Source organism: Lactuca saligna, chromosome 3 (genome assembly GCF_052625555.1).
Source record: "Lactuca saligna cultivar CGN05327 chromosome 3, ASM5262555v1, whole genome shotgun sequence".
Classification (NCBI taxonomy): domain Eukaryota; kingdom Viridiplantae; phylum Streptophyta; class Magnoliopsida; order Asterales; family Asteraceae; genus Lactuca; species Lactuca saligna.
This window is the reverse complement of record NC_136419.1, coordinates 6,213,877-6,285,965: the sequence shown is the minus strand read 5'-3', so window position 1 is coordinate 6,285,965 and position 72,089 is coordinate 6,213,877. Positions and strand designations below refer to the sequence as shown.

At 32.0% G+C, this 72,089-nt stretch overlaps 5 protein-coding genes across 9 annotated transcripts; 4 read left to right on the top strand and 1 right to left on the bottom strand.

The window, feature by feature from the left end:
• Window positions 1-439: 439 nt before the first annotated feature.
• Window positions 440-2,133, top strand: LOC145034323 (short-chain dehydrogenase/reductase 1-like). Its single transcript, XM_078982713.1, has 4 exons — window positions 440-566; window positions 667-907; window positions 1,205-1,462; window positions 1,549-2,133. Exons 1-4 carry the CDS (start codon window positions 553-555, stop codon window positions 1,927-1,929), a joined length of 894 nt encoding a protein of 297 aa, XP_078838839.1. The 5' UTR covers window positions 440-552; the 3' UTR covers window positions 1,930-2,133.
• A 5,911-nt stretch (window positions 2,134-8,044) lies between these two features.
• On the top strand, window positions 8,045-9,728 carry LOC145034321 (short-chain dehydrogenase/reductase 1-like). Its single transcript, XM_078982711.1, has 5 exons — window positions 8,045-8,159; window positions 8,246-8,486; window positions 8,668-8,739; window positions 8,828-9,010; window positions 9,115-9,728. The coding sequence occupies exons 1-5, from the start codon at window positions 8,146-8,148 to the stop codon at window positions 9,493-9,495; spliced, it is 891 nt and encodes a 296-aa protein (XP_078838837.1). The 5' UTR covers window positions 8,045-8,145; the 3' UTR covers window positions 9,496-9,728.
• Window positions 9,729-17,414: 7,686 nt separating this feature from the next.
• LOC145035157 (uncharacterized) lies at window positions 17,415-18,446 on the bottom strand. The gene has a single exon (XM_078983750.1). The coding sequence runs from the start codon at window positions 18,444-18,446 to the stop codon at window positions 17,415-17,417; it is 1,032 nt and encodes a 343-aa protein (XP_078839876.1).
• An 8,000-nt stretch (window positions 18,447-26,446) lies between these two features.
• On the top strand, window positions 26,447-29,119 carry LOC145034319 (short-chain dehydrogenase/reductase 1-like). Its single transcript, XM_078982710.1, has 5 exons — window positions 26,447-26,890; window positions 27,002-27,245; window positions 27,323-27,397; window positions 27,506-27,694; window positions 28,594-29,119. The coding sequence occupies exons 1-5, from the start codon at window positions 26,868-26,870 to the stop codon at window positions 28,969-28,971; spliced, it is 909 nt and encodes a 302-aa protein (XP_078838836.1). The 5' UTR covers window positions 26,447-26,867; the 3' UTR covers window positions 28,972-29,119.
• A 13,014-nt stretch (window positions 29,120-42,133) lies between these two features.
• LOC145034318 (transcription factor MYB3R-5-like) lies at window positions 42,134-45,382 on the top strand. Of its 5 annotated transcripts, none has more exons than XR_013678019.1 (10): window positions 42,134-42,463; window positions 42,850-43,010; window positions 43,090-43,141; window positions 43,295-43,352; window positions 43,435-43,529; window positions 43,602-43,705; window positions 43,814-43,942; window positions 44,024-44,835; window positions 44,945-45,025; window positions 45,124-45,382. XR_013678019.1 is itself a non-coding variant. In XM_078982708.1 (9 exons), the coding sequence occupies exons 2-8, from the start codon at window positions 42,886-42,888 to the stop codon at window positions 44,820-44,822; spliced, it is 1,362 nt and encodes a 453-aa protein (XP_078838834.1). In that variant the 5' UTR covers window positions 42,134-42,245; window positions 42,850-42,885; the 3' UTR covers window positions 44,823-44,835; window positions 44,945-45,382. The 5 variants fall into 5 exon arrangements, 3 of the variants coding, with proteins under 3 accessions (XP_078838834.1, XP_078838835.1, XP_078838833.1); XR_013678018.1 differs by having other exon boundaries at window positions 45,117-45,382; XM_078982708.1 differs by having other exon boundaries at window positions 42,134-42,245; window positions 44,945-45,382.
• Window positions 45,383-72,089: the final 26,707 nt, after the last annotated feature.

Sequence of the window (72,089 nt, the reverse complement as noted above, 5' to 3'; positions counted from 1 at the left end):
TATATATAAGAAAACAAAAAAATATATATAAACATTAAAACCAAGCATATATCTGTTTAAGAAAAAAAAGTTTTGAATTTTCTTAACGAAAAATAAAAAAATAATAAAAAAACGAAAAAAACCAAAGTAAATGAAAAAGAAAAAGAAAACTCATTGAAATGAAGGTCCATAGATGTTCGTTGCATATGATTATTTCATCGAGTTCGTATTATATTTTATGCACGTACGGTTTGCATTTCGACCAAGTAAATGAGTTTGACGTTTATGTCATTGACAAAATGATTGGTGGAGAGAGAGAGAGAGAGAGAGAGAGAGAGAGAGAGAGAGAGAGAGAGAGAGAGAGAGAGAGAGAGAGAGAGAGAGAGAGAGAGAGAGAGACTTGGCTCTTTAATATATGCTTGTAGAATGAAAGATTTTTTTGAAAACATTGGTATGTCTATGTATTTGTAAATTTCAAGGACTAATTTGTAGTTAATTGAAATTTACTCATAGTCGTAAATAACCTCCCAAATAAACATTCAACAGTTTAACCTGAAGATTGAATTTAAGAAAATGGCGTCAAAAAGGTATGTATATTTCTCTAAGTACGACCCTAAGAAACTTCAAATCTGGTCATTTTGCTTTTAAATTTCTTTAATCTCTTAATGATCGTCGAACTATTTTTAGGATTGCTGTTGTTACCGGTGGAAACAAAGGCATTGGTTTAGAAATATGCCGGCAATTGGCTAACGAAGTTGTGGTGGTGTTGACTGCAAGAGACGAGAAGAGGGGCGTTGACGCCGTTGCAAAATTGCACTCCTCCGGTTTACCGGACGTCGTCTTTCATCAGCTCGATGTCACAGATCCGGCCAGTATTGCTTCCTTGGCTAATTTCATTGATGCTCGGTTTGGAAAACTCGATATATTGGTAACGATTGTGAAGCCCCGTTGTTTGTTCTCTGATTAGTTCCAGATCGTAGATTCTAAATTACCCTTTTTGTGGTTTCATACAACAACTTATGCTGCAGAATTACCCCTTAATTTTATGAATATATCTACAAATTTGCTGGTTTGGTTCTCACTTTCAATATCTCTCTTGATCGTAGACAGGTTTATAGTTACCCCTTAATTTAAGGGATCGATCTATAAATTTCCAGTAATAGTCTCATTATTCAATCAAATCCCGCGTAAATTTTGTTTTACAACTTGTAGATTACTGGAACAGGTGAACAATGCTGGAGTCTCTGGTACAATCTTTGACGAGGAGTCCATTTGGAGTTTAAACCTTTCAAAGAAGGAGGTAATTGATGAAAATACTAATCAGTCCAAGAAATTTGCAACACAAACATTTGAAGGAGCCCAAAAGTGCTTGGAAACCAATTACTATGGAGCTAAACATGTCATACAAGCCTTGCTACCACTTCTTCTTAAATCTACATCTCCGAAAATAGTCAACGTCTCATCCAAATTGGGGCAACTACAAGTAAGCTAATTTTTCCTCATCGGTAATTTCTACATGGGCTACTGGTGAATTTGACGTTTACACTTTTATGGTTATGTTTCTTACAGAACGTTCATGGCGAAAGTGCAAGGAAGATTTTGAGTGATCTTGATGGACTGAGGGAGGAGATGGTGGATGAGGTTGTGAGTGAGTATTTAAAGGATGCAAAAGATGATGAATTGCTGGAAAAAAAAGGGTGGTCAAGTAATGTTTCTGGGTATATCGTGTCAAAAGCGGCTCTGAATGCGTACACGAGGATCTTGGCGAAGGAATTTCCATCGATTTCTGCAAATGCGGTAAGCCCTGGTTTTGTTTCGACGGACATGAGCTGTTTTAAAGGAACTTCCACTGTTGAAGAAGGAGCTACAGGGCCTGTCAGACTGGCTTTGATCTCCGATGCCGGTCCAACCGGTCAATATTTTTGGACGACGGAAAAATCAACGTTTTAGTTTAAAAAAATATACTAAATTACATAACTGGTCCTGTCGTTTACAAGTAAATGCAGGTTCAGTCGAACTTTTATTTTTGTTACAAATCAGTCCTTAGGCATGGGATTTATTGTGGTTTTGATCCTGATACGTTAAATGATGTGATGAAATTTCCATTATTATCATTGATCGATATTATATATATATATATATATGTTGAAGATTTTTGCTTATGTCCACGTCGACAAGCTTCTTCCCTCCCCCAATAAGAAGGCTATGGCGACCAGTTTGAACTTATACGGTGGTAAGTTTCCTTGACGTCATTTACCGATAAGCTTGGTGGCCGCCTGCTTCACCCCCACCGTCATCCTGACCTCACGCGGCAAGAGACTTCAATGTCGGTTTTGCTTGTAGCCTTGCCATCTCTTGCTTCTAGCCTTGCCGGTTGTTATGATTGGCGGCTGAGTCACCTTCTTCGGCATCTCTTTCTCACGTTATTCTCTGTATTCTACAGTGACTGAAATTTAAAGCTTTCATATAATTGATCCTCTATTGTCTTTTCCTTTTTCTCATTTTCAAATAATTGATTCTCTCTTCTCTTCGTATTTTTCTCTCTCTAGAATCTCTGTATAAGCATTGATTTAAAGCATCGCCACATAACCTGACCGAAATTGGTTTTTCAAGATGGGAAATTTGTCCCCTTGGGCAGTTGACGTAGCCGGTGGACATCCATGTTTCACCCACTTTTTGTCCAGTTAATAGGTTCTACTTTTTGTTGTTGTTGATTTGTAGCAAAAACAATCATTTAAAATTAAGACCAATCAATATAATACACCGCTATTACAGGTTGTTTTGTTCTAGGTTACATTGGGTTTTAAATTTAGGGTCCGAGCTTTATTCCATCATCGACTTGTTCTTCTTATCTTCCCTTTTTGCTCCAATGTAGCGCTAACATGAATACGGTGTCTAAAATAGCTTCTATGGATGAACAATTTGTAGACAAATTAATCATATGTTATAAATTGAAGGTGTCGTTCACCCTCATCATTTTCTCCTGGTCATTGATGGTTGAGAAGAAGAAGAAGAAGAAGAAGAAGCCTCATGTCAGATTCATTGATTCAGGTTCTCCCCTTCTCCTGTACATCCCCAAATTTCTTTTTCTACCAAAACAATTAAGTTTTACTTTTGAAAACTAAAAACGGATATTTGAAATTCATTGATGCGATTTATTATTTTGACTAGCCTAATGATGTCGGAATGTCATTGCAACAGGTTATCAGAGTGATTCCTGTTTTTCATGCTAATGCTGGCTCTCAAGGTAATTCATATGTTGAAAATACATCCAACATCACTAACTATTCATCATCATCCCCAAGTGCTTACTTCCTTTTTTTATTGTTGACGACGCTTTCTGTCAGTGAAATTTCTGTTTTTTATTTTTTTATTTTTTTTTTGTGTGTGTAGTCTTTTATGTGATTTTGGTTTCTTGTGACCACAGGTGAGAGCAGCTTGATAAATTATGGGATTTTTTTCATAGATTTTTAAGGTTTGGTTATTGTATTTTACAGGTATACACAATTTTGTATTCAAGCTTCTTTTAATTTTTAGTTTTTTATTTGTTTTTATTTTTTATGGTGTTGGATTTTCATTGCACACCAGATGTTTGATCATTTGCTTCACTGAGTTTCGGAATATTTGATTATCGGAGCAAGGTTTCCGTCTTCATGTGTGTGCCTTGCTCGTAAAGATGGTATGACTTGTCAATACGTTCGCTTACTTTTTAACTAAAAATGTTCCATTGAGATCAACACATTAGGGTGAAAGGGGGTATTGGAGATACAGTTGAACAACATAGAGAAAAACAAAACTAAAATATATGTAATGAAGGACTTTAGTTAATGGTTTGTTGAAAATTTTACCAAGTTAGCTAGGAATCCATCATAACCACCTTATGTAAGTGTTACAAAAGTAGATTTTGTTGCATTCAGGAGAATGATGAAAAGTTTATCTAATATGATTATGAGTTATGTGTTAAAACCTTCACTATCTGTGTTAAATGTATTTTATAACATGAACTTGTTGAGATGAAGAGTGTTTTCTCTATGGACAGAAACGAAAATAAGTGAAAAAGGTATCCACAGTTGTAAATACCTTTATTAGAACTGACCCTATTTGAGGTCTGAATATTTACAGGGTTACAAGGAGGCTCAACAACTTTCAGATAATAATTCAATGTTCTATAAAAACCATGAATCTTTGAGACAACTCATGTATGTATGTATGGAGAGGCGCTATACATATCCCTGCAACTTTCATAGAAGCCAACCCTATAATTTGCTAATTATAACATGAATGTAACAATTAAAAAGGTAAATTACAACTATATTATTTGTTGCTTATTTGAATGTTAATCTGCAATCAATCTAGGTAAAGGGCTTAAATACTAGATTCATTTATTCCTGTTATGAGCTTTTCTTTTTTAAATATTTTTAGTCTGATGCTCACTGTTACTTCATCTCTTCTATCTACAATGTATGATACGGGTTATGATAAGTAGCAGTATATTATTTATGGTTTTCATTTTCATGGCTGTTGACTGTTGGCGATGTTTATTTTGGTTTAAAAATTGTATTTTATGGATTTTTTTTTGTAGAGTGATTTGGATATTCACTTGGATTGAGATTAACCATGTCACAAATGGATTCAATGCTAAGGTTGACTTGCCTGGTCACTCTTATGTCACTTTGTTATTTTCTACCTTTCTTGTTTTCTAATTGATTAAACATGTAATATTGTAGTCTATATGAATTTATATTAGGCTAATCATTGAAATCAAGAAGATACTCTCTCATTTATTTTATTTTCTTGTGTCTTTATTGCAAAGCATCTTTATGGAACGGTTTGATTATATCCAAAGGGAGCCATCTTTTGCATATGATTTTCATTCACCAAACAGCAGATATAGCTTGCATGATATGTTTATTATAGCACAATACTTTCATTTCTTTGACCAGTATTGCAATTACCATTCTTTTTAATGGGGATAACACTGACTATTGATCTCATTTACCTACATTTTTCTTTTATCAAACAGAGGCTTGTCAAACGTTTGTATAAAGAAAACTTTGTTGCATAAATTGGAAAATGTTGAAATGTTTTTTTGCGTTGATGTAAATTTAACCCTCTTAAGTAATAACAAAGCTTTAAGATTAGAGCTTAATAGTTATCCGCTTTTCTTAAAAGCTTGTAACTTTGATGTTCAATAGTTATTCCTTTTTCTTAAAGCTTGCAACTTTTATGACCAATAGAAAATATTTTACATAAACTGATTGTACAACATACCCTTTGGTGATAGAACAAAGGAATCTTGTGAACCAAAAACAATTGACGTCGATAATTACTATGACCATTTTAAGTTGATAGCATTTATTCATTATAGTCTTTTTAAGTTTTTGGACTACGCTTAATTTTTGCCAATTTCATTAACTATTTTTAATCTTTTTTGCAGGAGTCATGTATCTGACCACATGGTTGCTTCTAGAAGGCAAAAGAAACTTTGCTTCATATAAAAAACATGATCATGTTCCGTTGTATAAAAATGAGTCTTTCTTGCTATTTATGACACTATTTGTGACACATGAGACATTTTTCTTAGATTTCTAAATCTCTTTAGCAATGATCCCAACAAATTCTTGACAATATTTACCACACATTAAATTTGGGATTTCTTATAGCCTTTCACATTAGATTTATCATTTAAAATCTATGTAAAACTAGCTTACCGATGAGTTCTTTAGGGCCGTGATTATCACGGCCCGTATAAGTTTCCTAGTCTATATATATATATATATATATATATATATATATATATATATATATATATATATATTATATATATATACACACACACACGGGAAAGAAGCAGCTGACTTTCTGATTTTGGCAGATTTACCCCCTGAATTTGGTATGTTGATCAAGTTCTACTCCAAACCTAACATACTTTACATAACTGAATTTTCGAAAACTGCACACCCCCCCCCCCCCCCCCCCCCAAACTTATATAACCAATTTATTGAAAATAAAATGATTTATTTAATTATAACATTATTATTATTATTATTATTATTATTATTAAACATAAAAAAAATATAAATTAGGAATCGGAAAAATGGTTATTAGAATTCTCCTTCCCCACCCCCCACTTATCTGGATTTCGTCCCCAAAATTCAATCTTTGATGATCTTATTAGCTCTATGACTCATAGCCATATAAACTCCATGTCCAACAACATAACCCAACTTCTAGCAAAACTTCCAAAATCGAGAGTTCATCTATCTAAAGTCATCGAAACTACCCACTAAAATTAAGGCCATCTCCAATGGATTAAACCCATGGAGAGTTGTATGAAATATCAAGTAGGAAAGAGAATGTGTACATTCATTTAAATTCTTAAAAAAATCATAAATTTCCATTACAAATCCATTGAACCATTGCATCCCCATTCAACTCCACACTCTCTTTCCTCTTTATTATATTCATATTTATTCCATTAAACTCTCATCCAACTCCCATTGTGGATGGCCTAAGGATCACAATTTTAATATACATATTCCCTAATCCCTTCCACTAGGAACACTGCCATTCACGAAGAAATGAATATCTGAAACATACAACCCTGATTACATAACTAGTCTCTTATATAGAAAATCATGCCCAAAAATCCTTAAATACATACTTGTTTTCTTGACAAGCCATCATTAACTCACTGCTCCCAAAAGCGTAATAAGGGTCAATCCAAGAATCCCGCGTAGCATCTAAACTCCCATGTCAACTCAGGTGTACATCCACCTGACAAATCATTCAATACATTTACAACGAACTTTGTAATCTGAAGTTTCGTAACCAATACCCAGCACTGATAACCACACTTCTAATAAACAACCCACAAGCAAATAGGGTTCTGCAAATGCAAACATTCAGCAACCGGCTTCCGATCCACACCTAAGACTTCCAACAAAACAAAATTTTACCATCCACGTGATCTAAATCAATTGGCATTAAGCCTCCCGACTCTCTAAAATGTCCTAACAGCCAACTGCTTTAATAAGACTAATGATTTGAGACCTAAGAATCTCAATCAAATAACTACCAGGTCCCACCCACATGAGCCATATAATCACTAGCTCATTATTAGCGGTGTATATATTTTTGGTTTTGGTATATGTTTTTTAGAAGAACGAGGGAAAAAGGGTTAGTCGATGGTGTTTCTGAGATAAAAAAGGTAGTCGCCTGGTGGTAGTGATGGTCCAACAATGGTGATGAGGGTTTAGAAGGGAGTAAGTTAGGATAAGGTGTGTGGGGTGAGATTTTTTATTGTATTTTGTATATTGTAGAATTGTAAGAAAAATAAAATAAATCAGAAAGAATAAAAAGTGCAGAATAGTTTCATGTCTCACAAAAGGATGAAACGTGCAAATTAACACTAACGATGGGATGACATGTGCAAGTTTTAAACAAATGGGAGACAATCTGACTTAATTTTTGAAAATAGGGATAGAACATGCTTTTTGGCACCTACATGATGGGCGATTCGTATAATTTACCCTAAAATTTTATAAAAGAAATTAATAAGGGCATATAATAGTATTTTTAGTTCAAACAGGGACAAAACACGCAACAAAAACGTAATTGGGAGACCTTCCGAGTTAAAAAACAATTAGGGACCAAAAACACAAATTACCCCTGAACCACATAGACCATTCATGTAACTTACTCTAAAAACTAGATAAAGTTACATAGGTTGAAAAGGTTCAGGAAACCAAGTTTCGATCTCTGTTTTCTTGTGCTTTAATTTTGGGTTTCGATTTCGATTAAAAGAAGATATTGGTTTCGATTTTAATTTAGAAGAAGATTTGAGTTTCAGTTTTGATTTAGAACGGGGTTTGGATTTTGATTTAGAAAGAAGATATGTGTTTCGATTTCGAATTAGAAGAAGATCCGGGTTGTTGTCTAAATGACATTTGGTTGGGTTGTTGTCTAAATGACATTCGTTGAGTGATTCTTATAATACCCTTGAAATGACCTTCAAATGCCAGCCTAAAAGACTTGAAGGTCCACGTCCATATATTGCAAAGTTGAAGGACAAAAAGTATAAATTTAACGAAGCTTACTCATTCCTTTTACTATCCTCAAACAATATTCGACTGGAAAAAAAAAAAAAAGGTTGAGTTGAAGAAAATGGCGTCAAAAAGGTATTCATACTTCAAATCTCTGAAACGTCAGATCTGAAATTTTTGATTTTAAATGTCCTTAATCTTTCTGTTCTTCAACGGCTTAGGATTGCTGTTATTACCGGTGGAAACAAAGGCGTTGGCTTAGAAATATGCAGACAAATGGCTAATGAAGTTGTGGTGGTGTTAACTGCAAGAGACGAGCAGAGGGGCGTCGACGCCGTCGCCAAATTGCACTCCTCCGGTTTACAGGATGTCGTTTTTCATCAGCTCGATGTAACAGATCCATCCAGTATTGCTTCGTTAGCGAATTTCATTGATGCTCGGTTCGGAAAACTCGATATATTGGTAACGGTTTATTCTTCTGGATTGTAGATTCTAACTTTTACGTTTTGGTGGTTTCCATTTCCATACAACTTTTGCCGCAGAATTAGCCCTTAATTTGAAGCATACAGCAACAATTTTTTAGTATTAGTCAATTAAATCCAGCATAAAAGTATGTTTTATAACTTGAAGATTAATGGAACAGGTGAACAATGCTGGAATCTCTAGCACTATCGTCGACGAGGAGTCCTTTTGGAGTATAGACCTTCCAAGTGAGGTAAGCTTTGAAGTATATGAAATCCCCCCCAAAAAACATGTAAATGAAAGTTTTACTATGAAATGATACTTCCTTCAATGCCATATAGGTGCTTGTTGGAAAGACTAAGCAGTCGAAGAAAGCTGTAACACAAACATTTGAAGGAGCTCAAAAGTGCTTGGAAACCAATTACTATGGAGCTAAACATGTCACACAAGCCTTGCTACCACTTCTTCTTAAATCTACATCTCCAAAAATAGTCAACGTCTCATCCAAATTGGGGCAACTACAAGTAATAAAGCTAACTTCCTCCTTAATTCTCCTTATTTTCCTTAATTTGACAGTTTATAAATTAAACTTCTATAATTATAGTTGTGCTTCTTAAATTTGTAACAGAACGTACAAGACGAAAATGCAAGGAAGATTCTGAGTGATGTGGATGGATTGACGGAGGAGGTGGTGGATGAAGTTGTGAGTGAGTATTTGAAGGATGTTCAAGATGAGGAATCGATGGTGAAGAAAGGATGGTCAAGTAATGTTTCTGGGTATATCGTGTCAAAAGCGGCTCTGAATGCGTACACGAGGATCTTGGCGAAGGAATTTCCATCGATTTCTGCAAATGCGGTGAGTCCTGGTTTTGTTGCGACGGACATGACTTATTTTAAGGGAACTTCCACCGTCGAAGAAGGTGCTAGAGGACCGGTGAGGCTAGCTTTGATATCCGATGCCGGTCCAACCGGTCAATTTTTTTGGACGACAGAAAAGTCAACATTTTGATACAAAAAGAATCATTGAATTTTCGGGAAGAGAAGTCTGACTTGGATCCGTGTTGGTTTAATAACTTGATATATTATTAAAATAAAACTGAGGAAATAAAATAATAAGTTGATTGTATTTTATTTTATTACCGTGGGAAGTGGTACTCTAGATGGTAACACGAAACAACCGCACTGTAATAATTTGTACTATGTTATCATAATAATAAAGCATAAAGGGTTTTGAGGGTAAAAGACTTGGCACTTCCACGTTGACACTTAACTGGAGTATAACGCTGTATTCTCTACTTCCTTTATTATAAAATAATAAAAAATAAAAAAAAACGATCTACACAATTGTCATAGATTTTTTAGTTTATTATTTAGGTCATTATTATCATATCATTATTATCATTAGCATATCATTATTATTTTGACTAATTTTTTATCATTACTTACAACTTTATTATATAATAATTACATTTTATTAGTAACTTTTTTAATATTAATAACATTAAATTTATTTTTTATTAAATAAAAAAAACAAAAATAATATTGTTTTTATAATATATAAAGAAATATTATAGAAAAATAAAATTCCAAATAAATCCATTAAAAAATAGTTGTGATTTTTATTTTTACTATTTTTTTTATTTAATAATTATATTTTGATTATGAATTATTTAATTATATTTATTTTTTGCTATTTAAATATTTTATTTTAAATTTATTTTTTAAAAAATAAGTTAAAAAGAACAAATATAGAAAATTATTATATTTTACAAACTAATATATACGTCATTAAATCATTAAATACATCATATAGTAAATTATGATGTGCGTCGCAGTGTATTTCTTTTTATTTATAGAAAAATATTCAAAAAATTTATCGATTTATTTTTTGATTTTGTAATTTATATATAATTAAAAACCAACTAAAATTTAATTAAAAATAAAAATATTAAAAAATTGATTAAATATTTCGTCGACGAGAATACCAAAATAGGAGACATTGGGAACATCAAATAATTATACATATAAAAATTAAATCTCATAAATTTTGCGCTGTGGTTGCTTTGCCAGACCACCGAAACCACCAAGCCATCGTCAACGAACTACCGACTCGTCGGACCACCAGGCGTTATGACGACACCGCCATCAAACCATAATTGATGATTAAACAAATTTATATGTTATTTTTCAGAATGTTCCAACATAAAAAGACCAAAAAAATTAAAACAAAATTTACTCTTCTTGAAATAATATCATTATTTTACCCAATGATATCATGTTTTACGAAATGTAATACATTTTGTAATATTTCGTCAGATGTGAGTTTTATTAAGATTTTATTTATTATATTTAACATTTTTTAATAATAAGTGTAATCTAAACAATATGTAAGTCGTGACTGCCTTATTGCGAAATTTATAATATTTAGCTTTTAATATGTTAAATATAACATACCATATTAGTCTACATATATATTTTTTCTGATTATTCTTAATTTTAAACCTAAATTTATTAAAAATGAAGATGAGAATGTACAACTTAACCTCAAGTTAAAAATTGCATTTTGATTGTGCTCCTAAAAATGAAAAATATAGAAAAGATAAAAAGATATTGTTAACGAAAAAAATACTTTAAAATAATTTTTAATTATTATTAAAGAAGAATCTCCCCCAATGGGCGACCGATTTTATCTTTATTTACTCCAACCTTTTCTTTTCTTTTCATTTTATTTCCTTTAAAAAAAAAAACAAACAAACAAACTTAACGGTTTTTTGAAACTTTAAATTCGATTATAGGGAAAATTGGTAAATAAAAAGAAGTCATAGGTCAACAGAGTATTAGAGTGGTGTGTAGTAGAGATAAGATAGGATGGTGTGGAAAAAAATTAGAGTGGTGTGTAGTAGGGATAAGATAGGATGGTGTGTAAAAAAATGGAACAGAAAGAACAAATTTATATAGCTATATATATTTGTGATATATTTGGGTGTAAATTTTATATTAGTTCTGTATGTGTGTATGGTCCATTTTGTCTTAGCTCCTTAACTATGTGTGTAATACTATATATTTGGTGGAACAATACGTTTAATGTTATGGGAAAGTACTCATTGTAACATAATTGTTTAATTGCTATGTATGCTAAAAGATGATATAGAAAAAGCGAGGTCGAATTATTAAGGATATATGTCACCTATTAATTTTTTTTATGTAAAAGATATGATTTTGACATTTATGAATAAACAATTAATAAGTAAAAAACAAAGGGAGAGAGGATTTTATTATTTAAAAGACTAGAATCAATAATAAGTCACATTCTTTGTTTTTTATTATTGGGTCTATTTTTAAATAAATATTGTTTAAAAAAATCATTATGTGCCACTAATTTTAACTTATAAAATCATCGTACATTTCACAAATCAAATAAATTAGGAAAATTGAGTAATCTAATCACATTTTAGTTTATTTAAAAAAAAAATAACCTAACTTTTTTTAAAAATAATCATTCTCTTCGTATCAACCATTCTGGACCAGACCAAACGTATCAAACCCACTACGGTTGCACAATATTATATATATTGGGTACACTTGCAAATTTCCGTAATAAACATTCACAAAACTGAAATTCCGAACATAATTTTTTAAGCCTATCTACCATTTATACAACAAACCATATGAGTTATACTAAGTCTGATAATTCTCAACACGACCCGCAATACGACCCATGACACGACACAAAATAAATGAGTTTCGGTTGAGTTTTACAACTCGTCAGCCCGTTTATTAAACATGTCATATATGGGTTTCTCAAAAAACATACGGGCTAACCCGCCAACACGTTTAGAATTTTAATAAAAAAAATTATATATTTTTTTAAATGTATTAAGTATTATACACTATATATTTTATACTTTATATTAGGATTGGATACCTAATATCATTGACCATTTGAGATATGGGTAACCATCTGCTGATTTGCATTGCAACGTGTTTGGTGTTGGCCTTAAATAATCTAAATATTCCACAAAAACGGCGACATGAAAGATTGAATCACTATCGAACGATGTTGGCGCATGCGATTGAATTTATCTATGTTTTTATTAATGTTTTAGTACAATTTTAATTTGGATGTTTAAGACTTAAGTTTCTAAAATTCGGATATGTTTTCATCAAGAATTTATTGATGTTTAATTATCAATTTTATTTATGGAATCTAACTCACGAACATACGAACCCAAATCTGACCCACGAACCCAGCAACCTGTGAACCCGTATAAATAATGGGTTGACGGGTCATATATGAGTTTATGTTCCGAACCCGCCAACCCGTGACCTGTATGATTAAATGATTTGTGTTTGTGTTGGTACATTTTGTAGATCACGTTCAGAATACGAATAACAAGTTCGGGATGCCTGTTTTTTGTATTTTTGTTACTTTTAGACGTATAAGAACCATAGATCTTAAAATGTGTTTATCACCATTTTTTTAGAGAGGAAATAAGTGTACATTAGCCATTACAAGTGATTCTGAAATGGTAGTATTAGTCCAAAATACGAAAATCAATTCCACAACGATGGTCCATAATGACTCCAAATAAGAATTCAGTATGTGTTTATTTTCATTTCTAATATTGTTAAATTAATTTGATATTTATTTGCGTTAAACCAATACCCCATATTAGTCCGAAGATCAATTTGTGTGAACGTTGTTTAAAAAATGGGTTTACGCACAAAGAAATTATATTTCATTTAAAGAAGCTTTCAAAATTACGTCTGATAAAGATAAAACCAAATTAAAAAAATGTAATAAATATTTTATTTTATGTAATATATTAAAATGATGTTGGAATTTATTTTTTTGCAAATAAAAAAACAAGATGTTGAACTAATATATATATGTTATAAATTTGATGTAATTAAAACAAGATTAGTAAAACTAAACTAAGAACCTTTAAGAAAGAAGAAAGAAGAAAGGAAGGAGAGAATTTGATAACTTATATAAAGTATTCAAATTGGTGTATCTTTTACATATGTGATAGTGCTATTTATACTAGTTAATCACTAGACATAATTAATGAGTTCTTACACATATTTGACATATTTATCCTAAGAGTTGAAAATAACTCTTACACATTTGACATTAGGAAATGTTGTCATTCAATTATTTACAACACTCCCCCTTGGATGACATCATTTCAAATTAGAGTTCAACCTTGAAGTACTGCCTCATTAAAAACCTTGCTAAAGAAAACCCAGTGGGAAAAAACTTTAGCGAAGGGAAAAAGAGTGCAGTGTATAGTTTACTCCCCCTTATTTAGACATCTGTCACATTATATTCTATGCACATGTCGCATTCCGATGCCATGGACATGTTTCCTGAATATTGCAGTAGGAAGTGCCTTCGTAAAAAGGTCTGCTGCATTGTTACTGGATTGAACATATTTGATTTCAACTTGATGGTTCTTTATAAGCTCTTGAGTGTACTCAAAAAACTTTGGAGGTATATGTTTTGTCCTGTCACTCTTGATATATCCTTCTTTCATTTGAGCGACACATGCTGAGTTATCTTCATATATTAAAGTTGGACATATATCCTTTTCAAGTCCACATGAAGTTAAAACTAGTTGTATCATTGATCTTAACCATGTACATTCTCTACTAGCTTCATTTAGTGCAATTACTTCAGCATGATTTGAGGATGTGGCAACAAGTGTTTGCTTTTGAGAACGCCAGGAAATTGCAGTACCTCCATTCATGAATACGTATCCAGTTTGAGATCTAGCTTTATGAGGATCGGACAAATAACCTGCATCTGCATAACCAATCAAACCTTGTTTTGAATCGTTAGGGTAAAATAACCCTAAATCACTAGTTCCTCGAAGGTATCGAAAAATATGTTTGATTCCATTCCAATGTCTTTTTGTTGGGGCTGAACTAAATCTTGCTAGCAAGTTTACTGCAAAAGAAATGCCAGGTCTAGTACAATTGGTAAGATACATAAGAGCTCCAATTGCATTTAGATATAGCACTTCTGAACCAAGGACTTCTTCATTTTCTTCGCATGGACGAAATGGATCCTTGTCAATATTTAATGATCTAACAACCATTGGAGTGCTTAAAGGATTTGCATTGTCCATATTGAAACGTTTCAAGACTCTTTCTGTGTAATTTGATTGATGCACAAGTATTCCGTTAGGCATATGTTCAATCTGTAAACCAAGACAATATTTGGTTTTTCCAAGATCTTTCATTTCAAATTCTTTCTTTAAAAGTTCAATCACTTCAAGGATTTCTTTATTCGTTCCAATGATGTTCAGATCATCAACATAGACTGCTATGATCACATATCCAGATGTTGTTTTCTTAATAAATACACATGGACAAATAGTGTTATTTTTATAACCTTTACTTGTCAAATAATCTCTTAAACGATTGTACCACATGCGCCCAGATTGCTTTAAACCATACAAAGATCTTTGTAATTTTATAGAATACATTTCTTTGGGTTTTGTACTTAACGCTTCAGGCATTTTAAATCCTTCAGGGATTTTCATATAGATATCACTATCAAGTGATCCATACAGGTAAGCTGTAACAACATCCATAAGACGCATCTCTAAATTTTTAGATACTGCCAAGCTGATTAAATATCGGAAAGTGGTTGCATCCATTACTGGTGAATAAGTTTCTTCATAATCAATTTCAGGTCTTTGAGAGAAACCTTGAGCAACAAGCCTGGCCTTGTATCTTACAATTTCGTCTTTCTCATTTCTTTTTCGTACGAAGATCCATCTATATCCTAATGGTTTCACAACTTCAGGTGTGAGGATAATGTTCCCAAAAACCTTTCTCTTGTTAAGAGAATTTAATTCAACTTGCATAGCTTCCTTCCATTTAGCCCAATCATTTATTCTTTGACATTCACTGACAGATTGTGGTTCAGGATCATCATTCATAATATCACATGCAGCTAAATAAGAAAATATTGCATTTATACTGTCAGTTTCATTTTGGTCACATATTCTATTTGGCTGACCATAATTTTGTGCATCATCCTCTTTTCCTGGGGGAATTTGAATAATTCGTGTTTCTCCAAGAACACTTTCCTCATGATCTAGTGCATTTTCTGCTCCTCTTCTTTTTCGTGGGTTCTTATCCTTAGAACCAAATGGCCTTCCACGCTTCAGGCGTGTTTTAGACTCTTGAGTGACTTTATCATCAGATTGTCCATGTGGAATGTCAATTCGAGCTGGAACATTGACAGCGGGTATATAGGATTTAGTCACCCTTTTTGTGTCAGTAAATGCATCAGGTAATTGATTTGCCATTTCTTGGAAATGCATTATCTTTTGAACTTCTATATCACATTGCCTTGTGCGAGGGTCAAGATATGATAAAGAAGGCTCATGCCATGACACATCCTTTTCCATGATCTTCTTTTCTCCACCTAATGATGGGAAATTTGCCTCATCAAATTGACAATCTGCTAGGCGTGCTGTGAAAACATCACCTGTTAATGGTTCAAGATATCTTATAATAGAGACTGACTCATAACCAACATATATTCCCAACCTTCTTTGAGGACCCATTTTTGTTCGTTGAGGTGGTGCAATAGGGACATATACTGCACACCCAAAAATTCTCAAATGGGATATATTTGGTTCTTGACCGAAATCAAGTTGTAGTGGAGAATATACATGGTATGAACTTGGTCTTATGCGTATCAATGATCCAGCATGTAAGATTGCATGGCCCCAAACAGACACAGGAAGTTTGGTTCTCATTATCAATGGTCTAGCTATTAGCTGGAGACGTTTAATCAGTGATTCAGCTAAACCATTTTGTGTGTGTACATGAGCAACTGGATGCTCAACAATAATTCCAACAGACATACAATAGTCATTCAATGCTTGTGAAGTAAATTCACCAGCATTATCCAGTCTCACTCTTTTGATAGTATAATCAGGGAAATGTGCCCTTAATTTAATAATTTGGGCAAGAAGCTTTGCAAATGCCATATTACGAGTTGATAATAGGCAAACATGAGACCATTTACTGGATGCATCTATTAAGACCATAAAGTATCTAAATGGTCCAGATGGAGGGTGAATCGGTCCACATATATCACCTTGAATTCTTTCTAGAAATCTAGGTGACTCCCTTTCAACTTTCATTGGAGAGTGTTTTATAATTAACTTTCCAAGGGAACAAGATATACATGGTTTTATGCTATTGGACTGAGGGAACTTTTGGTCCTTCAATGGATGCCCATGTGTATTCTCAATTATCCTTCGCATCATTGTTAATCCTGGGTGGCCCAACCTGTCGTGCCATAAACTAAATGTCCCAAGATCACAATGTTTTCCTTCGATTACCATATTTGATTCAATCATATGTATATATGTAGACCGGAATCAAGTGTTGGTAGTTTTTCAAGCACATGACTTTTGTCTATAATATACATATATTTCTTATTTTCAATGGTCACAGTCTTTGTGTCATATCCTTTGAAATATATGTCATTGAAACTTAATAAGTTTCTATTAGACTTTGGAGAAAATAAGGCATTTTCTATACAAAAGTTTGTACCATTTGGTAAAATAAAATGGGCTTTCCCGGTTCCCTCTATCAAGTCTGCAGGACCTGATATTGTATGTATAATTGTTTTTGTTGGTACTAATTTTGAAAAATATTTCTTTGATTTCAGAATAGTATGTGTACTACCACTATCTGCTATACAAAGATCTCCAATCTTTTCTTGGTGTTGTGCTCCAGTTGGACTCATATTAAACTTCACATATGAAAGGAATAATAAGTAAATAAACATAATCATAATTATTATTAAAAGAAAGTTCATTTATTGAAGGAAAGGCATTACATGCAAAATAAACGAAGGAAAAACAGTTTTACTAGCACAATAATAGATTTTTTTTTTTAGTTAATGTCTTCCATGTCATTGCAGAAATCGGCAACATTTAGCGGAGTGAATTCAACATTATCAATGAGGTTTGCTTCTTTTCCTTTTCCTTTAATGGACTCTTGATAAAGTTGACAAAGATGTGCAGGTGTGCGATAGGTCCTTGACCAATGGCCTGTGCTACCACATCTATAACATGAACCATCAGATTTTTGTGATGTCCCAGTGTCATGCCTTGCCACTTTGGCCTTATCTTGTGTGTGGACATTGTTTCTTTGTGAATGTTGGTAATTATTCCTTTTCTGGCCACGACCACGACTATTACCTTGTCCACGACCAGAATTATGGTTCTGATTATGGCTTTGGTTTCGATTAAAGTAGCCACGACCTCGTCCTCGACCACGCCCTCGTCCACGTGTATTGTTTCGATGACTATCAATATTTGTAGCATTTGCTTCAGGAAGTGCTATTGATCCTGTTGGACGAGATTCATGGTTTTTCATCAAAAGTTCATTGTTTTGCTCTGCAACGAGCAGACATGCATTCAGTTCATAATATCTTGTGAACTTTTGCATCCGATATTGTTGCATCGAGGTAATGTTTGTTGCATGAAATGTGGAGTAAGTTTTCTCCAACATATCTTCATCAGTAACTTCTTGTCCACAATATTTGAGTTGTGAACATATTCTGAACAAAGCTGAGTTGTATTCATTTACTTTCTTGAAGTCTTGAAACCTTAGTGTTCTCCATTCATCTCTAGCATTTGGAAGTATAACTTCCTTTTGATGATCAAATCTTTCTTTCAAAAGATTCCAGAGAATACTTGGATCAGTAACATCAAGATATTCAAATCTTAACATTTCATCAATATGCTTACGAAGAAAAACTTGTGCTTTTGCTTTGTCTTGTACCAAGCAATTATTAAATTCATTTATAGCATTTGAGATTCCCATGGACTCAAGATGCATTTTTACATCTATCATCCATGGCACATAGTTTTTCCCGCTAACTTCAAGTGCTGCAAACTCGAGCTTTGCAATGTTGGACATAATGTAACTATAAATTTTAAACAAAATAAAAATTAAAATCCATTTATTTCAATAAATATTACACAAAAAAGAAGCGGTAAAGCTAACATTGCATACAAGCCTAAAAGTAGATGAAATTCCATATTATCTTCGATGTTAAAGATTGGGATAAAAAGTAATATGACTATTATAGTCATGATTATCACAAACGGGTGAATCATCATGAAGCTTGATTTCTTGAAATTGATTTGTTTGATAGAAGAAAGAAATATTTATTGTGGGTAAAATAAGCAGGGTAAATATGTTTATTTATAGTAAAAAAAATATAGCCGTTGTTTTTACTGTTTATAACCGTTGCATATATATATATATATATATATATATATATATATATATATATATATATATATATATATATATATATATATATATATATATCCGTTTTGTATATTTATAAATCATTTAATAAGATTTATAACTAATACATAACTTTGCTTTGTATAATTTTACTAATTAGATGCATTAATAAATATTAGTAAATCTTAAAATAAAATTATGAAGAGTAAAAAATAAACATTGACATGTATAAATAAATATAATTTAAATGTTAGTATGCATAAAGAAAAGTCAGTTGCATAATATAAATGTTAGTATGCATAATTAAAAGTTAGTTGCATAATGTAAATGTTAGTATGCATAAATAAAAGTTAGTTGCATAATGTAAATGTTAGTATGCATAAAAAAAATTAGAATACATAAAGAAATGTTAGTATAAGAAATAAAAATCGTTAGTAGTCCATAATGTATAAGTTTTATTAATTCATTAGTATTATTATTATTTTAATATGATGAGGGTTTTTATAATTAATAATGTTTTTACTAAGTAATACATACCTTGATTAAGATAGATGTGATTTCCACTTCTAAATAACCTTTGTTTGAGCTTTCGTGCTGATAACGTGTTATAAATTTGATGTAATTAAAACAAGATTAGTAAAACTAAACTAAGAACCTTTAAGAAAGAAGAAAGAAGAAAGGAAGGAGAGAATTTGATAACTTATATAAAGTATTCAAATTGGTGTATCTTTTACATATGTGATAGTGCTATTTATACTAGTTAATCACTAGACATAATTAATGAGTTCTTACACATATTTGACATATTTATCCTAAGAGTTGAAAATAACTCTTACACATTTGACATTAGGAAATGTTGTCATTCAATTATTTACAACAATATATATATATATATATATATATATATATATATATATATATATATATATATATATATATATATATATATATAACAACCAATAAATCATTAAGGGCTCAAAAATGTGTTTGAACCTTAAAATGAAAGTAAATAGAACTCTAAAAGATAAGATCCGGGAAAGTTTAGACAAATGTTTTATTTTAGACTACTTGTGAATTTATAATTTTTGTTATGGATACGATTCTGCAAGTTGGTTTTAGTTTTGGAACATTCATTCTAACCCGATAGTTTTGGGCCGAGAGTATTCCATCCCGATGATGATTGGATTTGTAGTATGTTAGCATTCCAACCTGATAGTTGTGGGCCTGGGGTATTCCATCTCGATGGATGATTGGACCCATAGTATGATGTTTGACATTATATGTGTATTGTTGTGTGTATGGGTATTTTGGGGGTAACTCACTAAGCTTTCGAGCTTACAGTTTCAGTTTATTGTTTTAGGTTCAGCAGATGGCCGCAAGAAGGCGAATGCGTGACCGTACACTTCCTCGATTGATGATTATGATTTATGGGAACTCTGATGTTTAAACTATTTTGAAAACAAATTGTAATGACTGAATGGTTTTAAATGATTTAAAAAGTTTTAAATTTGCTCGAATTTTATGGATGTTATTATGGTTGTCATCTATACTCTGCTAGATGACGAGGCATCGCTTGGGTCATCGCTTTTCACTATCTTTTATCACTCATATATCATCACCCATCATTCATCTCATCTTTCATCGCTCATCATTCATCTCATCTTTAATCTACCCATCTTTTACTCATCATAATTATAGGTATAAAATACATATATAGTTTAAAACATGTATATTTTTATTCATCCAACATACATATCCGGAACACAAATAATATGCACATATAGCACGTAATTTATATTAAATATTTCATATTTATGTGTGTAAGATGAAAGTAACTATACGATCACTTGTTAAAGTGATAATTCCAAACTCGAACAATGCTTCGCTTCTTAACAATATAATTTCCTTCGATGAAATCTAGTATTATTACCACTAGATTTTAGTATAATATTTACTGTGACTAGTTATTAGTCTTAGCATTATTATTATTATATAAACATTTAAACAATATTTTTCAACCATTATGTACAAACATGGGTCAGACATAAAACATCGGAGGGCATGACCATTTTGGCATATAGCACATCTGAAATCCAACAACCCTATGCGGTTCTTTAAACCAGATTCTCCGTACCGCGAGTAGTTAAAAATATATTATAACGACACTTATATAAGTCATAATAATAGCAAAAATATTTATTATAAGTTCATAATAACAATACTAATTTTAAATATAAGCTATATTTAAAATATGATAAACATAACTTACTTACAAGACGGATTTAGCTAGGAGTCGGGCTCTGTATGGGCAAAACATCGTCGCTGAATCTTTCTAAGACAGATTCTTACAGTGCTTCAACGCTCACCTTACTATACTAAAACTACAGAAAGAGAAGTCGAATCACGAGGGACCGAAATGTTCGGGGGATAAGAAGAGAAAGACTTTTGAATCAAGAGAATGATGCATGAGATATGAGAGCCTAAAAACTCTTATTTATAGTAATTGAATTTTCAAAAATCACCATCTATATTTACTTAAATGACTAAACACCCTTTTATAATCTTTACTATATTATTAAACATATTGCCCATTTCTTGAAAATTAAGAGGTATACCTCTTATAACACCATGTACAATTCTATTAAGCTTACAATGTAAGCGTATACACATGCGTATCATCGTAACTTACGGTCTTATCTTGTCCTTTGTTAGATGTTGGAAAACCCTAATATCTTCCCCCAACCGTCATTTCTCCCAGATCTCTCCCGTCTTCTTCCTTACTCTCTTCAATAGCCTCGGTTACCACCAACCTCCTAACACTGCCATTACCTTCACTGGCATCTACCACTCGCTTCTACCTTATGTCGAGATGAGAAACCCTAACTCTATCTCGTTGCCACCATCAACGCCACCATCGCACATCGGAAACTCTAACCCCAAATTGGCTCAATCTTCATGGTACGTATCCCCCTCCATTCAAAATACTTGTAAGTATTTTTAGAATTTCCTATTTCTCAGTTCGTGAGATCTCTTTTTCTCCCACTCTCTATATCTCTTTCTCCCATGATTCCTCTCTTTTTCTTACTCAGAGAATTGCCAGGTATACATTTTTCTTACTTTGACAAGAAGCCTATTAATAACCCTAAACGGCGCAATAACATTTGTTTGTTCCATAAATTTCTTGGATTCGACAGCAAGTTCTACATGTTGGTGAATCTTCATCTTCCTGATTTTTAATTCCTTTCTATCTAACCTTTCTTTTTGAATTTCTTGGATGATTTTCCTTTGTTTCCAAAATCAAAAGAGGTTGACATCTACGCGTTTTTCTCTTTAACGAAATTAGGATTTGTTCTCTCTGCCGCTTTTCATTTATCTGTTTTTTTGCATATTTGGCTAGGAGGGCTTTTTTAAGTGGTTGGAATAGTGAAATTTCATTACTATAATTGGTGATCCCCCAAAAGTAGATTGGTATATTGAAATGTCGACAAGTACCTAATGGTGCTTTCTTACCCCTGATGACGTTATTCATACTTGGGTTGTGATAAGTTTGGAGTTCTGTAATTCAATGTTTATGGACAACCTTTTTACTGTTTTCACAAATGTTTAATAATTCCATTTCATGGAGTAACCTTATGATGTTCTTGATGGATAGGTTGTATTTTTAAGAATCTCGATTCTTCTGCATTAACGTGATATAATATAGTGATTTTTTTCTTCTATTCAATAATTAAAATTTTCTAGGTTGTATTTTTTAGTAACTACCGACCTTAATCTTTTCATTTTCTTTGTTTTTGCAGTCAAAGATGCATGCGAAATTGGTCAATCTGTTCATTGCTAACATTTATTTTGCATTCTATCTTGCTTTTAAACTTTTCATTGACTTAGTTGTATTGGTTTTTGTGTTTTTCAATCATGTATAGATGAATTTTTAGTTTTTGTTGAAGTTGTTACAAGAGCAGGGTTGTGGCCGGATAAAAGTATAAAGATTGGTTTAAAGGTGTTGAATAATCATCTAATGTGAGGGACATTATTATTTTAAACGCATATTAAAAACGATGTTTTTGTCCTCCAAATAGGTGCTACTTACTGATCTGGAATATGGTTTTGGAGAACCACATGCAAGCATTTTATCACAAAGAGAAGACAAAGGTATGCAATCATTTCTTTGTGTAATTGACCACGATCTTCTAATATATCTGTTGTTATATTGCCATGGTTCACAAGTATTTTCCAGACAAGTAATTCTCCATTTTATAAAATGGCTACATGTCTAGAAATTTACTCTCAAATGAATAAGTAGTACACAATAATCTTTTGGTGATTGATATGTGCCTACTTCAGCCTCAAAATGTTGTGGTGGTGTGTTCGTTTGGTGTTTTTTTTTTCCATATTTGTATCTCTTGTACAATTAATGTCAATGTATGATCTTTTGTTTGTTTTCCTTTTTGACAGTGCTAGAAGAAATAAAAGAATACGTAGGGGGCATTATTTTTCTGAAACTCAGGTTAAATTTTTTGAAGTTTCTATGAGCAAAAGAAGGGCACCGCACCATGCCGTATTTTCTTTGCTGAAGTGTAAAAGACGGGTTTGTAACTACCTAAAAGTTAAATCTTGTGGCTGTAATTTTGTTTGCTTTCGGAGTTACAAAAATAAAAATAAAAAAATAATGTCATGTATGAAATCTATATATAGATTTAGATTACAAATACTTTATAACCCCACTTTGGGACTCCATAAATCCTTTTTAAATGCTCATTGTGGGGGAATTTTCTCTGGAAATCGTATCAGGGGCTGAGTTTGCCCGCTTTGCAGAGCTCAAACCTGGGGTGCGTATTTAAAAGTATGCGTTTAGCTGTTTCAAAAAAAAAATTAATTTATTAATTTATAAGATCTATTCTAAGATATTGACGGATTAATATAACTTTTTTCGTTTGCATGATTTGTAATATATTTAACTCATGAGTTTCCTTTTTAATAGTTTTTCTATGGGGAGATTTAATTTTAATTTTAGATATATTTATTGATTTTTTATTAATATAACAATATTTTTTTATCAAAAAATGTTGTGAACCTTTGATTAGCATTGATGCATATATAAAAGTTATACAATCTGAAAGGCAAAATATATATATATATATAAATAGATTTGTCAACAAACTATGTTTTTTGTAAATATGATAATTATACAAAAATAATTTATTCGACTCCAACTAAAAGGAAACAAAGCGTTGAGAAAAATATTAATCTTGTATGCAATGACGAAAGTTGAACAATATGAGTGAACTAGATTAGCTCAAATACCACATTAAACCAAAAAATGTGATTTCAAACCTAAAAAGCTAACGAAAAAAGATTGATAGAACTGAGCTTCAAGGAAACCCGATCGAAAAATAAGACAAGTCAGAATCGCTTTTTTCGTATGACCGATTTTATGTAGCATTATCTAGAAAGATATTATGTGCCAATGCATATGAGTGAACTCTCACGAACATTTAAATATCAGCGAAGTCTATACATAAAATGTGATGTATAAAGAAGTGTTGCACGATTAATAATACACAATCAATCACGTGTTCATATATACATTTGTAAAGAATCACAATTTTTTATTTTTAATTCTTATTGATTTCATTTATACTAGCACGACTATTATTCATACTTGTTTATATGTAATAAAATATTTGCGTAAAAGAATTAATCGGCTGTAGAAATTAATTTGAGTAAAAACTATTTGCACCCGTCGCTTGGCGCGGGTAAACGGCTAGTACTATTTAAATTAGATTTACTTATATTTGTACTAAACTAATGTTGAAAGTACTCAACACTAGGCTTATAACGACTGCATCGTCGATACATTTCTCTCTCTCTCTCTCTCTCTCTCTTTCTCTCTCTCTCTCTCTCTATATATATATATATATATATATATATATATATATATATATATATATATATATATATATATATATATATATATATATATGATTTACACTTTATTTTAATACATAAATGTGCTATTATAAAATATAAATCATTCATACGAACTCCATTTTTTTACGTTCTTTATATCCATGCGTAGTTATCGACGAGATTTACAACTTTTGTTTAGACTCTGCCGGCTAATATTGAATTTATATTTTTTTCTAAATTTTTATAATATTAAATGATTTTGCTAAAATCATAATCTCTCGTACGGACTTCATTTTTGGCTCTTTTTCTCAAAAAAAATATTTTAAGGAATACTAAGATTTTCTTTTTGATCGCATTAGCTAAAAATCAATCATTTTCTTCGTAGTTTTTTACTTCATGCATTCGTTGTGCACGACTAAATTTTATATCTTTTAAAAATCATATATCTAATTCATACGGAGTTGGATCTCTATGAAATTTATATTTTCAGGATCGGGGAGACGTGTACTTTCTATATATATATATATATATATATATATATATATATATATATATATATATATATATATATATATATATATATATGTTATTGCACACTTATTTTTACGATTTACAGACGATTCGGCTGATTTTTCCTCTTTATATTATAATAATCATGAAGTACATAATATTCACATAATTCTTATTTATTACGTGATATATGTTACAATTGTTGACCATAACTATTACTTTGGTTAAGATTATTTATTTTATATAATAAAAAAATCATTTTTAATGTTTATTATTGACTAGCCAGAATCCGTAGGTGTTACAACAATGGACATGGTGATTTAAGTGTCTAAAAGATATATTTGATAATGAAAGGTGTTACACAAAAAGTATAAGCTAGATAACGACAAATAAATAGTTCACACTAACACTCTCAATGCTACAACACTCAAGCACACTCTAACAGTGGAATGTAACCCACTATTTATTGAGGTGCTAACAAGTCTCTCTCTCTCTCTCTCTCTCATGTCACATAAGGCTCGAATCCCACGTGTGCAAGTGAGTCTTCTCAAATCAAGCCTTCGCTAGTCATCTAATAGAGAACTTTGTACCCAATATCCTAGTTACGAGTGTCATTCAACCACTTTTCAAGCTTTAGCTCGTTTTGCACTGAGAGTGAATCTTTCAAATTAAGCTGAAAGAAGACCAAGACGATCTTTTTGAGCAACATAGCCCATCTTTTGAAAAAAATTCCATAAAATTGTTCTACTGCAACCATCCGGGAAATTTGCAACATAAAAGTTGGTTGCTATTCCGTTCATATCCTTTTTGTTGCCTCTACCGAAAGTCTTCCATAGTGTTTTCTTCTTTCTATAATAGTCTATCCCCGATCATTTGTGAGTCTAACGACTCTTCGGTTCCTCTCTCTTTATCTTTTTTTTTTTTTTTTTTTACTTTTGACGGACATTCCTCAACTTTTAAGTAAAAATAAGAATCAATAATATTATTTAGATTTTTAAGTTTAAAAGTGAAAAATCATATAACATAATAAATAAATAAAAATAGAAATAAAATATAAATTTGATTTTTTTTTTTTTCAAAACGGTAAATCTAACTTAATTCTAAAGTAAGTATACAGAATCCCTACTTCAAATAGGAAGGGCACACGGAATGCAGTCAGAAATAAATACATTTTAATCAAGTCAAAAATGTGACTACTCACCTTTGGGTAGAAATAAATACAAGAGGTGACGTTCAGAAATTCTCTTTGCCTTCCGTTTGTGGTGCCCAACCGCACACCCACATGTTTGCACAAATTTGGGTAGTTTCACCGTGCATGTGGATTGTGGTCAGAGAACTACGTGTCTACACTCTACACTGTATTATTCAATCGAGAAAGAAAAAAAGAAAAAAAAGAACTGGGGTTGATAACTTGATCAGTTGATTCTATATATTTAAAAGATCTCTCATCTTCTTCCTCAGATAATTTTTTCCTTCTCCGATCAAATATCCGGTGAACCAGTCTCGTGGATAAAACTTTTTTCATATGTTCATCGTCATATTTCTTGGTATACATCCGATACAAAAACAAGTGTGGATTTGAATTCAAAATTTTAATTCGAGTCATACCAGATAAACTTCAATCCCTTGAGTAAACTTAATTAGTCGAGTATTTGCAGATCAAAATCCATGGAGAAAATCAATTCAAAAAGGTATAAATATCGATCATATACTCATCGAAATACTTCTTAATTGTTTACTACTTGTATTTAATATAAATGGAACTTTGATATTTGTTTGTTTGTTATTTGCTATGATTTCAGAGTTGCAGTTGTCACCGGAGGAAACAAAGGTATTGGACTTGAGATTTGCCGTCAATTGGCCTCAAACGGCGTTACCGTCGTAGTAACTGCTAGAAACGAGAATCGAGGTATTAAAGCTATCGAAAATCTCAAAGTTTCTGGCCTTAACGATGTCGTTTTTCATCAACTTGACGTGAAAGATCCGATGAGTGTTGGTCGGTTGGCCAAATTCGTCGAATCTCAATTCAAAAAGCTCGATATCTTGGTGAGAGAAAACAAACGTTTTCTTCTGTCATTTATATCATATCAAATTAGATTAAAATTTCAGTTGTGTTAATTTAGGTCAACAATGCAGCTGAAAGTGGAATAATCGTGAAGTATGACGAATTTAGGGTCTTCAAAGATGGAGCAGGATATGTAAGTCATATTGATCGATCATTTATACAAGTTATATTGTATTGTATTGTGTTGATTTTACTACAAATATTAAAACTGGCGTGTATTTGATTTGTATGTTTTGATTAGGAACAAGTGGTTGACGAAAACGCACATCTTTTAACTGGGATTTTGGAACAACCTTCCGATTTGGGAGAAGATTGTATCAAAACAAATTACTATGGAACTAAAGGAGTAACCGAAGCGTTTCTTCCGCTTCTTCATCTCTCTGATTCACCAAGAATAGTCAACGTTTCTTCTAATTATGGAGAACTACATGTAAGCAATTCACAACCAATAATACTAAGAATGAAAAGTCTAATTATGGAAAACTACATGTAAATCACAACCAATAATAGTAAGAACGAAAATTTGCACTCTTAGATAAAGTTTCCAAATATTGAGATCTGCTACATGTAAGCAATTCACAACCACTATTAAAAATTCATTTGTAATAGTATATTTCTAATTTCTTCACACCCTTGTTTTTATATTAAAATTTCATCTTGTACCCTTCTTTTGTTTGTTTCCTAGAAATACATAATAAAACCCGAATATTAGTTTTAATTATTTCTATCATTAAAAACTATTAATTGAAATCTTTATAACGAAGACCAATATTAAATATGTTTTTTTTGTTTAAATTAAAACAATTTATTTTTAATTTTATTTAAATGAGACTGATGTTTTTATATTTTTGGTTTTATTAGAATATTTTGTTTTATTTTATGATATTATATAGAATATATATTAGATTAATAAATAAAACAGTAAAATCTATTTATAATTATTTCAAAAGCTCATGGATAGTGAAAATATATTTATAAGAAGTAAATGTTTATATGTTCGTCAGCTCGTGATATATGACATAACAAATTTCGATGTTGTAGTAATATGATTATGGACCACTAAAAAGAGGTCCATTTTTTAAGATGCTCTAACTGACTAAATTTTTCAAAAGTATATGATTTTATAATAAATAAAAAATAAAAATATAATGTTATAAATTAGATAGGTTATTATTAATTTTGTTTTGAATTGAACTATAATATCGTACTAGAATGAAATGAATCGAAGAAGGTATAATACACAACTTAATGGAAGTATGTATCATTACTTTCGTATTTAGCTTTAAAATAAATTTAACATGATACGTCTTATTTTTCTTTACTTTTTAGTGGATCCACAATGAGAAGGTGAGAGCAGAGTTTCAAGATATTGAAAATCTTACTGAAGATAGAATTGATGAGATCATCGAATGGTTTTTGAGGGACTTGAAAGACAATAAGTTATCGGAAAACGGTTGGCCTTTAACGGTTGCCGCTTATAAAGTTTCAAAAGCTGCGATTAATGGTTACACAAGGCTTTTAGCAAGAAAGTTTGGTAATATTCTTATGAATTGTGTTCATCCAGGTTATGTGATTACTGATATCACATCTCATACGGGGCACTTGACCCCAGAAGAAGGTGCTAGAGCTCCGGTCATGGTTGCTTTGTTGCCGGATGATGGTCCTTCTGGAGTCTATTTCAATCAAATGAATATATCCTCATTTTGATAATATGAAATGTTTCTAAGAAGTTGATGAAATTTGGTGTTTTCTATTAATAAATCTAGAAATAATATGAATGATTGGGTTTTAAATGTTGCAATCTATAACTGTATTAAACTATAATGTTGGGTATAATAAGTATTTGTGTTTGGTATATTTTAATTTAATTTAATTTTACAAAACTATTTTGTCGGTAATTAATTTGGGTTTTTGGTATGCTTTTAGTTTATTTATATTTTAAAAAATAAAGTTCAATATACTTTTTCAATTAGGCCATGAAGTTCATAATTTTCTTGCAAATTTAACCAAGTGATTTGTTTCAAGTATTTTATATTTTTAACTTGTTTACTAGACAAAAAGTTAACGTGGCTTCTATATTTGATCCTGATTGGCAAACATTTGATTTGAGTTAAATTGAACTCTTATGTAGGTCTTTACCCATTTTACCTAATTTTTTTTTAATTTTCTTCTTTCAGAACATCATGATTTTTTACAATGCCTTCTCAATGTCGTCATGAGGTTCGTCATTCAAGAGTGGTGTAACTAACACGATGAAGGTTGTCCATAATAAAATCTCTCCTAGAGGAAACCATCATTCGAGAGTGGTGTAACTAACACGATGAAGGTTGTCCATAATAAAATCTCTCCTAGAGGAAACCATCATTGTTTTGTTTACACCACTCTCGAATCATGGGATGATAAACCACTGGATCGATCTTGAGAAGGCATTGCACACAATCGTGTTGCTTTGAAAGAAGATTTTTTTTTTTAAGGAAAGTGAGTATATTTTTATGTAACAATTTAATTTAACTAAAATGTTTATCAACTATGATTATATTTGGAAGGTATATCTGCTTTTTTCCTGATCAGCAACTAAGAAATCTGAAACATTTGAAACAAACCGGTCGCTTGGTTAAATTTGCAACAAAATTATAAACTTAATAACTTTATTATGAAAAAAATACAATATCAAAATCAAAATTTTATGTAAAATTAATGTTTTTATGTAATTTTCTCATATAACAATAAAAACTAATAACAAAATAAAACCATAAAATAAAAATTATCAAACCCTAAATTGAATTTTGAATATGTTTTATAAACGATATATTTTTTTAAACTATGAATATAATATTTTGATTTTTGAATATGTTTTATAAAAGATACATTTTTTTTAAATATCTACAATTTAGAATAGAGAAAAATTGAATTTGTCAATGTATAATTTTATTTTTTGATTAAATTTTATATATTTGACTGTAAAAATGAAAATGTATGTGTTCATAAGTATTACTAGAGAAAGATGTGAAATAATTGTGTTCTATTAAATGACTTTTGGCAAAAACATTTATTGAATTATGATTTTTTAAAACGTGTTTATAAAAAAAATCAATAAGTCAACAAGTTAAAAATTATTGGTTAACTTTTATATGTAAAATAACATAAAAATGATTTATTTATGTATGATTTTCCAAAAAACCATGTTTTTTTAACTTATTGAAACCTTCATTTTTCACCCTCACCAAAAAGTCATTCCAAAATAAATTTTCAACAAGCCAAATATCTTTTTAACTGATTTTCTTTTTGAAAAAGTCAATATGTTAATTAGTCAATTTAAGAAGTAATCCCAAACACTCATAATATTTGTTAAATAATATTTGTTAAAGACTTTGCATCTTAAATTAGAGGTTGCACGTATTAATACGGACATTGTTGATTTTTACTAAATTGGTAATGCTAATTTTTAACTACTAACTTATCGTTTAAAAAAAAAAGTAACCGACTTAATCAATACTTTTTGTAATTAACTTTTATTTATATATTTTATAATAAAAAATAATGACATTTGCTTTAGACTAGATGGTATGGGAATTGCTCGTGCTCGTTATACGGACGTGGCACGCCTTAATGACGTCTTGATAGGGGGAACACCCCCCCCCCCATTCGTTTTTGCTCGTTGAGGGTGGAATTCGTTGGTGTCACGACCGGGTGAAACACATAGATTTCAAACGTTTCTTTGGCAAAGGTTCGTTTATAAAATAAAAAAAATAAAAAAATAACTATTAAAAACAAATCATTTACCCTATAAAAACCTACCATTTTATAAATTTTTTCAAACAATTATCTTCAAAAATATATATATGGACCCTTTCGACTCATCCGATGATTCAGATATCATTACTTCAAAAGAATATTTTGTTTGAATAGAAATGTGTTCATATGGATCGTCAACGCCTTGGAAAGCCGTTATCGATTCTTTACTATACGTTTATACAAAATAAATAAAACTCTAGTACATGTTTCTTTAATTGTACAACATATGCAATATATTTTTAAAATGTAGTTAATTTATGTTTAGGTATGAATTTTTTTCAGTTGAGATATGATGTTAGAGGTAGACGAGGGTTTACAACGTTGTAGAAATGTGTTGCGGCCATTCTTTTAATGGCTATGGGGGAGTCACTCTACACCATGAACGACTATATGAGAATGTCTGAAAGAACCGCAAGAGAGAGTTTGGATACATTGTCAAGGGTTGTTGTTGAAACATTTGGAGACGTGTATTTGCGGAAACCTTTGTTGCATGATTTGCAAGAATTGTATGCGGCGCGTGAAGAACGCAATGGGTTTCCAGGAATGATCGGAAGCATTGATTGCACACACTGGAAATGGATAACTTGTCTGGTAGCTAGGAAAGGGCAATACAAAAGTGGTCATCACGGATCACCTTCGTTGGTTTTAGAGGCTGTTGCTTCTCAAGATTTATGGATTTGACATGCATTTTTTTGGGGTTGCGGGTTCCAACAACGACGTCAACATTCTTGATCATTCATTAATATTCGACGATCTTTTGAATGGAAAGGCCCCGGATGCTCTTTTCACGGTGAATGGAAACGAATAAAAACATGGGTATTACCTTACAAATGGAATATATCCTTGGTATTACACATTCGTGAAGGCATTCCGCCACTCGGTTGAAGAACAAGACAATTTTTTTAAGAAAAGACAAGAAGGAGCACTTAAGGATGTGGATCGTGCTTTTGGAGTGCTGAAGGCGCAGTGACATATAGTTGAACATGTAGCACGACCATTGCATTTAAAAACTCTACGATATATCATGTATGCATGTATCATAATGCATAACATGGTAATAGAAGATAAAGGGCGAAATATTGCACACTATATCCCAACGGAGCCAGGATACGCTCAGTTTCAACCAGGAACATCAAAGTATTTGCATCGAGTTGTTGACATTCAGGACACACATAAACACGGACAACTTCGAGGGGACTTGACGGATTATATCTTCTATGGTAACAATAAAAATAACGAATAGAGTTTAGTTTTAAAAAAAATATTTTTGTAACGAATAGCGTTGTATTTTTTTTTTTTTAATTTGAATGTTATGTGTAATTTAATTTCTATGTTAATTTTAATCTTTAAAATTTTTTTTTATTATATGTTATTTATCATTTTTAAAAATTATGTTTTATTTATTATGTTATATTTAAAAAATATTTGTCTAAATTAAAAAAAAAAATCGAAAAAAAATAAAATAAATTATAAAGTGGATAAAAAGTTGGTGTTCTAACAAGATGCAATATGGTGACCATTTTCCCACTTGGTATTATAACACCATTGGTGATGTGTAATGTAAGGTGACACCAAAATGATGTTACATCTAGTTACTCACACCTAATACTCTTAGATTGTCACAATTTAATTAAAAATATAATTTTTCATTATATTAAAATCAAAGATCACATTTTTTTTATTTTGTCTTAATTTTATTTTTATTTCAGTTTTTTAGTATTTTACTACCATTTATTACTTTAATATTTTATTTATTATTTATTTTTTAATTATTTATGACAAAGTAACATTTAACATATTTTCAATGCGATTGACGTATCCATTATTTTTTTGTTTCCAAAAATTTTATATGGAATTTTATCTATGAAATTAGAGACTCTCTACATTTTATATTATACTTGCATTTCTTTTTTATATACAATGTTATAACTCGTAGGAATCACGGTTACAAAATTAATTAATCTTTTATAGAAAAACTAATAATTGATAATTAGTTAGTTATGTAAAATTATAATCATAGATTCAAATGAATATATATATATATATATATATATATATATATATATATATATATATATATATATATATATATATAATTTATTTTGAAAATAAATGTGCAAGAATTTTTTGTATGTAATTGAGTATATCTACAAAAAAAAAATGTAATCCAAGATTTTAATATTTATAAATTTAGTGGCTATATATGTAATTAGTGGTTATATATGTAAAACTAATATATATATATATATATATATATATATATATATATATATATATATATATAGTTAGTTAGTTAGCTAGTTAGTTAATTAGTTAGTTATGTAAAATTATAATCATTGGTTCAAATATATATATATATATATATATATATATATATATATATATATATATATATATATATAATTTAGTTTGAAAATAAATGTGCAAGAATTTTTTGTATGTAATTGGGTGTATCTAAAAAAAAAAAAAATGTAATCCAAGATTTTAATATCTATAAATTTAGTGGCTATATATATGTAATTAGTGGTTATATATGTAAATTAGATAATGAGTATAATGAAATTTGGCAAAATATTAATTAAGAGAAACAAAAGATTGACAAGTGACATATTATTAATTAGTAGGTCTAAATCGGTGACACATGACAGAAAAACTATTATTTTATTAGAACGAGGTTAATTCCTGCGCATTTCGCAGAAACACATATATAGTTGAAATTTTTACAAATATATGTTTTTCTTAAATATACAAATAACATTATTATTAAATTTGATATAATAATTCGTATATGAAGTAGATATAATATATTGATTAGTTTGAATTATATGATAATATATATATCTATTAAAACTGGACGATCTCAATCGTTTGAATGACCTCTATCCGCATGTTACTCATGAATAGAAATAAAAATAATATATGATTTAATGTTATTTATAATTGTTGTTATTATTATTTATTTGTTTTCTTAAAATTTATCAGCTTAACGTTATAATTTCTATCATTATAATTGTTTAAAACATCAAACATTGTTTCTTTTGTTTTTAAAAGTAAAAATATAATCATTTATATAATGTTATTTTTAACTATTATTATTATAAGCTATTTATTTGAAATTTTTAATGATTATAAAAATATATTTAGGAAATATTTTAGTAAAATCGAGATTAAAATTTAGTTTTTGTATTTAGCACTACAATTTATCACTTTAACTATTCACAAAATATTCTTTAGGTTTTTTTAAATGGAACAAAATTTAATATTTAAGTTGAACATGTAATATTATATTTAAAGTAACAATCTAATTATTTTATCCAAACTGTTCTAAAGTTTTAGTTTTAAACTGATAATTGTTCGCATACAACAACATATTAAATTTATTAAATTAAGTATAATATGTTAACACTTAAAGATATAACTTTATAAGTAGAAGTAAAGATATTATTTTAATATTAAAATTTAGTTTTTGTATGATTACACTTTAGGTTTTTTATTTATTTAACTTTATTAACCAACTTATAATCATTAATAGAAAGATACTACAGTTTACCACCTTTAACTATTTACAAAATATTATTTGGGTTGTTTAAGTTGAACTAAAATTTATATTTAAGGTGACCCTATAATATTATATCTAAATTAACAATTTAAATATTTTATCCAAATTATACAAAAATTGTAGAGTTAAAATGATAATAGTTTACATACAACAACATTTTAAAACTAATACATTAAGAATAATATGTTTAAAGTTAAAAACATAACTTTATAAGTAAAAGTAAATATATTATTTTAATATTGAAATTTAGTTTATATATGATTACAGTTTAGGTTAGATATTTATTTAACATTATTAACCAACTTATAATCATTATTAAAGAGAAATTAAAAAGTCATGGGGGTTTTAAATGAATGTGGTGAATGAAAAAATATTTTTTTTTATTAGTATAACTAGTTGAATCGTTGCGCGTTGCACGTGAATATAACTATTTAATTAAAATTATAACATTTAACTAATTGTGATTTAATATTTATATATGAAAAACCAATGTCAGTAGCAACACAAACTCTATAGTTAACGTATTTGTTTTATTAATTGTAATAAATTTATATCAATATTTATTTCCACTATTAATTCATAACTTTATAGATCGTTTTATGTTATGTAAATACAAACATATATTGATTTCTATATATAAAAAATACAAAGTAGTATGAAAAAAATAAATACTACAACTTTTGATAATTTAGAGAACGTTTTAAATTGTTATAGTTATATATAAAACGTATGTCAATTTGTATATAAAAAATAACAAATAGTATGGAAAAACTATAAGTTTTAATAAAATAAAAACACTACAACATCTACTATAACATTTATATCAAACAAAACTTATTAAACGCTTATAAATCATTCAAAATGAATATTTAGAAATCAACATACATTTCATTTATATAAACAATGTTATAAAGAATCCGTGTTGAAATAACCATTGATGTAAAAAAAAACTTTTTTTTTTTAATTCTTTCATTATGAATCACAGATTTTTTCAAACATATGATTTTTTAATCAAAACTTACTTATATACTACTAACATAACCACAATGTATATAATAAATAAGTGTAAAATAAAAATACATTGTACATTAATAACCATAAGTTTAAAAAAGTTTTTATTTAGTAGAGAATATAAAAGCATGGATAATTAAATTTAAAATCATAATTACATTTAAATTAAAAAAACTACTGACTTGTTATGAGAGTTTTAAACTTTTGATTTGTTGCCCAGTAATATAATATAAATATTAATAATTATATATTAGAAAAACAATATTATAAGTATTTATCATTAAAATAATATTTTTTATACTAAGGTGTAATTAATATTATAATAATTTTAAATATGATAAAAAAGATATAAAAAGTTGTGCTTGAATCAAATTTAATTAAGTTTTTTATTTAAAAATATTTTAAACTATATGTATTTTTAACTAATTTATAAATAATTTATTTGAATACTTTGTATTTCCCATATTATTATTATTGTTGTTGTTGTTATTGTTATTATTATTTCAAATAACAATAATTTTTTAGTATAATATAATCTATTTTATAGTTTTATGTTATTTTAAAAAAATTATTACTTTTTTCTTGATTAAAAACTACTTATTTGAAAAAAAAAAATCATTATTATATTTACAAAAACTATCATACTTTTGTATTGTACTTTCATTTTTGTCCTTAAAGCTATGAAATATCGGAAGAGAATGAACAATCCAAATAAAATGGTTATTTGAATTTGAAAACTATTATAATCGTTATGTACTATGAGCAATATTTAAAAAAAAATATGTTAAAAGTGGGTTAGGTGAGTAGAAGTGTTATACTTGAGGTATATTTTTATCACTTATATTTTCTTATGAAAATATATTAACATTTTATTTATTTTACTTTTCCTTTACGATAAAGAAAGAATATGAAAAAAAGAAATTGACAAATGTAATAAGATAATAAATTATTTTTATTACTATAAAAAATATTTAAAATGGATACATCCATATAAGTTTTGGTAAAACATAAACAATCATTTTTATAATACACATAATCATTGGTTTTCAACAATAAAGTCATATGATATTATAAATCATTTGTTATAATTTGTCATTATCACATATAATTTGGAAGAATAATTATAAACTCCTTTCATCAAAATCAATTATAAAAAACTACATCGATGTTATTTGCAACAAAATAAGCGATAGAAACTAACATTATATATAACTTATAATAGCATAAATGAAACATCCAAAAATACAGTCCAAAAATTTCGTTTTAAAATCATTAATAAAACCATAAATCATCCGTAGTCATAAAGAAAATCAAGTATCATGTATCTTAAAGCATCGTGATAAGTACTGTATCAAAATCATATGAGAAAAATATCAGATTCTCAACATCCCAGGCTGGAACTGTGGTGTGTGCCATGCGATCACCCCGAACCCTTCCCCTTACTACCGGAAGTACGTGAAACCAAGAGTTGGAACCTTGTCATCATCCTTCCGCATGTTTATAGAACAAGCGATAAGGCGATGAATCAATCGGTGGATGGGTGAGTGAATACTTCCTTCTTGAGCAGAATATGGAATGTACACCAAGTTAGTAAAAGTGGTTCACCAAGTAGAAGCAACTACACCCTCGGGCAAATCTTTATGGCAATGCGCCATAAAAGTACTAAATTCTTCAGTCATGACCATAAAATAGTTATAGATGTCCATCATCCATCTTAATTCGACAATGCTGCACTGTCGAACTTCCCCACCAAGGCAAAAAGTGAGGGCATTGGGGTTGTAAATATCATCACCCCTCATATACAACAGTGGAGAAAAATTCCCAGCAAAGCTCTTGATAAACCAGCTCTTGGATTCGGAAGAGTCGGTTCCACCCAACGCATGTAATTGAAAGTCCATTTCGTCGAAAAGTCTTAATCACATATAGGGCCAATTCCTCTTCTAACCCCGCTTGTCCCATCCAACTCTAATCAATCACACGTAAATCTCCTTTCGCATCAAAGTTTCTAACTTCTTCTTAGCTCGGACCAATGATGATTTGGAAGTTATTTGTGGAAATTTTAACCATGGGATGTTTCCATGGCTGCTCCCCGGCAACGGCGCCAAAAACTTGATGTGTGTAAAATGCACTAGTTTTAGTCCTACTTTTAAAATATAATTTGGACACACAAAAGACATTGTACCTGTCAATTGGTGGTATAGTTAAGCAAGCACGGTATCGAACACAAGAAACGGAAATTAAGCTAATTACTAGAATTATCTAAAACAAGTAATAAAAGGGAAATATTTCTTTAGTTTTGCAAGTATAGAAACTCAAACTAAACAACTAACAGCTAAAGCAAATAAACAATCAATTAAATTCAATAATGGATAAGACTTCTATTTAGGTTCGATTCATTTACTCTTATGGTTGATTTCATGGCAAGTGCAATGGATTAATTTGTCATTGGCTACCGATTAATGTGATTAGGTTCACGTTCGCTATTACTAATCCTTAGGAAACAAATCAATTCAAGCAGTGATCAAGTGATTAAACTAATAAATTTCCTGGTTTATTTATTCGGGTTAAATAAGACTTGTAGTTAGCTAATCAAACTACTAATTTACTTATCTTCATGTTGATGGTTTGTCACACAAGCTCACACATTAACTTACCTATTTTCTAGCTAACCATAGTTTCACATTCACTATTCTTAGGCACATAACAATGTTTTCACATAAATCATATAAGATAAGAAATTAAGAGATGTTCATGTAGCTTAATATACTTGTTAATTAACATAAACTAGTTGTTGTTAACACATAAGGTTCTTTAACAAGCTTAACAAAATAAAACTCACCAAATTCAATTAATCAAACCATAAAATCAAACAATAGTCATAAATTCATCTACCCTAAACAGAAGATACGAGTTTTAGTTCATGATTACAACAGAAAGTAGCTCAAAAACGAAATCTAATGGTTCACACATAGTTCAAACAAAAGATTAAGTAAAGAGTAAACTTAAGTTGGCTTTGATCTTCTCAAAATTGAAAGCTAGGGTTGTTCCACGAGTTACAGAGCTCCAGCTGCACCTTTAGTCGCAAACCAATCCCCAAGGGTTCCAGAGAAGGGCTTGATTTCGGGCAATTGACTTCTATTTATAGATTTTTGAAAACAGAGTCTACTCGCCGAGTCCAGTAACCGACTCGCCGAGTCCCTCATTCAAAATCCGTATACGGCAAGGACTTATATTGCTTCGCGAATGTTCATGTCTACTCGTCGAGTAGGCACCCAACTCACCGAGTAGATATGGTTTTTGACTCTTTTAACTTCTTTCTTCAACTCCCGAGCTTCTGATTGCATTTCCTACTTCCTTTTGCTTCTGAGCACATCTTTTAGGCTAAAAATATAATTTAAACATAATTAAGTACCTTTTGTCCATAAATTGTAATAAGTTTGCCAAAAAAGTATTAAAATTCTATACCAAATATATAGCTAAATATGTCCATATCAAAAACCCTAAAGATTAGGGTTTCATCCATCCTGTCCTACTTGTCGAGTCAAGTCTGCGACTCGTCGAGTAGCTCACTAAACCCCCCACGTACAAACTGCCTTCTACTCGACGAGTCAGGGATACCAACTCGTCAAGTCCTTCTTTAAAAAAAAATAGATAAATACTTAATTAAACGCGTACCAAGAAACCGAACGTTACAATTCTCCCCCACTTGTCTTGGACTTCGTCTTCGAAGTTTGTTGTATCTAAAAACAACTCTGGGTAGTGCTCCCTCATATCCTCCTCGGGCTCTTAAGTCCACTCCAAGCTCTTGCGGTGTTGCCACTGCACCTTCACTAGCTCAACCCTCTTGTTCCTCAGCTCCTTCATCTTGTGATCCAGAATCGTCACCGGTTTCTCAATGTAATTCAAGCTGTAATCAACTTGAATACCTTCTAAGGGTACCACTGATGAATCATCCACCAAGCACTTCCGTAACTGGGAAACATGGAATGTGTTGTGGATCTGGCTTAGCTCTACTGGAAGATCTAACCGATAAGCAACTTGACCAATCCGAGCTAAAACCCTAAACAAACCAATGAACCTGGGGCCCATCTTGCCCTGCTTTTGAAACCTGATAACACCCTTCCAGGGTGAAACTTTTAGGAGGACCATGTCGCCCACTTGAAACTCTAAATCTGAATGCGGCTTGTCGGTGTAAATCTTCTGCCGACTCTGAGCAGTCTGGAGCTTGCCCCGAACCTTTTGGATCCGCTCCGTGGTCTTGAGTACTACCTTCGTACTCCCCATGACCCTCTGACCAACCTCACCCCAACAGATTGGGGTCCTAAATTTCTTCCCGTAGAGCATCTCGAAGGGAGGTCGGTCTATACTGGCATGGTAACTGTTGTTATATGAAAATTCCGCTAACGGAAGATACGTATCCTAACTATTACTGAAATCCAAAACGCATGCTCGAAGCATGTACTCGAAGGTCTGAATCGTCCTCTCGGAGTGTCCGTCCGTCTGATGGTGGAAATCGGTGCTGAAGTGGAGACGAGTACCCATCTCGCAGTATAATATGTTAAAAGTTAAAAAATATAACTTTATAGGCAAAAGTAAAGATATTATTTTAATATTGAAATTTAGTTTATATATGATTACACTTTAGGTTTGATATTTATTTATCCTTATTAACCAATTATGATTATTATTAGAAAGAAATTGAAAAGTCATGAGAGTTTCAAATGAATGTGGTGAAAGGAAAAATGCTTTCTTTATAGTATAGTATGATATGATATGATATGATATGATATGATATGATATGATATAATATGATATGATATGATATGATAGACGAATGCCCGCATGTTGGACAGAAACACCTATATAGTTGAAGTTTTTACAAATATATGTTTTTTAAATATAACAATAACGTTGTTGTTAAATTTAGTATAATAATTCGTATACTAAATTAATATAATATATTGATTATTTTGAATTATATGATAATATATAGATCGTTTGAATGACTTCTACCCGTGAGTTGCATATGAATAAAATTAAATATAATATTTGGTTTAATGTTATTTATAGTTGTTATTATTATTATTAATTAAAATATTAAAATTTATTTGATTAATGTTATAATTTCTATCATTATAATTATTTAAAACATCAAACATTGTTTTTTTTATGTTAAAGGTAACAATATAATCATTTATGTAGAGTTCTTTTTAATTATTGTTATTGTTAGTTATTTTAAGTTACTTATTTGAAAACTTTTAACGATTATAAAATATCTTTAGGAAATATTTTAGTTAAATTGATATTACAATTTAGTTTTTGCATTTATTACTTTTAACTATTACAAAATATTCTTTGATTTTTTAAGTGGAACTGGAATTTATGTTTAAGCTGACACTGTAATGTTATGTTTAAATTAAAATTTTAAGTATTTTGTCCAAAATGTTCAACATCTGTAGCTGATAATGACTTATATACAACAACATTTTAAATCTAATAATTTTAGTATAATATGTTAAAAGTTAAAGACATAACTTTATAAATAAAAGTAAATATATTATTTTAAAATTGAAATTTGGTTTATTTATGATTACACTTTATGTTTTATATTTATTTAACCTTATTAATCAACTTGTAATCATTATTAGAAAGACAATACAATTTATCACTTTTAACTATTTACAAAATATTTTTTGGGTTGTTTGAGTTAAACTAAAATTTATATTTAAATTGACTCTGTAATATTATATTTAAATTAATAATTTAAGTGTTTTATATAATTGTTTCAAAGTTGTATCTTTAAAATGATAATGATTTACATTTAACAATATATTAAAACTATTAAATTAAGTATAATATGTTAAAAGTTAAAAAATATAACTTTATAAACAGAAGTAAATATATTATTTTAATATTGAAATTTAGTTTATATATGATTACACTTTAGGTTTGATATTTATTTAATATTATTAACCAATTATAATTATTATTAAAAAGAAAATTGAAAAATCATTAAATTTTCAAATGAATGTGATAAAATGAAAATTACTGGAAGTTTTAAATGAATCTCATAAAAGAAAAATATAAATGTTGTTAACGTGTCTCATTTATGTTATCACTTATAACGAGTCATATATTTTTTCGAAATAAAAAATATAAATGTGTCAATTAAGGCATTCCTCTTTATTAAGAAATAAAAAGGTTTTTTTTTTCGTTCACAAAATAAATTATAAAACTTTACTCATCACGTAGTTGACGTAAGTTTATAATTAATACTAAAAGAACTAATATATTTATTGGTAACATAAAATTCATAATTATGAAAAATAACAATAAATTATGTCAATATGTCACAACACTTGCTAGTTAACATTTATACACGAATATTTCCATAAATGAAAACCAAATTATGAAAATATTACGAGGGCCCCACCTTGATCTTCTAACGTACGCTTAAAAACCCCCAAAATTTGAACGCTTTATATGCTCCCCCTCTCTCTAAAATTCCACATTCTCATTTTCCCGCTATTCCGTCGTGATCTGAATCTCTCTCAAATCCAAACTCTCTTCTCTCTCCATAGGCCGCCCCTAAATCTCCGCTAAAGCCCTAGCAAAGGTTTGTTATTTTTTCAAACCTCTTTCAATGGCGATTTACTCTACAGATACCCTCGTATCTGTTTCCGCAAACTTTTTCTCTTTCTTTGTCATTTTGCCATTAATTTGACGGTTACAAAGCTTAGGTTAGCTACTCTCCCTCAGTCACTCTTTATATATAGATGTGTATATCATTGATTGACAACGGGTGGATCTTTTGAGCAGTGAAATAGTCTCGAAGTAAGTTTCAGTTTGTGTGAAACTTAATTTTGATTTGCTTTTTTGATCCTCGATTGCAATGTAGATTATTTAAAGGTTGTCGGTGCTGCTTGCGGTAGGGCTACTTAATGTAGGGTATGGATTTGGTAGTTTTCGTGAGAGATTCAGAAATTAATTGCTTCAACTGATTTAGAAATCAAGTTTCAAGATTTTCCCCTTTGGTCATCGATGAATATGAGAAAAATGCATGCTTTATTGATGTCGGAATAGCTTTAATCTTTTTTCGCTGTTGGATTTCGATCAATGTTGACCTATATGCATCTATAGGGTTCTTTAATTTTGTAATCTGGTGACTCGTCTTTTTATGGTGAACTTAGGTTATCATTGATTCTTTTAATCGATTACAGGTAATCGTTTCTCAATCAATCGGATAGATATATGTGATGACTGGTGGAAAGGAGGAACTGCATACATTTGATTTGACAAAAGAGGTCGGATTCACTTCGTGTTCATCAATTTCTGATAGTAGCTGTGATGCTTACACACCACGATCTCACTGCAGTCGTTTGTAAGCTTCTTAAGTTTCATTTATTGTGTATTAATGTTATATTGATGTCATTATTTACTGATAAACTCTGTGCTTATAGAAGCGGTGGTCAAACTAAACGTTCCTCACAAGCAGGCTGGACAGATGAAGAGGTTTGTTGGTCTTCTCTCTTGTATTCAAAACACATTCTTTCTTTCTTTAATTAACTTTCCATACGAAACTGTAGATCATTCACTACTAGAAGATTTATGTTGGAAAAGGTTCTTCAATTCTATCTAATTTTCTTTCTATGTTTTGCATTATAGGATGCTATGTTGACTGAAGTAGTGAAGAAGTATAATGGGAGAAACTGGAAGAAAATAGGTGTGCTTTTTGCAGTCATGTTGTCACTTTGCTTCATGTATTACATTCTAAATTTCTGTTTTTTTTTCATTGTCTTGTGAAGCTGAATCTATTCCAGGAAGATCAGATGTTCAGTGCTTGCATCGTTGGCAAAAAGTTCTTAATCCTGATCTTGTTAAAGGACCTTGGACCAAAGAGGTAAATTTGGGCTTGTGTTATGAAATAGTTCATTAGTTACTTATTAAGTTTACTTTTGAAATTTGTATTCAGGAGGATGATCGTATTAAGGAGTTGGTTGGAAAACATGGCTGTAAGAAATGGTCACTAATTGCAAAACATTTAGCTGGTCGAATTGGCAAACAGTGTCGTGAGAGGTAGTGATTAAGATTTAAAAAACTCTTTTTTTTTTTTTTTTTATAAAGTTTTCAACTTTTCATGTGATTTTTTTATATAAATTTGAAATACGTTGTATTGGTTTTCAGATGGCATAACCATTTAGATCCAGCAATAAAGAAAGATGCATGGACAGAAGAGGAAGAATCATCTCTCGCATACTACCACCACATATACGGGAACAAATGGGCAGAAATTGCAAGATTTCTTCCAGGAAGGTAAAAATAAAAATAATAATCACTCCTTTCTTAATTTTGTTTTTTATTTTTCGTGTGTTTTATCATTTTGGGGAATTACAGGACTGATAATGCGATTAAAAACCACTGGAATAGCTCGAAGAGGAGATTGGATCTAAACATCCCTCCTGTTTTTCCTACTAGAACAGCATCCCCTGAGCTTAGAAAGAGAAATGTTCCATGTTCAACAAATCTGGCTCTTGGAAACCCTAGATCTGTTATTACGGATGATGATAATTTGGGGTTTTCTAGATATACAAAAATCCGTAAGGTTGAACCATCTGATAGTTCTCTTACAACGTCAGAAACGCCTAAGAGGTCAAAATCAGATAGTGTTAAAGATTTGAAATTTGGGAATTCGCCCGATAATTCATTTCTAAGTCTTTCAACTTTTGGATTCAGCGAAGGGAAATCTCAAAAATTAGTTTGTGGAACACCTTCTTATGGATCCTTGTGTTACCAGCCACCACAGCTGAAGAACTTAGCGATTTCTTTAGAAAACAACCATTTTTCTTGCTCGACTCCTCCTGATCTTGCATTAAGCATCTCTGTTAGTAGTCCAGAATCTATTCTGAGGAATTCGGCAATGAGTTATAAGAACACTCCTTCAATTATAAGGAAGAGAACTCCAAGAAAATCCGTTAGTGCAACATCTAGTTATGATTTCAGCAAAAATGTGGAGACTATTGAATCGGGAAACACAAATCGGGGTTCGGAATCTTGGCTTCATCGATCTCAACCATCGTTAGGAAGGCGTCTGGATTATATGTTTGATTCAGAATGGGACCCAACCATGGTTAGATGTCGCACCCCCGGTTCGGTTACTCCATCATCAAAACCCAACGTCATGCTCACTCCTTGATTTAGTTTAATTAGTGAGTCCCTCTTTATGATTTTCTTCTTCATTTTGAATCCTTTTTTTTTTTTTTTTTTTTTTTTTTCTGTGTTTTAATGATTCATTATTCTCTTTTTGTATGGATGCAGACATAATAATGGTTTCAAGACAACTGTGATATATAATATAGGAGGATATATCTTTTGATGGTGGTGCAATGGAAGTTTCAGGTGACAAAAACCGCTCGTTTTGCCTGATTTCTATATCACAACTTAAGAATGGCACCATACTTATGTGAATACTTTTTTTTTTTATGCCTAGGAGATAGTTTTGTTTTGGACTATATGATATCAATAAGGGAGTTGGTTTTAATGCGAGGTACAACTTCTGATGCGTGAAATACATGTCATAAGGAACATGATTGTGTGTAAAACTGGTAATGGATATTGTCCTTTGTTATGGGAGAATGAGAGTTTGTGTTGGACTTATAGAGATGACTACTACGATATGCAACCTTTTATGCATCAAGTACAACATGATTGAACACGAATTAGTTGAAAAAAAATGTTTGCTTATTTTAGAGTAAATTATAACTTTGGTGCATGTGGTTTATATTTATTTGTAGCTTTAGTCTAATATTTTGATTTTTTACATGGTTTGTCCCTGTGGTTTTCAAATTTTACATGCATGGTCTTATTACCGTCTAAGATGCCCCGTTAGGTTCGAATGAAATGACGAGATTGCTTTCAAAGCAAATTAATAAAGCCTATAAAGTATAAACTAATGTGGGTAATTTTATTTTACCTAAAACTAACTTATTCAAACTTATACCCTAAAAAGTAAAAACCCAACACTTCAAGTATGCCAAATCATTGGTGACAACCTTTTCCACGTATGGTGACCTCAACATAGACCAACTCAACCTCTCTTGCTCGCTTCTCTTTGCTGCCATCTTTTTTTTTATAGCTTATCATGACATTGGGTCGGCTGCGAGATTTGAAAGGCCTTATTCAATTTAATAAAAATTAGGTCAAGATCTAAAAATTTAAACAAAACAATTATAACTTTTATATTTTATTGCAAAATACATAAATTAAAACTTCATTCAACCTAAAAAATAAATTTGTTTCTACTTGAAAACAACCGTGCTCTAATATTAGTTGAATCAAACTTCTTAATAATATATTCATAAATAACTTTATCTAAAATGGATGGTTTTCAATCATCATTCAAACCAAACCAATCCATTAATTCGTTTTTGGATCACTATAGATCGTAAATATACTTTAATATCTTCAAATTGGAAAACTTTCTTTTTAGAAATAAAAAAAATAATAAGAATAGTCAACATTAATCTATATGTCATAGATATAAAAACAATCAACACATGATACTTCTCACTTTCTCACTTTCTGTCTTCAAATATAAAAATATTATGAATAGTCAACATTATTCTATATGTAATAGATGTAAAAAATCTTATATGTTTTTAATATAATTAGAAATAAAAAAATTACCTCATAATTTTTGACACTTCAAAAAAAATCTGAAAGTAAGAAACTTCTAAACCTCAAAGCTGGATGAAAAGTCAACATATTGTTGCTTCAACACTACTAAATTCAAGAAAATATGAATCAGTGATTGGACTTTGACATATTTGTGCTTCAATGCTTTGAAATTTGAGAAGATACGAACCACAAAAAATGAAAAAAAAAAACTTATTACTTCTAAACACCATCAGAAGTATATGATATAGATAAAAAAAATGTACCTTCTAATTTTCGTCCCTATACACCATCCCGACATCTGATTTTCGAAACCTCACTCTTAATTTCAATCTGCTTCAGATTTTTAAAGCCTGACTCCCAGTTTGTGATTCATTGCTTTTTAAGATACAAGAAGAAGAAGTACGAATTGAAAGCTTTTGATTGTGTGATTTCCTCCTGATTATTGAGGATTATGAGTTTTCTTTTGAATGGTTTCTTTTGGATTTAAGAAAATAAGATCTAATAAAATGTTTCCGCTAGCCATCGTTTGTTCCTCATGCCAAAATTGTAATAACTATCAACAAGAACCAAAATGTCGACTCCTTTTCACAAAGAATTTCTGATTCCCGCTCATTTGATTTATGTTTCATGTTGCACGTATTTTCCTTTCAACCCTGACACATCATATGTTCTGTAACCTAATGAAAAAAAACCTAATACAAAATTTGAATAAATTTTTGGGCCCTAAATTCTAGTAGGCCCTGTTCAGAATTACATCTTGAACATCCCTTGGATCGGCCCTGCATGCCATGCCTCCCGTATTTCTCTCTATCATCTTTCTCATTGGTCTCAGAGCATCTTCAATGAGAGCTTATTTTTGAGCTTATTACTATTTACTTATTAATATTGATCATTTATTTCCATTGGAGCACATGACTTTTTTGCTTATTTTTATTGATCACTCAATATAATCAATAGAATTTAACCCTTTGTATAGTTTACCCTCTCATTTTCTAATTATATTTTAATTTAACCCTTAATTGTATTTTAGTATTCAATTTAGTTATTTATTTACTAGCTAATTAAATTAATCAAATATTTAGTGACATTTTATTTATAAATATAGATATAACGATTATATATATATATATATATATATATATATATATATATATATATATATATATATATATATATATATATTCCATTTTATTATAAATATGACATATTATTAATTTTTTTTGTATTTTGGGTTTATAAAATAGAGACCCGGTATATTTTGATTTATATTTTGATTTGTTTAAAACATGATGTGTGTTTAAAAATGACTACCTCAATGGAGGGGATTACATAGAACATTTTAAATAAATAAAGATATATTAGTTAAATTTAAAGAAAAAACTATTGAAGAGGTTAACCATTCGAATGATCATTAAATTAGAGGTTAAAGTTAATGGAATGATGATGTGTCACTAACTTTAAACTATAGTATATGTTAACCATTTGAGATGTTCTTAGGCGACAAAAACTGCCACCCCTTACTTGGATATGGAAGCCCGCCCCAACCACCTTTGGCCTATTGCTACCACTATCTGAAAGTGATTCTACCTTGTGTACTTTCCCACCTGTAAACCAAGATAATAAACATACTTTATGGAATTTTAAGGTTCTTGAATTGAACTCAAATTTACAAAATAAGGAATGAACCAATCAAAATGAAGACCATATTCATTTACTTGATCATCATACTTATGTGTAACTGATAGATTATTTTATTTCCTTATTTTTATTAATTTATTTTAGTATTTTTAGCTCTTTTTGTTAGTATTGCATTGTATATTCTTTATTTTCTTTATCATGAATCGTGCCAGGTACTTTCTATTTTGCATGAGATATTTTGTAGGGTTTTGGAGCTCATTGCGGTTGCGGTTTGACTGACGTTAGTCTTGGTGGGCTTTTCGATGCATTATTGGGCTTTACGGATCCATCAAATGAGATTTGGGCTTAAAAAGTTGAAGATTTGGATGAAGTGGCCTTTTGAAGATAGATCATGGATTGTTATTGTGGGCATGGACTATCCATATTTAAAGCTTGAAGGTGATTGGCCAAATTCAAATCATGTGAGTCATGGAGGGGACCAACAGAATCTTAGGTAATGGAGTGGGTAGTGGAGAAGAATGGACCAATAGCATTCCAACAACACTTGCGATGGTGGAGTCTTAGTCGCACAACACTTGCACGGGTACCCGTGCAACTACACACTTTTGGGCATTTTGGTCATTTTGTTCACCATTTACCGTGGGGGTTGGATCTTTCAGTAAACACTTCGATTTTCCACCATTGGAGACAATTAGAGGCGATTTTGGAGCTTGATAATCATTCTTCTCATCTTTCTAAGTAATTGCTAGTCTCTTGATGCAATTATACTTTTGTGATTGTTATTTTGTTGCCATGAGTGGCTAATTTCTCTATTTTGGTTAACTTTTGCTAAAACCCTTGGATATTTGTGGGGTTTTGAAGGATTCATGCTTAATTGTCATTTATCTTATGTTTATGATTCTAGTTCATATTTCTTATGCTTGTTTAATACTTTGATCATGAGCTTGGTACTTGACTGAGCAATTGTTGGTTTATTTCTTTGGTTTAGCATTGAATTATTGAATTTACTTAGAACAAGGGCTTTATGATGGTAGAAATCATATCTAGCTTATGAATCATGAATCCTTTATGGATGTGTAAGCATTGACATCCTCTAGGAATTGGGGATTCCTTCATTCTTAAGGCTAATCAACTTCTTAGGTTCATTTGCTTCATTTGAGTCCTTGATTTTGATTTAGAATGTGTGTTGTGGGCTTCCCCAACCTCCATACTACCTATGAGGAATCTTAGCATATCATGCTTCATGATTGCTATAACCAATTTGGGATGAAGGATAAGATTCATACTGAATTCTAATGATAAACAAACAAATGTTCATTGTGTTGAATTGCCTTGGTTAACCAATTCTCCCTAATATATGAGCATCTCATCATCTTGCTTAGTTGCAATCTTTTTAGTTATTCAAGTCTTTTAGTTTTCAAGCAATCACAACACCCCCCTTTTAGTTTAATTATAGTTAGTTACCTTATTTACACTAGTTCTATTGGATTGCATTGGTGATTAAATATAACCATTTTCCCGAGGATCGATACCCCTTTTTACCATTATATTACATTTTATTTGCAAACAAAGGGTGTAATTTGCTTGGTGGACTTGACAGCTCACCAAGTTTTGCCGCTATTTCCGGGGAAATTGGTTATTGTTATTTGATTGTTTATGCCTAGGTCTACAAAAACCGGTGAACTACTCTACAATCCGGAGATTTAAAAAGAAGCCAAAATGTTGAAAAAGTTAGCCAAACAAGCAAAGCAACAACAACTCATTCAAGCTTCTTTCTCTTTTCCACTAATCAACATACAAGATCAAGTTCATACTTGAAGTGATACCGACACCGAGCTGAGTCCTCTAATTGTTGGTCATTCCTTTGAATACATTCCGTTTGAAAACTTCATAGCCATGAATCACACTCCACCTCACAACCCCAACCCAAAACCCAAACAATCAAGATGCCAATACCCCATCCCAACAACCAAGACAACAACAACACCAAGAACCTCTCATAGATATGCCACCTTGGAATCAACCCCCTCACCAACCAAATCAACCGAACTATCAACAACCACAACCACAAAACCAAAACTTCCATAAAAAAAAACCAACTTAGAAACAGTGCTTTTCAATTTCAACAATCACAAGCACACCAACCAAATTAGCCTCATTACCAACAACCTCTAATGTACCAACATCCTATGTACCCATAACAACAACCCCATACAACCAATATCCTAAGTACCAACCTTATCCATCACAAATATACAATCACCAACAATACCCATACCCACATTACCAAAAACCTCCTAATTACATGCACCAATATCCCAATAACCCCAATCCACCCAATCCTCCTTAATAGTTGACACTTAGACAAACGATGGAGACAGATGTTACTCACACACCTCTTAGTTTTATTTATCCCGCACACCGCTGAGGAATTGAATTGAAGTCAAGTTTCATACATCAACTAACCAAGTTCCATGGTTTGGATAGAGAAGATCCTCAAAGGCATTTGAAGTCCTTTCATATGATATGTGTTAGCATGTTGCCCGAACGACTACTTCTTCAACAACTTTATGAGGGTATGAATGAAAAAGATCGAAGGATCATTGATGCTTCAAGTGGTGGTGACATCTTCAACAAGACACCTCAAGCGATAATATCACTTTTTGGAACCATTTCTCAAAATCAAAGGAACTTCGGGACTCGAAATGAAATGAAGAGAAAGTCTCCACAAGTGGTTGGTGAATTTAGCAACACCCAACACTTGGAATCAAAGCTCTTGGATTTGACTAATGTGTTAAGTCAAATGGTGGTGGGAAGTGGTCAACAATTGATGGTATTTGGTATTTGTGCAATGACGGGACATTATACGGATAAATGCCCTACACTTGGAAGTGATCCGGAGGATGTTAATGCCATGGGAGGATATCAAAGTCAACCAAGACCCACGGGATTTCAAAACAACTACAACCCAAATTGGATGAATAACCCAACCAACCCATACCCACCAAAGTAAAACCCACCACATGTTATGATGAGACCCTAATTTTCTCAATACCCATCACAAAAACCTCCATATCCACAAACATCTCATCCCACTCCAAATTACCAACAACCCCCACAACAAGGCCAATCAAGTGGTAACCATCAAATGAGCCTTCAAAAACTCGTCACTTCTCTTGCTTAAAGCCAAACCCAATTTCAACAAGTGACCAAGAACACTTTCTCCAACATTCAAGCACAAATTAGAGATTTGGCCACCGCTCTTAATAAGATGGAACAAAGTGGTAAACTTCCATCTCAAACCGAGAAGAATCCCAATGTGAGTGCCATAACCTTGAGAAGTGGGAAAAAACTAGGAGAAAGCAACCCTAAAAGAGTTTCAAGAAAAGATGAAGATGAAGTTATTATTGTTGAACCTTCGAAAGTTGTAGTTCCTCCAAAGGAACCGGTTGTGATAAACATTGATCAACCTGAATCTTCCAACAAGACCATCAAACCATTGGTCATACCACCACCTTTTCCCTCCCGGTTGGCTCCCTTAAAGAAAAAGGAGGATGAGAAAGAGTTTCTTGAGAATTTCCGCAAGGTCCATGTAACACTCGTGTTTCTAGCCTAGGCATTTATATTTAGGTGATAGCCTAGGTTAACCTTTTTAACTCATTTTGAAGAAATGAAAAGGAATTATGTGAATATTATGTGAATATTATGTGAATTATGTGTTTTATGATTAATTATTAGGGTTTAATTAATTAAGAATGAAAATGAGCGTAAAAAATAAATATTAGATAAAGCCGATATCTTTACATAAAGTTGTAGTGGTCGAAACAAGGATTTCGAGGATATAAAGAATACCAAAATCCGAGTTATAACGAAGAAGTTATGACCTGTCGAAGTTTCGCGACAAAACCGGCACGGTGCTGAATGTCATAAAAAGTGAGTTTTTGATAAAATACTTTTTAGCCTTAGTGATCTAAACGAAAGTCGTAGTATTAGTTAAACCGAGAAGTTTGACAAAAAGAACGCTCAAATCTGACTTCGTATGAGGAAGTTATGATTTTTCGAAGTTTCAGCTTAGCAATAGACAGCTAAAAACTCGGATTTTAGATCGAGTGATTTTTAGCCGACAGAACCTAAACAAGAATTGAAGGTCTCGTCATTAGTAGCACAACGGTAAAATGTCTGACGAAAACGGACGTCGGATGAAGAAGTTATGATTTTTTAACGGATTTCCTGTCCCGGTCTGTTAAAAATAATATATATATATATATATATATATATATATATATATATATATATATATAAGTCAAAATTAGTCAACGAAGTCTAAACTAAAGTTGTAGAGCGTAATTTTACATACGTGTGCATATAATGAACGTCGAAAACGGAGCTCGTATGCGAAAGTTATGGATTTTAGAAGTTTTTGCACAAAAACCGAGAAATCTCGAATACGTGGACTTCGGCCATGTCACCCTCACTCAAAACGTGCCACGTGTCCAAAAATTCTGCTGAGTCATCCGAGCTGCTGAGCTATCCAAAGTGGTCCACTAGGAGTCCGGCGTGTGTCCCTTATCACGTGTCCGAGTCTCGCAGGAGGAGCCACGTCCGAAGCCTCAGACTAACCGCGGTCCAATCAGGAGGCGACAACGAGCCTCTCGCATGCACATACCATGTGCAAGTGTGCGAGCCATCCCTTGCGAGCTTCGGATCTGCGACGCGTGGCTTCTTCTCAGCGGTTGGATTAGAAGTCTCGCCCCTATAAATAGGAGGGTGCGAGACCTACCCGGTATATTTTGGAAACTTGTCACTTTTAGCCCCTAAAACCATATTCTTTCATCTTAACATCCCCCAAAGCCCCAGTATCGATTATAAGCCCCAGAATACTCCACTTAGTGCCTGAGAAGCCCGAAAAATTTATCTTTTCGGTTTCGAAGCTCGACCTTCGCAAAGCCCGGTTTCTCAATAAAGCTCCCGGTTTTATTAGAAATGATCGTTTTAAGCAATGAATTGCTGCTCGATTTGATGGGTTTTAGTCATAAGACATCCTATGTGCTCCTACAAACCCTAATGCTTGGATCTAGGTTTCTCTATTGTACATGCTTTGAATCCAAGACTATAAACCCTAATTCTAACATACATATAATCATATTAACATGAGAATAAGTTTATAGTGTTACCTTGATTGTTATGTAGCAATAACAATCCCAATTCCTCCTTGAATTGGCTTTGGAAGGCTTAGAGTCACAAGTGTCACTCCTCTAATGGCTCACAAACACCATAAGCAAGAGGATGAAGAGGAGAGAGGTTGGAGGCTGCCAAAAACGTGTGTAAACCCTTACAAGAAGCTTAGCCACGTTTTTGAGCCTTAAGGGGTCTTTATATAGTTGGGCTATTAGGGTTATCTAACAAGGAAACCCTAATTTGGATGCTTAAGCCCTAAGCAACCCATAGACTCCTTTAATTAAGCCCATGGACGATTTCCTTATGGGTTTTCCATTAGAATTCGTCCATCCCTTAATATAAGGCAATCCATGGCCCAAATTGCAACTATCCTATAATTACAATTCCAGTCCCTTAAGTTTAATTAATTTCTTTTAGTCACAAAACTAATTACCAATTAATTATTGACTAATATTAATTAAACAATATGATTTCTCCTTTAATATATTATTCTCATAATACATTAATAAATCATATTTAATCCTTACTCTCCATAAATCATCCTATCAAGTTGCTTTGGTGAAGGCAACCCAAAAGGACCATGCACCATCGGGTCAAGTACATGCCAAAATAGTTATGGACTTAGACACTAATCCAACAGTCTCCCACTTGGATAAGTCTAACAACTATTTTGCGTATGACTTCAGATCCTGATCTGCAATCGTAGCTTTCCAAAGCCGCTGTCAACTCTGATCATATCAGATACGCGTGTCCTTAGATAAGGGATCATATATTCCTCCATTCTAGATGTCGTATGATTTCTAATCATTCTCTTTGTACTATATCTCGATTTCCGATTTATGACGACAGACTAATTGAACAAATCAAATTAGCCCTAGCCCGGCCGAGCATTTATGTATGTCATCACTAAACCATCGAGGGGCCCAAAGATATCGCTTTTATCCTACTTTGGATAAAAGGAACGGATAAACTTTGATACAATGCTCGCTTGCACTCACTCACCGAATTACACACAACAATATGTTTTATAACACCAAGTTACTGGTGCGTTTACATATTATCAATGTGCAACCGATTAGCAAGATACAACTCACACATCTCGGTTTCAAGAATATAAGATGTTATCGTCTCACTAATCACTCGAGATAGTGATCCAAGTGAGCGTGGGTTTAATCCAATGCTCAAATCATATTCATAAGCACTCATGAACGTTGCAGCAAACATTTGCTTATGTCTAATACTCTTCTAGACAATCCACACACCAATTCACGACAGTCTTCATTCATATCTACTTCCAACATATGAACGACTGTGGCCCGTTTGAATAATTTGATTATTCTTAATAAACTCAATTATTCTGGAAGTCAAAACATGCAAGGTGAAACACAAGAATAATACTAATCCCATATGGCCTCAAACCTTTGAGTATAAACAAAACACGTTTTATTTATCACCATATCGATTACTCATTATTTGTCATTTCGGGTAATCAACTTCTTACTTGAATTATTACACTTGTCCCATGCTCCTAACATGCACACAATGTTTACCTATGGTTCTTACTTTTGTGAAATAGACAAATTGAACACATTTCCAATCATTCTCATTTTACAGCTCCAAATCCTTTTTCATAAGTGTAAGAATATCAAATTCTTGCTACTTATAGAATATGCTAGATTCTAACACTTTATGCAACGATCCTTTCGTAATGTCACTGCACCAAAGTCATAAAGACTATTGCCAATGATATTACAAAGTCCTGTATCGGAGATTGTTACAAGACAATTCCTTAGATACGATGTCTCTCACTCAAAGTACATTCCTTTGAACATCCTTTTGCATAAAGGTTTCTAATCTAGACATAGATTTTCAATATTTACTTCCCAATATGGACACGCTTCCATATTTTCCATACGACAACTAATTTCTTAATAGAATCTTATCTATTCGTAATGATGTCGATATTGTCCATCCAATATGGAAACATTTCCATAATTTTCAATACTATACTTCCAACTACTCACAAGCAACCAATCCTCGTTGAACTTTGGATTGTCCTTTGATAGTTGTTTAATTATTTTAGTCAAAACCGATTCTAGTCCATTTTCCCTCTAAATGCACTAGACATTTGGAAAATCTTAGAATGATCAAACATTAAATCATTTGCAATCGATCCTATACTCGAAGCGTATGGGACACGACGCATAATGTTTTATTTGCTATGTTCTCAAAATTCGAATTGCGAAGAGGAATGCCGTAATCATAATCGAAATTTTAAGAACACACTATGTACCTTTGACTAAATTTATTAACATTCCACAACCTAATCCTTTAGATTTGAAATGAAGCATAATATTCTCTCCCTTAATTATAGCAAAACAACTTTATAACCCTTACTACTTTGCAAGGTTTAACTCTTGTTTTCTATAATTAATATTGCCAACTTTGCAATACGTGTCTTAATAATCATACAATCATAACATTTATGCTCCCACTATCATGATGATTATTATAAAACATAACACTTATGCTCCCACTAGCTTCGACATGTATTCATAAACATCTTAACTTTCAGAAAAACAATACTTATTGAATTTCTTAAGTTCATGTTTCTAATACTTAGTGCTTTGACAATGTTTTATCAAGGCTTCTTGAACTTGTACACCTTTGCCTTTGATAGTTGATATGTGTGTCTAAACAATTAAGACTAATTGCCAAACCTCACAATTCAAATTATGGAAAGGGATACCGTAACCATGATTGAATTCGAGAATGCAATTTTACAATCACTATCTTTTAAAATCTTTCTTAGTGAAAGCATTTTCTCACAATCATTTTCATGAAGGAGGAAATCTTATGACACTTAGATTTAAACGGTGTATGTGTTCCTATCCATGTGAATTTGTTAAAACTAAAGTTTACGACAAATTCAAACTCATATGGATCGAACTTCCTTAATCTTGATTTCTTGCCTTATGGTAGCACAGCTGCCCACCACGTCTTCCAAGTAGTTAAGCAGCTCACCTTTTCCTATCAATGTACTTTCCATTGATCAAGGTCCTTGCCTTTTATGCATTCAAATGAGAACTCATAGGACTCACATGCATAATTAACTCGATTGGATTGGCACAAAAACAAAATAATGTCTTCACGATAGGTTGTAAACCTCAACTCGTGTGCTAGTGATGATCAATAAGGTTTATTTGATTTGTTCTTGAAACCTTTCAAGACCATTAAGACTCCCACTGACTCCTTGACATATAAGATTCTCTTGTCAATAAACATTTGTTGACAACCAAATATTCAAGAGTTAGTGTAGCTTTTATCAAAAAACTTCATAAATTGGTCTTAGTTGGTCTCTGTCTTATCCACGACATCACAACTTTCCACAATTGATGAATGTTATAAACCTTCTTAATACTATTCACTTAATGTCACAATCTTGACTTTAAGACTTGTTTTGGAACGAAGTATGATTTACTTCTTGATTTGACCATTTCTTCAATCTTTGATTCCTCTTCTTGGACATACAATTGTACTAAGACTTACTTAGAGGATCAATTGAGACATGGTTATTAATCATTAAGACCTATCATAAAGCATAAAAGCTACTCTCCCTTCTTCTTAGAATGGAGAAACTTTTATCTCTCTGCCCACATGATTCTTCTTATTCGTTTTGCTATTGATCTAAACCCTTTAATCAATTCAAAATTACACTTAATCTTGTAAGTGTAATCATATTTACTAAGCCTTTAGTAAATCATGACGAATATCTTTGTTACTCTTATGGTAAACTCGATCAACACACAACTTTGTGTACTCGATCTCCTAGTCCTTCACTTGACACTTTGTCAATGAATTAGTCCAATTTCCAAATACGAAATTTCTCATTCATCGTGCATCCACGTTGCATGATTCCAAGTTTCTGTCCAAGTGAAACTTGGGCGATGAGAAACTCTTCCTATTTGGTAAATTCTCGACATTTCCATAAATAACATAACTAAGAATCATATCCATTCGTTGTAGAAATATGCAAACATCAATTTTCACATAACGATTTCATTGCAAGGAAGTAAACAAATAAATAAGTAAGTCAAACAAAATTTATTTTATTTATAAAAGCAGCGGAAAAACATTTGTCCTTACAATGCAAAATCTATTGAAAACTATGTAAAAAATTTCTAACAACTCTATCATAACTATCTAAGCTCAAAATCCAATCTTCAAGTCCATGCGATCAAGATCCATCTCTTGTGATTAGATTCATCTTGCTCTCTTATCAAGCTTCCTTTCTTTTCACCGATCCTTCAAAACATTCAAATGCATTCTTATCACATCATGTATTAAGAATCAATGAATAGGAACTTAATGGAGTTAGATAGTGGATTCTTACCTAAAGCGTAGTCATACTTTTGACTCTCCCATCTCTTAGATCTCTTAGGTAAATAGGGCAATTTCGTCTCCAATGCCCCTTCTCTTGGCAATAAAAGCAAATTGACTCCTTTGGAACAACACATGGAACTACTTCAGACATCACCTTTCTCTTATGATCAAACTTTTCGATCATTGCATGTCTTTCATTGCCATTGTCTATATCCATAGAGGTCTTGAAGGCAGATTCACCAATCAACTTTGCTTTTCTATTGCGCCAAACCATTGCTGATTCAGCAGCAACAAGCATATAGGTGAGATCTATAAGGTCACGTCGTAGCTCATCATATAGTACTCTCTTACGAACTTACTATATGAGTTGGGGAGTGACTGAAGAACCCAATCAACAGCCATTTCCTCACAGACAACGAATCCCAACATTCTTAACCTATCAATGTGTGACTTCATCCCTAAGACGTGTGCACACACCGACTTGCCCTCTTTATGTTTACTTGCCAAAAGGGCTTGAGTGATATTGAACCTTTCAATTTTACAATCTTGTGGGTTAGGGAGAATAATTGGAGGAGGAGGAGGAAGTGAAGCATGATTTCTTGTTCCTCGATCGAATCGTGGAATATCATCTTCATGTGGAATGCTTGTTCCACGGGATTTGAGAAGACCATAGTTGTCGAACTTTGACATCGGGAGAAAAACGAATTCAAGTTAGTTGATTGATTGAGTCCTTGGTAAATCACCCAAATGAAATTCCAAGGCTAGGACCCAACACAATATCCTACAACTCGGGAGAGGGATGCCGTAACCCAAATTGCAGAACATTTGAAGGTAAGTGAATGACGATTCACTAGTTTCCACCATGAAAAACGAAGAAGAAATTTAAGTTTTAAATCTATGAAAACTCCTAGATCCTTTGAGATCCTTTGAGATTCATTGAACATTTCAATGGCATGTTTAAATCTCGATATGCCCCTCTTGTTTGTGATTGGGATGCCGAGGATCACAAAGCGGGTGTGAATAACCATGCAAACTACATGGTGCCCTCACATGTTACAATCACCTATTCGATGTGCCGGTAAACCACACACGCTCCACCGAACTATGACAAACATTGAGTCACCCTTTGCTACCTTTGCTTAGAACCATTTAGTGTGCCGGTAAACCACACACGCTCCACTAACATCTTCGCAAGGGCACAAAGTGTAATTTCATGGAATTGCATCAATTCACTTTTGCCTAAGTAACTAAGATTGGGAATTTGAAAAACATTTAGTTACTTTGTATTTCATTATACTTATAATGGAAGGTTTCATCCTATCCTACCCGTTTGGCTAACGACCCTCCACTAGTCAAGAGTGCGGTGGGTAAGAGTGGATACCCATTCAATCGCCATTTTATAGGCAACTTCCTTAAACACCCCTTATAGACCAGCTTCGTGAATGAGGCCTACTAACGGTAAGACTGACTTTTACTCATACATATATATAATGTTATACTTTTAATGTTATATATAGTATAGGGTGTATTTTACACTTTTAAAATACTATATGGTTAACTTTAACAATTACACTTTTAATTCAATTAAATGGTTAACCTAAACTTTTATGGATTTATTAAACCTCTTTTAATTATACTCCTTAATTAATTAATAAAACCATAAGGGTGTGATTTGAACTTTTCAAAACATTACTAGAGTTTTAGAATTTAACATTTCTAATTAAACCTTTTAATCAACTTTTAAATTCCAAAACATGAGGGCAAGTTTTGAAACCTTTTTCAAAACATTAGGGTTTTAACTATTTAAATTTCAAAACTTCAAAACTTTTGGGTTCAAATTTAAACTATAAAACCTAAAGGGGAAAATATGAAACCTTTCATAACAACAAGGATCAAATAACAAATAATTTTAAATTAACATTTAATCACACAATTATCCATATTTGATTTATTTAATGATTTCTTGCAAAACAATTTATCAATTTACTCAAAATAATTAATCAATTATCTTATAAGGAAACAATTATCTTATTAATTGATAAATATCTTCAATTAGATCAAAAATATAGTCAAATATATCATATAATCGGATTATTATTGATCTAACATGATAAGGTAACTATCCAAATGCAAAACAGCAAGAAATCCCGAGATAAGCATTATCTGATGCTCGAACTCGCCGAGTACTACACTGTACTCGCCGAGTTGAGGGGTAATCGCCGAGTTCCTCAGCCATAAAGCCCAAAAAAACGATTTTCCAGTTATACAATGCATCAATACAATTGAAACCAAGCTAGTCTCTGATACCACTGATGGGTTTTAGTCATAAGACATCCTATGTGCTCATACAAACCCTAATGCTTGGATCTAGGTTTCTCTATTGTACATGCTTTGAATCCAAGACTATAAACCCTAATTCTAACATACATATAATCATATTAACATGAGGATAAGTTTATAGTGTTACCTTGATTGTTATGTAGCAATAACAATCCCAATTCCTCCTTGAATTGGCTTTGGAAGGCTTAGAGTCACAAGTGTCACTCCTCTAATGGCTCACAAACACCATAAGCAAGAGGATGAAGAGGAGAGAGGTTGGAGGCTGCCAAAAACGTGTGTAAACCCTTACAAGAAGCTTAGCCACGTTTTTGAGCCTTAAGGGGTCTTTATATAGTTGGGCTATTAGGGTTATCTAACAAGGAAACCCTAATTTGGATGCTTAAGCCCTAAGCAACCCATAGACTCCTTTAATTAAGCCCATGGAAGATTTCCTTATGGGTTTTCCATTAGAATTCGTCCATCCCTTAATATAAGGCAATCCATGGCCCAAATTGCAATTATCCTATAATTACAATTCCAGTCCCTTAAGTTTAATTAATTTCTTTTAGTCACAAAACTAATTACCAATTAATTATTGACTAATATTAATTAAACAATATGATTTCTCCTTTAATATATTATTCTCATAATACATTAATAAATAATATTTAATCCTTACTCTCCATAAATCATCCTATCAAGTTGCTTTAGTGAAGGCAACCCAAAAGGACCATGCACCATCGGGTCAAGTACATGCCAAAATAGTTATGGACTTAGACACTAATCCAACACGATTATCATCAAATCATGTGAGTGTATAGTCACTTTCATCTTACACATAGATATATGAAGTATTTTATATAAATACGTGCTATGTGTATATATATTGATTGTTTATTTGAGATAATTGTTGAATTGATGTTTTATACAAGTTTTAAATTGTATATGCTTTTTATCTACAAAATATGTTGGGTAAAACATGGGTAGATGAAATAGTTGGTGTGTTAAAATGGTGAGAGACCTCGATATTGTTGTTTTTGTTTTTTTTTTGTTGTTGTTGTTGTAGTCATCTAGCGGAGTATAGATGATGACCACGGACCCTTCTATACAGTCTAGTGGAACACTAGCAGGTTCGCAACTTGTAGGTGTTGTTGAAATAAATGTTCATTGGTGTACTCCATCCCCCTCATGGTTGCCTTTAGGACATGTATGGCTGAGGAAACCCCTTAGCAGTAGTGTCCATCTCGATGATATTCCTTAGGCTAGGTCCCTTGTGATAGGTGTTTAGGGACGTAAAGTGAGGACAACGGGAATGGGTAATCAGGGTTATTGTTGATTGGTGAACTTAATAATTATATTATTAATGTGGGTTGAAAACCCTATATGCTCACCAGGCTCCCAAGCCTGACCCACTCAGTTTTTATGATTACAGGTAATGGACCCCGAGCATAGTCGGAGGACGATGAGAGATCTTTGATTATAAGCCAGTAGTTGTAAATAACTGTTGAAAGACTTAGAATGTCTTGTTTATGCTTTTGATCTGTATCGGAAGATGACATCTCGAGGTTTTGATATGAAATGAAACTATACATTTCTTAAGGAAAGATTTGGATAAACTTTTATCATGTTTTGTTTTGGGAACCAATTCCGGAACATCTTTTAAAAAGATTTCTCTGATTTTATTTTAAAAAGCATAAATTAAATCGGTATTTTCTGGCCGAGAAATTAGGGGATGTCACAGTCCATATCAACATTCCACTATTGGATGCCATAAAACAAATTCCACGTTATGCCAAATTTCATAAGTATTTGTGCATCAAGAAGAGAAAATTCAAGGCAAATGAAAAGATTCAAGACAGTGCAAACGTGTCTATGGTTATCCACAATCGCATTATTGTTGCCTCGATGGATACTCGAGTTTTCACCAAATACTCATTTGTTGGATTAGTGTCTAAGTCCATAACTATTTTGGTATGTACTTGGCCCGATGGTGCATGGTCCTTTTGGGTTGCCTTCACCAAAGCAACTTGATTGGAGAAATGAATAAAGAGAGAGAGGATAAGATGATTTATTAATATGTTATAAGAATAATATATTAAAGGAGAAATCATATTTGTTTAATTAATATTGGTCAATAATTAATTAAGAATTAGTTTTGTGATCAAATGTAATTAATTAAACTAGAGGGGCTGATTTGTAATTATGTGATAGTTACAAAATAAGGTAAGGATTATATTATTTATATGGTGGACGAATTTAAGGTTGGAAAGCCTTAGAATTCGAGTATGATAAGGATTCAAGGATTATCATATTGGTTGCTTAATGGATAATCAACTAGATAAGGATAATGACTGAAACCCTATCTCTACACCTATATAAACACCCCTAGGGTCATGAATTCGTGTATCCCTTCCCAAGAGGTCCTAGATACGAATTCTAACCTCTCACCTCTCTCTTTATACCTTCTCCATTTGCTTATGGTGTTTGTAAGCCATTAGAGGAGTGACACTTGTGACTCTAAGCATTCCAAAGTCAATCCAAGGTGGAGTTGTGATTGTTATTGCTATATAACAATCAAGGTATGTTCTTAAACCTAATTATATGTTAATGTCGATTTCCATATGTTAGAATTAGGGTTTATAGTCTTGGATTCAAAGCATGTACAATAGAGAAACCTAGATCCAAGCATTAGGGTTTGTATGAGCACATAGGATGTCTTATGACCAAAACCCATCAGTGGTATCAGAGCCTAGCTTGGTTTCAATTGTATTGATGCATTGTATAACTGAAAAATTCGATTTTTTTTGGATTGTGGAGGCTGGACTCGCCGAGTCCATGCAGACTCGACGAGTCCATGCCTGACTCGACGAGTCAACTCGTCAGATAATGCTTATCTCGGGATTTCTTGCTGTTTTTGGATATGGATAGTTACCTTATCATGCTAGATCAATATAAATCCGATTTTATGATATATATGACTATATTCTTGATCTAATTAAAGATAATTATCAATTAACAAGATAATTGTTTCCTTATAAGATAATTGATTAATTATTTTGAGTAAATTGATAAATTGTTTTGCAAGAAATCATTAAATAAATCAAATATGGATAATTATGTGATTAAATGTTAATTTAGATTATTTGTTATTTGATCCTTGTTGTTATGAAAAGTTTCATATTTTCCCCTTTAGGTTTTATAGTTTAAATTTGAACCCAAAAGTTTTGAAGTTTTGAAATTTAAATAGTTAAAACCCTAATGTTTTGAAAAAGGTTTCAAAACTTGCCCTCAAGTTTTGGAATTTAAAAGTTGATTAAAAGTTTAATTAGAAATGTTAAATTCTAAAACCCTAGTAATGTTTTGAAAAGTTCAAATCACACCCTTATGGTTTTATTAATTAATTAAGGAGTATAATTAAAAGAGGTTTAATAAATCCATAAAAGTTTAGGTTAACCATTTAATTGAATTAAAAGTGTAATTGTTAAAGTTAACCATATAGTATTTTAAAAGTGTAAAACACACCCTATACTATATATATAACATTAAAGGTCTAACATTATATATATATGTATGAGTAAAAGTCAGTCTTACCGTTAGTAGGCCTCATTCACGAAGCTGGTCTATAAGGGGTGTTTAAGGAAATTGCCTATAAAATGGTGATTGAATGGGTATCCACTCTTACCCACCGCACTCTTGACTAGTGGAGGGTCGTTAGCCGAACGGGTAGGATAGGACGAAACCTTCCATTATAAGTATAATGAAATACAAAGTAACTAAATGTTTTTCAAATTCCCAATCTTAGTTACTTAGGCAAAAGTGAATTGATGCAATTCCATGAAATTACACTTTGTGCCCTTGCGAAGATGTTATTGGAGCGTGTGTGGTTTACCGGCACACTAAATGGTTCTAAGCAAAGGTAGCAAAGGGTGACTCAATGTTTGTCATAGTTCGGTGGAGCGTGTGTGGTTTACCGGCACATCGAATAGGTGATTGTAACATGTGAGGGCACCATGTAGTTTGCATGGTTATTCACACCCGCTTTGTGATCCTCGGCATCCCAGTCACAAACAAGAGGGGCATATCGAGATTTAAACATGCCATTGAAATGTTCAATGAATCTCAAAGGATCTAGGAGTTTTCATAGATTTAAAACTTAAATTTCTTTTTCATTTTTTCATGGTGGAAATTAGTGAATCGTCATTCACTTACCTTCAAATGTTCTGCAATTTGGGTTACGGCATCCCTCTCCCGAGTTGTAGGATATTGTGTTGGGTCCTAGCCTTGGAATTTCATTTGGGTGATTTACCAAGGACTCAATCAATCAACTAACTTGAATTCGTTTTTCTCCCGATGTCAAAGTTCGACAACTATGGTCTTCTCAATCCCGTGGAACAAGCATTCCACATGAAGATGATATTCCACGATTCGATCGAGGAACAAGAAATCATGCTTCACTTCCTCCTCCTCCACCAATTATTCTCCCTAACCCACAAGATTGTAAAATTGAAAAGTTCAATATCACTTAAGCCCTTTTGGCAAGTAAACATAAAGAGGGCAAGTCGGTGTGTGCACACGTCTTAGGGATGAAGTCACACATTGATAGGTTAAAAATGATGGGATCCGTTGTCAGTGAAGAGATGGCTGTTGATTGGGTTCTTCAATCACTTCCTAACTCATATAGTGAGTTCGTAAGAGAGTACTATATGATGAACCGCGACGTGACCCTTATAGATCTCACCTATATGCTTATTGCTGCTGAATCAGCAATGGTTTGGCGCAATAGAAAAGCAAAGTTAATTGGTGAATCTGCCTTCGAGACCTCTATGGATATAGACAATGGCAACGAAAGACATGCTATGATTGAAAAGATTTATCATAAGAGAAAGGCGATATCTGAAGTAGTTCCATGTCCTATTCCAAAAAGAGTCAATTTGCTTTTATTGCCAAGAGAAGGGGAATTGGAGACGAAGTTGCCCTATTTACCTAAGAGATCTAAGAGATGGGAGAGTCAAAAGTATGACTACGCTTTAGGTAAGAATCCACTATCTAACTCCATTAAGTTCCTATTCATTGATTCTTAATATATGATGTGATAAGATTGCATTTGAATGTTTTGAAGGATCGGTGAAAAGAAAGGAAGCTTGATAAGCGAGCAAGGTGAATCTAATTACAAGAGATGGATCTTGATCTCATGGACTTGAAGATTGGATTTTGAGCTTAGATAGTTATGATAGAGTTGTTAGAAATTTTCTTTTTACATAGTTTTCAATAGATTTTGCATTGTAAGGACAAATGTTTTTCCGCTGCTTTTATAAATAAAATAAATTTTGTTTGACTTATTTATTTGTTTACTTCCTTGCAATGAAATCGTTATGTGAAAATTGATGTTTGAATACTTCTACAACGAATGGATATGATTCTTAGTTATGTTATTTATGGAAATGTCATGAATTTACCAAATAGGGAGAGTTTCTCATCGCCCAAGTTTCAATTGGACAGAAACTTGGAATCATGCAACGTGGATGCACGATGAATGAGAAATTTCATATTTGGAAATTGGACTAATTCATTGACAAAGTGTCAAGTGAAGGACTAAGAGATCGAGTACACAAAGTTGTGTGTTGATCAAGTTCACCATAAGAGTAACAAAGATATTCGTCATGATTTACTATAGGCTTAGTAAATATGATTACACTTACAAGATTAAGTGTAATTTTGAATTGATTAAAGGGTTTAGATCAATAGCAAAACGAATAAGAAGAATCAAGTAGGCAGAAAGATAAGAGTTTCTCCATTCTAAGAAGAAGGGAGAGTAGCTTTTATGCTTTATGATAGGTCTTAATGATTAAGAACCATATCTCAATTGATCCTCTAATGAGTCTTGGTACAATTATATGTCCAAGAAGAGGAATCAAAGATTGAAGAAATGGTCAAATCAAGAAGTAAATCATACTTCGTTCCAAAACAAGTCTTAAAGTCAAGATTGTGACATTGAGTGAATAGTATTAAGAAGGTTTATAACATTCATCAATTGTGGAAAGTTGTGATGTCTTGGATAAGACAAAGACCAATTAAGACCAAAATTATGAAGTGTTTTGTTTTGATATAAGCTACACTAACTCTTGAATATTTGTTTGTCAAGAAATGTTTTTGATAAGAGAATCGTATATGTCAAGGAGTCAGTGGGAGTCTTAATAGTCTTGGAAAGTTTCAAGAACAAATCAAATAAGCCTTATCGATCATCACTAGCACACGAGTTGAGGTTTACAACCTATCGTGAAGATATTATTTTGTTTCTGTGCCAATCCAATCGAGTTACTTATGCATGTGAGTCCTATGAGTTCTCATTTGAATGCCTAAAAGGCAAGGACCTTGATCAATGGAAAGTACATTGATAGGAAAAGGTGAGGTACTTAACTACTTGGAAGACGTGGTGGGCAGCTGTGCTACCATAAGGCAAGAAATCAAGATTAAGAAAGTTCGATCCATATGAGTTTGAATTTGTCGTAAACTTTGGATTTTAACAAATTCACATGGATAGGAACACATACACCGTTTAAATCTAAGTGTCATAAGATTTCCTCCTTCATGAAAATGATTGTGAGAAAATGCTTTCACTAAGAAAGATTTTAAAAGATAGTGATTGTAAAATTGCATTCTCGAATTCGATCATGGTTACGACATCCCTTTCCATAATTGAATTGTGAGGTTTGGCAATTAGTCTTAATTGTTAAGACACACATATGAACTATCTAAGGCAAAAGTGCATAAGTTCAAGAAGTCTTGATAAAAGATTATCAAAGCACTAAGTATTAGAAACATGAACTTAAGAAATTCAATAAGTATTGTTTTTCTGAAAGTTAAGAAGTTTATGAATACATGTCGAAGCTAGTGGGAGCATAAGTGTTTTGTTTTATAATAATCAAATGATAGTGGGAGCCTAAATGTTATGATTGTATGATTATTAAGGCAAGTATTGCATAGTTGGCAATATTAATTATAGAAAACAAGAGTCATACTTTGCAAAGTTGTAAGAGTTGTAAGGTTGTTTTGCTATAATTAAGGGAGAGAATATTATGCTTCATTTCAAATCTAAAGAATTAGGTTGTGAAATGTTGATAAATTTAGTCAAAGGTACATAGTGTGTTCTTAAAGTTTCGATTATGATTACGGCATTCCTCTTCACAATTCGAATTTTGAGAACATAGAAAATAAAACATTGTGTGTCGTGTCCCATACGCTTCGGGTATAGGATCGATTGCAAATGCTTTAATGTTTGACCATTCTAAAATTTTCCAAATGTCCAGCGCATTTAGAGGGAAAAGGGACTAGAATTGCTTCTGACTAAAATAATTAAACAACTATCAAAGGACGATTCGAAGTTCGACGAGAATTGGTCGCTTGTGAGTAGTTGGAAGTATAGTATTGGAAATTATGGAAATGTTTCCATATTGGATGGACAATATCGACATCATTACGAATAGATAAGATTCTATTAAGAAATTAGTTGTCATATGGAAAATATGGAAGCGTGTCCATATTGGGAAGTAAATATTGAAAATCTATGACTAGATTAGAACCTTTATGCAAAAGGATGTTCAAAGGAATGTACTTTGAGTGAGAGACATCATATATAAGGAATTGTCTTGTAACAATCTACGTTAGAGGACTTTGTAATATCATTGGCAATAGTCTTTGAGACTTTGGTGCAGTGACATTACAAAAGGATCGTTGCATAAAGTGTTAGAATCTAGTATATTCTATAAGTAACAAGAATTTGATATTCTTACACTTAAGAAAATGGATTTGGGGTTGTAAAATGAGAATGATTGGAAATGTGTTCAATTTGTCTATTTCACAAAGTAAAAACCATAGGTAAAGATTGTGTGCATGCTAGGAGCATGGGACAAGTGTAATAATTCAAGTATAAAGTTGATTACCCGAAACGACAAATAATGAGTAATCGATATGGTGATAAATAAAATGTGTTTTATTTATTCTCAAAGGGTTGAGGCCATATGGGATTAGTATTATTCTTGTGTTTCACCTTGCATGTTTTGACTTCCAGAATAATTGAGTTTATTAAGAATAATTGAATTATTCAAACGGGCCACAGTCGTTCATATGTTGGAAGTAGATATGAATGACGATTGTCGTGAATTGGTGTGTGGATTGTCTAGAAGAGTATTAGACATAAGCAAATGTGTTGCTGCAACGTTCATGAGTGCTTATGAATATGATTTGAGCATTGGATTAAACCCACGCTCACTTGGATCACTCCATGAATTGTATTATGAGTGATTGGTGAGACGATAACATCTTATATTCTTGAAACCGAGATGTGTGAGTTGTATCTTGTGAATCGGTTGCACATTGATAATATGTAAACGCACTAGTAACTTGGTGTTATAAAACATATTGTTGTGTGTGATTCGGTGAGTGAGTGCAAGCAAGCATTGTATCAAAGTTTATCCGTTCCTTTTATCCAAAGTAGGATAGAAGCGATATCTTTGGGCCCCTCGATGGTTTAGTGATGACATACGTAAATGCTCGGCCGGGCTAGGACTAATTTGATTTGTTCAGTTAGTCTGTCGTCATAAATCGGAAATCGAGATATAGTACAAAAAGAATGATTTGAAATCATATCTCATACGATATCTAGAATGGAGGAATATATGATCCCTTATCTAAGGACACGCGTATCTGATATGATCAGAGTTGACAGCGGCTTTGGAAAGCTACGATTGCAGATCAGGATCTGAAGTCATACGCAGAATAGTTGTTAGACTTATCCAAGTGGGAGACTGTTGGATTAGTGTCTAAGTCCATAACTATTTTGGTATGTACTTGGCCCGATGGTGCATGGTCCTTTTGGGTTGCCTTCACCAAAGCAACTTGATTGGAGAAATGAATAAAGAGAGAGAGGATAAGATGATTTATTAATATGTTATAAGAATAATATATTAAAGGAGAAATCATATTTGTTTAATTAATATTGGTCAATAATTAATTAAGAATTAGTTTTGTGATCAAATGTAATTAATTAAACTAGAGGGGCTGATTTGTAATTATGTGATAGTTACAAAATAAGGTAAGGATTATCTTATTTATATGGTGGACGAATTTAAGGTTGGAAAGCCTTAGAATTCGAGTATGATAAGGATTCAAGGATTATCATATTGGTTGCTTAATGGATAATCAACTAGATAAGGATAATGACTGAAACCCTATCTCTACACCTATATAAACACCCCTAGGGTCATGAATTCATGTATCCCTTCCCAAGAGGTCCTAGATACGAATTCTAACCTCTCACCTCTCTCTTTATACCTTCTCCATTTGCTTATGGTGTTTGTAAGCCATTAGAGGAGTGACACTTGTGACTCTAAGCATTCCAAAGTCAATCCAAGGTGGAGTTGTGATTGTTATTGCTATATAACAATCAAGGTATGTTCTTAAACCTAATTATATGTTAATGTCGATTTCCATATGTTAGAATTAGGGTTTATAGTCTTGGATTCAAAGCATGTACAATAGAGAAACCTAGATCCAAGCATTAGGGTTTGTATGAGTACATAGGATGTCTTATGACTAAAACCCATCATCATTGCCCCCGAAGATCAAGACAAGACGACTTTTACATGCCCTTTCAACACATTTTCCTACAAGCGGATGCCATTTAGATTATGAAATACCCCTGCCACATTCCAAAGATTCATGGTGAGCATCTTCTCAGAGTATGTTAAGGATATAATTGAAGTGTTCACGGATGATTTCACAGTGTATGGCAATTCATTTGATGAATGCTTGGATAACCTTAAGAAGATTTTGAAAAGGTGCATTGAGAAGAAATTGGTGTTAAACTTTGAGAAGTGACACTTCATGGTCAATCAAAGCATCATCTTGGGACACATCATCTCCAAAAATGGAATTGAAGTTGATAAAACCAAAATTGATATCATACAAACCCTTCCTTACTCAACATGTGTTAGAGAGGTAAGATCTTTCTTGGGCCATGCGGGATTCTAGAGGAGATTTATCAAAGATTTCTTGAAGATCATGGGACCGATGTGCCTCCTTCTCCAAAAAGATGTTGAATTTGACTTCAATGTAGCATGTCAAGAAGCCTTTGACAAAATTAAAGACCTACTTACATCCGTCTCCATTATTCAACCTCCAAATTAGGAGCTTCCTTTTGAAATTATGTGCGATGCAAGCAATTTTTCCATTGGAGCAGTTTTTGGTCAAAAGGAGGTCAAAGCATCACATGTTATCTACCATGCCTACAAAACCTAGGATAATGCTCAAGCCAATTATTCCATCACCGAGAAGGAACTTCTAGCGATTGTCTTTGCCTTGGAGAAATTTCGACAATACCTTCTCGGGACAAAATTGATTGTATACTCCGACCGACCATGAGGCCTTGAAGTATCTAATGACCAAGAAAGATGCCAAGCCACGGTTAATTCGGTGAATTCTTATTTTATAGGAGTTGGATCTTTAGATAAAGGAGAAAAGTGGTGCCAAAAACCTTGTTGCGGATCACTTAATTCGGTTGAATATTGGTGGCTCCTCTTCTTCCATCCTTGATGAATTTCTGGATGAACACCTCTTCTACATTTCAAACACCATCCCATGGTATGCGGATATTGTGAATTACTTGGTTACTAAAGAAATTCCCCACACATTTACCAAATACCAAAAGGCCAAGTTGAAGAGTTATTCCAAATACTACGTGTGGGACGACCCTTATCTTTGGAAACATTGTCCTAATCAACTAATACGGCGGTGTGTTCATCAAAATGAGGTCGAATCAATCTTGAAATTTTGCCATGAGTATGCATGCGGAGGACATTTTGGTCAAAACAAAACCATGCGAAAGGTGCTAGAATGTGGGCTCTATTAGCCAACAATGTCAAGAGATACCTATCTATTTCGCAAGTTTTGTGATAGATGTCAAAGAATGGGAACCGTATCCATGAAGAACGAAATGATTCAAAGCCTTATCCTCATTTGTGAGATCTTTGATGTATGGGGAATCGATTTCATGGGCCCATTCCCCGTCTCTTTCGGTTATACTTATATACTCTTGATGGTTGACTACGTCTCAAAGTGGGTGGATGTAACATACACGTTCAGTTATCGTGTATTGTAAATTATAAAAGTGAATAATATTACGAAATATTATGTGAATTTGAATGTTGAGTTCTAACAGATGGTTTTTACTAGAAATGAAGTAAAACTATGCTTAGAATCATTCTAAAAGTATTGGAAGTCTTATGATATTCCAATCAAATGCCAAATAGTGAATTTTAGCGAAAATATACAATTTGAAATAAGTAAAGTTTTATTAGTTAAAGTTGTAAAGAATTTCGTTAGAAAAGTTTAGGCGAAAACCTCGTCGAAATCCGAGTTATAACGAAGAAGTTATGACCAATCGAAGATCCACGATAAAACCGACAAACATTATGTCGCATAAAAAGTGAGTTTCCGATAAACTAGTTTTTAGCCTTAGTAATCTAAATGGAAGTTTTAGAACTCGTTAAAATAATAAACTTACATACAAATAGGCCTGACAATTGGGTTGGGTTCGGGTTGGCGGGTCACGGGTTCGCGGGTTGGCGGGTTAGAATACATTGACCCAACCCAACCCATATAATATATGGGTTGATGGGTTGGCGGGTCACGGGTTGGCGGGTTGAAAACATCAACCCAACCCAACCCATATAACCCGTAAAAATATATGGGTTCGTGGGTTCGTGGGTCAGTGGGTCAAACCCAACCCGTATAAGCAATTTAATAAGCAATACATTTTAAAATGAAATTGAAAAATACAAATAAAATGAAGTTATAAAGTCTTAAACATTCAACATAAAGTCATAAACATAAAGTCATAAAATTGTAAATAAACACATTAATGCAAAGTGCAATTGTTCAAACATATCCAAAAATCAAATGCGATAATTTGTTCATGCTACAATTTCCATTTCTTCCTCCAACATCGACTTCTTCAAGATCACCTTCAAATAGAAACAATATGCAAAATTAAATTTATGATATTTTAAAAGCTACATAAATAATTATAAAAAGAAAGAAAAAAACTCACCAAATGACCACCTAAAGTATGTTGGAATTTGTAGCCTCCGTATTGTCTTCGTTGATGTTCAAATTCATTACATTTTGGGTTAGGTTGTCAACAGCCACATTCAAATCAACTACACAATGAATAGAAAAAAAAAAGAAAAATTAATACAAAATTTTAGTTAAT

Bases quoted from the DNA above. Each gene is read 5' to 3' on its own strand.
- LOC145034321 (XM_078982711.1), top strand. The intron at 8,487-8,667 runs GTAACGGTTTAT...TTAATGGAACAG, and splicing joins TCGGAAAACTCGATATATTG to GTGAACAATGCTGGAATCTC. The intron at 8,740-8,827 runs GTAAGCTTTGAA...AATGCCATATAG, and splicing joins GTATAGACCTTCCAAGTGAG to GTGCTTGTTGGAAAGACTAA.
- LOC145034323 (XM_078982713.1), top strand. The intron at 908-1,204 runs GTAACGATTGTG...TTACTGGAACAG, and splicing joins TTGGAAAACTCGATATATTG to GTGAACAATGCTGGAGTCTC. The intron at 1,463-1,548 runs GTAAGCTAATTT...TGTTTCTTACAG, and splicing joins CCAAATTGGGGCAACTACAA to AACGTTCATGGCGAAAGTGC.
- LOC145035157 (XM_078983750.1), bottom strand. From the start codon at position 18,446: ATGTCCAACATTGCAAAGCTCGAGTTTGCAGCACTTGAAGTTAGCGGG.
- LOC145034318 (XM_078982708.1), top strand. From the start codon at position 42,886: ATGACTGGTGGAAAGGAGGAACTGCATACATTTGATTTGACAAAAGAG. The intron at 43,011-43,089 runs GTAAGCTTCTTA...CTGTGCTTATAG, and splicing joins CGATCTCACTGCAGTCGTTT to AAGCGGTGGTCAAACTAAAC. The intron at 43,706-43,813 runs GTAGTGATTAAG...ATTGGTTTTCAG, and splicing joins GGCAAACAGTGTCGTGAGAG to ATGGCATAACCATTTAGATC.
- LOC145034319 (XM_078982710.1), top strand. From the start codon at position 26,868: ATGGAGAAAATCAATTCAAAAAG. The intron at 26,891-27,001 runs GTATAAATATCG...CTATGATTTCAG, and splicing joins GAGAAAATCAATTCAAAAAG to AGTTGCAGTTGTCACCGGAG. The intron at 27,398-27,505 runs GTAAGTCATATT...TGTTTTGATTAG, and splicing joins TCAAAGATGGAGCAGGATAT to GAACAAGTGGTTGACGAAAA.